The 72,089-nt window shown below is 40.4% G+C and overlaps 2 long non-coding RNA genes, 1 other non-coding gene and 1 pseudogene across 3 annotated transcripts in view; 2 read left to right on the forward strand and 2 right to left on the reverse strand.

Annotated features, from left to right (window-relative positions):
* Nucleotides 1–5,257, reverse strand: part of LOC139707305 (uncharacterized) — a 127,932-nt gene extending 122,675 nt beyond the window's left edge. Inside the window, exon 1 of the long non-coding RNA XR_011708965.1 lies at nucleotides 5,051–5,257. This is a non-coding gene — a long non-coding RNA (uncharacterized lncRNA). The remainder of the gene's footprint in view (nucleotides 1–5,050) is intronic.
* Nucleotides 5,258–6,407: 1,150 nt separating this feature from the next.
* LOC139705016 (uncharacterized) lies at nucleotides 6,408–13,676 on the forward strand. The gene is made up of 4 exons (XR_011706922.1): nucleotides 6,408–6,504; nucleotides 7,008–7,078; nucleotides 9,810–10,077; nucleotides 13,160–13,676. It is a non-coding gene; the product is annotated as an uncharacterized lncRNA (long non-coding RNA).
* A 12,148-nt stretch (nucleotides 13,677–25,824) lies between these two features.
* LOC139706278 (casein kinase II subunit alpha'-like) lies at nucleotides 25,825–35,846 on the forward strand (annotated as a pseudogene).
* An 8,876-nt stretch (nucleotides 35,847–44,722) lies between these two features.
* Nucleotides 44,723–44,826, reverse strand: LOC114082537 (U6 spliceosomal RNA). Its single transcript, XR_003580992.1, has one exon. It is a non-coding gene; the product is annotated as a U6 spliceosomal RNA (small nuclear RNA).
* Nucleotides 44,827–72,089: the final 27,263 nt, after the last annotated feature.

The raw sequence follows: 72,089 nt of genomic DNA on the forward strand, positions 1-72,089 counted from the left end.
ATGCCTGAATTCTCATTAGATACAAACATTACTTTGCTGTCAAAAGAAGTACTTTCTTTGGTTAGGATTTTGTTTTCGTTCTTCAAAAATAATCTGTTAGCTCCTACCTTTTTCTTATGTGTCTTGTCCTTTCAATTACATCTTGAACAATCTTTTCATAAATTATTTGGGGGAGATCAAAATTCATGAAGAGATTTCCCCCACCCCTAGTAGATGTGGGAAAGTATGAAGACTTGGAGCCCAAGAGGCAATAGGAGGGTATCTTAGCAGAGAGAGTCAGCTTGCTTCAGAGCCCATGCAGAAAAGGTGAGTAGAAACAGGGGGACCAGTGGGGAGTGAGGAGGGGAGGGAAAATAGAAGAATTGGGAAATAAGGTTGACCAGATTATGCCGTATGCATGTATGAAGACATCACAAGGCATTCTAATTTTATATGTAAATATAATGCACCATCTAAAACATGAATGAATAGATGTGTAAAAGTGTTCTTTTTTCTCCACATTCTCTCTAGCCTTTATTATTATTTGTATTATTGATGATTCTCATTATAACTAGAGTGAGATGAAATATCAATATAGTTTTGATTTGCATTCACCTAATTGCTAAGGATGTTGAATATTTTTTTCATATATTTACTTATTGAATTTCTTCTTTAGAGAAATGTCTGTTTAGCTTTTTTGGCTATTTATTATGTTGCTTTTTTGGTGTTAAGTTTTTTGAGTTCTTTATATATTCTGAATATTAATTTATATATATAATTTCTTATTTTTAATTAATTTTTAATTAAAATATATATTTTAGAGGATTAGCTGACAAAATTCCCCCTACCCCCATTTTTTAGACTTTCCCCTTCACTCTTGTTTCCTTTGCTATGCAGAAGATTTTCAATTTGATGTTATACAATAAGTAATTCTTGATTTTATTTCTTGAGCTTAGAGGTCTAGTTAAGAAAGTCAGGTTAAAAGGACATAATCAGATCATTTTATCCAAATATTATATTTTACCCAAATTATTTTTATATCCAATGAAAGAACTCAATCCACAGCAGGTGATCTTCTCACCTAGGACCCCATTGACATTCACAGAGGCACTTCATTTCTGCCCTGAACAGATTACTCCTTGGCAGTGGGGTCTGGGAGTTTAGATCCAGTTAAACATTCTACTCCTATTCTGTTTTCTTTCAGGACTGATTTAATGACTGTTTTGAACACTTAAATCATCTTTATTGTCCTTGAACATATCACATTTAATGAAAGACAAGATCAACAAGGCAGAGAAAGATCAGTAAAAATAATACTGAAAACAGGAGGACCTTGAAATTTAAGTCACCGAGAGAAGAGAAAGAAAATAAAACACAGTAAAAGTGGTTCAAAGGGGCCAATTTCTTGGTGAAAATTGAGAGAAAAGTTCATGGAGAGGTTCTTATTGAAAAAACTGACTATCAGTCACATGAAAGTTGAAGAGGGATGATTAGGAACTGGGAATAGGGAAGGAGAAAGGGAAGGCAGGAGAAGAAAAAGACAGAAGGCTGGACAAGATCCATGTACCACACACGCCTGTGTGGGAAGGTCACAGAGAAAACCCATTCATATGTACAATTCATATGTGCTCACAGTTGCATAATAAAAGGGAAAAAACATCTTTAAAAAAAAAACACTGCTATATTCAAATTAATCTTGTTTCATCAACTAAAACCAGTTCAGCAGACACCTCTGATGCCTGATGGTTATGGAGAGGAGAAATAAGGGGCCCGGGCACTAGCAGTCCCTCCTGCTTCTGATCATCTCTGCAACAGCAATAATCTGACCTGACTTGAATGCAAATGTACTGAAGCCATCTGAGGTGCACTTTCTCAATTTCCTCATCATTTCCTCCAAAGTTACATAGCTCACTTTTTTCTTTCCTTTCTCCTCTATCATCAACAATATATTTGTGTGTGTGTGTGTGTGTGTGTGTGTGTGTATTTTGTACCAAGGATTGAACACAGGGGCATTCGAACACTGAGCCACTTCCCCACAACTATTTATATTTTATTCAGAGACAGGTTTCACTAAGTTGCTTAGAGCCTCGCCAAATTGCTGAGGCTGGCTTGGAACTCGCCATCCTCCTACCTCAGCCTTCCAACCTGCTGAGATTACAGGCATGCACCACCACCACACCCACCTAACAATCCATATTATTTTCAAAAGTAATTTCTCATTTATGGCTTGTTCCCACCAGCTCTTTCCTCTTTACTCAGCAGTAATATCTTAGATATAATTTCTATTTCTTCATCTCTTTGCTCCTTCTCATCTGACTAGATAACAAGCACAGAAATAAAAACAGAAAGTATGCTTTCCCTTGATCCTGTCCTGTCTTCAATTACTATCCAATGGCTCTTCATCCAGACTTTTCTAAAGGGAAGTCTATAGACTCTGGCTCCTCAGTGCAGTTTGAAGATCAGCACTGGCTTCACCTGAGAACTTACTGGAAATGCAGAATGGCAGACCTGCTGAACCAGAATGCATGTTCTTGGCATGGTCTACAACAGCTGATTCATTAAAGCTTCAGAGGCGCTGGTCTATGATGGGTCTGCTTCCAATTCCTTTATCTTACCTTTCTGGAATCTGGTCTCAAGTTCCTCCCTATTATATTCCCCCAGATTGAAACTACAAAAGAAGTCCAAAACTTGCTAATGCACTTTTTTCTTTTGGTCACTCAATGGCTTTCCTGATTTCTCCCTAACTGGTTCCACTATTCTTTCCAATTTTCTTTTATTTTGGCCAATATAATAACATCCTATGTAATAGCAACATTTTATAGGAAAGTCCATTCCTATTGACACTGCCTCCTCCCAAGCTTAATAACAACAGTGGGATAGCTTTCCTCTAACTCCTTGAGTTAACATTACCGCTAACCAGCTGTGATGGTAACCATAGAATCTTTCTCATTTTATGTCCCACTGAAGAGTGAGGATAAGATCCAATCCCTACTTCACAGAGTTGTACTGTGAAGAAGGCAAAAATGGGGTGAGACCTCAAACTTGATAAGGTGCTCAGTTGAACTGTTAATAAGACCCTTATCCTCCACTCGCCATCTCTGTTACCTGCCTGCATCAGAACATACCTAAAGTCTGCCACACTTCATAGACCGCAAGACCATACAATGGTTTTCATGACTATAGCACAGAGCATGTTGGGTTCTTTCTCTAATGAATTTGAAGAATAAAATCCATAGACACAAGAGAGCAAAGTAACAGGATTTATTACGGTAAGTAATAGAAACTGGAAAGCACAGGTCCCCATAAGGTAGAGGTTCAGAAAGAAGGATATCCAAGAGTGGCTATTTTCTAAGGTTTATATAGATCTATAGGTCCAAGGAAGTCAGCCTCCTGCCCAGTCCTTGGTAAGGCATTCAGTGTCCACAAGGTATTCATGCAGCCTTTTAGTCCAATCAAAATATCAGACATCTTTCCTTCTTTGGAGAGTCATGGACTCCAGTCATATAGGTCCTCATTTAAAAATAGCATTTTTGCAAGTTTCTTAGCAAACATCTACAGGTACTATTGGTGCTCAACTGCCCAGAAATTTACCCATGGGCCCACCTCCCCATCCTCCCAGAGTTATCTCTTCCTCCGGACGTCATTACTAAGTCCCCATTAAATGACTTAAGTAAATGGCTTCTGCTCTTCATTTTCCTGAAAAGAGTACATCTATGGAATGCCCACCTTTTTATAAAAGGAGGTGTGCACAAGCCCACATAGGTTCCAAAGTGGTGTCTGCAGACACCTGCGACAGCACCCCATTTAGCTATCATTCAGAAGTAGATCCAAATCCCAGTTCTGCCCTTTACTAACCTATAATCTTCTCTGTGGTGAAGAGATGGTAGAGATACCCACAAAATATCACTCCTCTGACCTCTAATTGGTTATTATACAAATACCAGGATATCCATCAGACTACTTTCTTGCCCAAAATAACCTAAAACAAAAACTTACCCCTGTGTAGTTTAGAATATATTTATACACGTTTGAAAAATATTCTTTCATATAAAACATGATTCTAGTTGTCTAGGAAACACACAAATACATTTCCTAATGTCCAATAGCTCATAGTGTTGCAGGAGCTTTAAAACGAACATTTAAAAAACTAAACTCACACAAAAAATAACTTTTAATAATGTGAAATATTAGGATGTGATACAAGGACTTTGAACATTTTTCAAAGACTTATGATGCAGCTGGGCTCAACTGCCCAGGCTGAAATGAAATGCCTGCGAAGACAAGCTGAGGCATCCATCCGGAACAAAGCTCAAGAGCAGCCTGGGCAGTTTAGACCCTGTCTCAAAATAACACACACAAAAAAGCTGCGGATGTAGCTCAAACTACAATGCAAAATACTTCTGAAATTAAAATTTTACCATATGGTTATTGAGAGTCTCTGCTTCTATAGTCATTTACTATTTGGGGCAAAACATGCATTCTTAAATTAAGAGTGTATAGGATATAATGTCAATGGAATGACTTTGAAAACTCAGTGTGCAATCCCTCAATGGTGGGGCTCCAACCTGGTGTTAGCCTTAGGCGGGCTCTGGACCTGGGTCACACAATCAGGGCTTTTACATACTTTTACATACACAAACAGGGCACAAGAGAAAGGTCATCACTTGTAATAAAAAAAAAAGAAAAGAAAAGAAAAGAAAAACCTCCGCACCCCTCAGAGGTCAGGGTAGCAGGTTGCAGACAAACATGGGGCACGAAAAGCAAACCAGAATCCTGCAGTTTCCTTTTCATGCCCCATCCTCGCAAGCCCCGCGCTTTCTGGGGCTACCTAGCTCCTCTACCTTGTGCCAAAATGGAAACCAGATACACTGCTCCGGGAGGCTGCTTGGGCTCTGGGCACCCACACGGCCACCCGACCGGCCACCCAGCACGTGTGTCCCGCTCTACCTGAAAGCCACTCAGCCCTGCGGCCGCAGGGATCACCCTCGCCTGGGAACAGAAAAAAAAAAAAAAAAAAAAGCCTTGCTGAGCGCCTTCATCATCCTGGGTACCTGCTGCCACCGAGGCTCACCTTAGCAGAACAGCAGCAGCAGCCCCACGGTGCTGGAGATCGCCCTCCCTCGCAGGCGGACAGGGAGCCTCGACAGTGGAGTTCCGCTCCCCGCAGAGCTGTCAGGGTGCAGGAGACGCTGTGCGCGCACTGGACCGCGGCACTGGACGGCGGCCAAAGAAAGAGGGACGGGATGGGACAGGATGGGCGCACTGGACGGAGGCCCTTCTCCCGCGACTTGGGCTGGACTTCAGCAAACCCGCAGGAGCGAGGCTGTGGGATTACCGGGCGGCGGAAGAAGGAGGGTCGGGATGGGCGGGGCTGGGGGGTACCACCCAGGCTGTGCTCTGCGCTTAGCCTGGACCAGTGGCTGTGCCTGCCAGAAGCACGTGCGCACCTCTGCAAGCCGCCTATTTTTTTCTCACCCTGCGGGCATTTAGTCATCGCTGCGTTTCTCTTTCTGGCTGCCGGTACTCCTTGTGCGCCTGGGAGATCTGACCAACAGACTTGGGGAGCCCCCTACAGGCTCTGGCGTGGGGCTCGTCCTCTTCAAGTTCACAGATACTGACTGGGCTGTGCGGTGAGAGCATGGCCTTTTCAGAGACTGGACGCCAAAGGAGAGAAAGAGCCCCATTAGGAGAGGCGGGCAGGGGAGCCTTCTGCCCTCTCCAGTGGTGAGCAGGGTTGGCGCTCACAGTATTCTTGGCAGAGCACGGGTAGATGGTGGGGGTTCTATAGGGAGTTTGTGATTCCCCCTCCCTACGGATTGGACCACTGATGGGAATGGGTAACTCCGCATATCTTTCAAAACACATTCACCCTAAAAAGGAGACGCCTCTGTGCTGGTGGGATTGGGTCTTAGGTGGGTTCCTATCTTCTGCGGGGGGAAGCCCACTCTTCTCCACCTCCAGCTGCCTTTTGGCTCACTCTTCTGACATACCTTCCCACCCGTATCTTCCAGCGACCACACCATCCAGGCATTGCTGACACTGAGTAGTTTAGATGTCCACTGCTCTCTGTTTACCCATCTCCTGGTCCCATCTGAGACTTTGCTTCCACCTAGCCTCCCTCAGGTCCAGCCTCTACCCACCTCCACCCTTAGGGGTCCTGAGAGGACTCGTGATGCTATGGTGTGGACACTGCCCTCTCTTTGGAACAGGGTTTAGAGGGCCTCTCATGTTTACCCCTACATATACCTGTGTTCCCATACGTGGACATACATGCACTCAGGTACCTGGCTTCCCTCATATGAGGGAACTTGACCAATAGCATCCAACAGACAGCAGAAGGGGACCTCTAGGCCTGCTGGCCTTGGAAAGTGTAGGGGGCTGGGAGTGACTCAGCCCTGCCTGAGCCCAGGGCATTGTTTCAGGACCCAAAGCTTGGAACACCACAAGGGTAGTTGCTTAAGTGGAAGAGAGGACGTGGACACCACCACACTGGGAGATCAACAGGAGATCCAAGGCTGAGGGGAGGTAAAATCCAAAGGTGCCAGCCTGCCATTCCCCAGGGGGGGCTTCCCCTTGCTTTTCTTCTGGGAGGGGGAGGATCTGAGGAGGCTCTGGCTCCCTTTCATGACTCACATTAGTCATCTCTCTTGGGGCCTCACTTTCCCCAGCTAGATACATCTCCTCTCAGAAGGGGGAGGGGGTGAAGATAAAAAGAGGGATTATGCTATAGTTTGGATCTTGATTGACCCCCACACACACAGGCCTGGTCACTAGGATGGCACTGTTGGGAGGTGATTGAATCCCTAAGAGATGGAGCCTACTTTAGGTCATTGGGAGCATGCCCTGGAAGGGGATTGTAGGACCCCAGGCCCCTCATTTTTTTTTTGTTTTTTGTTTTTTCTTCCTGGCCATGTGGGGAGTGCTGCATCTGTAACCTCCAGTCACAATGTGCCACCTTGCCACAGGCCCAAAACAAAAAAAAAAAAGGCCCTTTTTTCTTTATAAGTGATCTTGGTATTTCATTATAGAGACAGAACACTGACTGACTCAGAGGGACATGTGAGAATGGAATCCAGCGCCAGCCTATGGGAAGTTTATGGTAAGTCACAGCCACTGTCTGGCTCAGGTTCCCCAGGGACTTGCCTCTGGCATTCTGGCCCCACCACCCTATGGAGGGACACAGGCTCTGTGGGAGCTGGAGGAGAGCATATCATAGTACGATTGGTACTCCCCACCCCTACCTATACAGATCCCCTTAGAATCACCAGGAAAGCTTTTGTAAATACCCAGCTTCCCAGACCCCTGCCACATGATGTAAAAACCCAATTTATAAAGAAAGTTCCCTAGAGGTTCTGATACAAGCTTCTGCTTCAAGGTGATCAGACCTGAGTTTAAATTATTTCACTTATGGTTTGAGCCTCAGTTTTTTTGGGACTGAGTGCCTCCCCGCCCCCCACCCCCACCCCCGCTGTGGCTATGAGGAGTGAATAAGATAGTGTTTGGGAAGCTCTGCCCCTAATACCAGGTAAGCAGCTTACTAGACAGGTGCTTCACGCCCTCTCCCTGTAGCAAATGAGAACCCTACATCATTCATTGCTTCTGAGTGGGTGAAACTCCCTGGAGCGCCTCAGATCTGGCTCCAAGATAGCACAGAAAAGGGAATTTAGAGGTCAAGCCAAACAGAACAAAGATTCCCAGCCAGGTTAGGTCCAACCTGGTGTGGGGGACGCTGATGTTGGGTTAAGATGTGAACCCATGTGTTGGGGTGATCAGCAGTTCTGAGAAGGCTGAATGCTGGGACAGGAAGCTTTGACCCTGGGGATCTTGTAAAGAGGAAAACAATCTCAGCCCTGTTACACTGCCTTTCAGGCCAATCAAGGCTCATGTTCATGGTACTTTGTTATAGCAGACCTAGCAAATTCCTGTACACTGCAAAGAATTCACTCTAATGAACTTAGAGCACTATCAGTTTGGGCTTCCCTCCACCCCAAGGAAGTTGAAAGTTTAAGATGGATTTTGTGCTTTTAGTTTATTTTTGTTTTTATGGTTTCACCAATCAGAAGGTATTTATTAATAGTAAGAGGTTTAAAAAAGCAACTGCTGAAGGGGAAGGCTGTCTGGTGCTGTCAAGGAGTAGTGTCTTGGTTCAGTGGTTACTGGGGTGGAGGTGTATGGGCTGTGCAGGGCACAGGCATTGGAGGGAGCTGCTTCTCTTGTTTCCACTGAGAACTATGCATAATGTGAATTGAATTGCTGCCCTCTGCTTGGAGCTTAGTTTATTCAACTTTACTATAGGTATGTACAGTCGCAAACCACAAAATGTTTCAGTCAATGATGGACCACATAGGTGATGGTTGCTCCACAATATAGCACACACACACACACACACACACACACACACACACACACACATAGCAGGCTATGCCATCTAGGTTTGGGTAAGTACACTCAAGGATGTTCACATAACAAAATAATTACACAAAATTCTTTTAAGAATTATCCCTGCCATTCAATGATAAATGACTGTATGTATAGGAAAAAATATAGTATGTAGGGTTTTATTCTAACCATGGTTTCAGGCATCCAGTGGGGGGTCTTTAAATTGGCCTGAAACAAAGCAACACCTACTCAGTACTAAAGGGATGTTATTGCAATGAAAGCATGTGAACATGCAGATTCGCTGCAGTTGGTATTATTTTTTTCCTTTTTAACTGGAAATTAATCACCATTGCTGGCCAAAAAGTACAGATCTAGATTCATCACCTCCATCTACCTCAGGAATTCATTTACTAAGTTATCATGAGAAAAAGTATGAAATGATTTAAATGATAGAATTTGGGTTGTTTTCTTCTTAAGAGAGCATGTTTTGGTGCATGCATACTTCTTTGCCTTCCTTTGGAATGGTTCATATTAAATGCAAACTCTGGACAACACTGCTCATTTATCCAGGACTTTTAAAGAACTTGAGCTTGTAGTTTGTTTTAAAAAATCCAGTAATGTGTGAATGCAGTAATATGTGGCACTCCTGGACATTGTGTCTGTGTGCACTGCAGTGGCATTCATACTCTGTCCTTGACATTACCATTAATCATAACACATGCTTGTGTTTATAAATGGCCGTGAACTTTTCTTCTTTTTTTGACATGGGGGTCTTACTATATTGCTATCAGGGTTTGGATATGAGGTGTTCCTCAAAAGCTCCTGTTAAGACAGGACTATTCAGAGGTAAGATGATTAGATTATGAGAGCTATAACCTGATCAGTCCATCCTGTTTGAATGGATTGACGGGGAGGTAACTGTAGGCAGGTGTGGTGTGGCTGGAGGAGGAGGTGGATCACTGAGGGCATACCCTGGAAAGGTTCATCTTCCCATAGCCCCTTCCCACCTCTCTCTCAGCTTCCTGACCGTGCCATGACCTGAGCAGCTTTCCTTACACTGGGCTCTTCCATCATGATGTCCTGCCTCACCTTGGGCCCCGAGAAATGGAGTTGGCTGTCTATGGAATGAAACCATAAGCCCCAAGTAAACTTTCTGTTCCTCTAGGTTGTTCTTGTCAGATATTTTGGTCACAGCAAAACAAAAGCAGATTAAACCAGTCCACACTGTTCTCCAACTCCCAGATTCAAGCAATCCCATCCTTCTGCCTCAGCCTCCCACCTAGCAGGGGTTACAGGCACGTGCCTCTGCATCAGGCTGGGGACACACTTTTTATTTATTGTATTCACTCATCTGCAAATATGCATCTTTATAAGAATCAACATTTTACAAGACTTTGAATCAGACATCTTCCCTGGGGCCCCTTCCTGACTCTCTCGCTGGCACTGACCAGCTCCTGCAGGAGGATACTCCCACTTCAAGTCCATTCTTTTGGTCAGAGGCCAGTTCCTGGAATCAGCTCAAACAAGACAGATCAAGAAATGCAAAGTGAAATTCACAACCTGAGAATAAGAAAGGGAACAGGAATAAAGCAAGATGGAGACACTGATGGCAATGTCCTGTTGCCCCACTTTAAGCGGCTCCTTGCTCTCAAGAATGGGAAGTCACCATGTGATGGACATGAAACTGGAATGTCCTGGATGGCCAAAGAATATGGAAAGGTACAGATTTCCATTAAAGATAATGTCAAACTTCATAGTTCATCTACTGTTGTTGTATTTATATAACTGTTTTTCCCTGAGAGGGTAAAGAAAAGACATGCAAAACATGTACATGTCACCCTTGTGGTGGTTGCTGACAGGGATCCTGAGCCTACCACACATTGCCAAGTCCCTCAGAATTTCCTTTGAAATCTAGAAGGAAGGTTCTGTGACTCCACAACTCTTATATTCTGCATACCTACAGAAGGTTATATTCTGCATACCTACAAAATGAGCACTATGTGGATGATGCTAAAGTTTGCTGCCAGGGTAAGTATCCAGGGCCCCTTGAACTATGGCAGTAGCAGCCTCTGTGTTCCTGGACAGGTGAACATGGGGGGAAAAATCTCAGGGAAATAATTCCCCAAGTATCCCTTCACAAGCAAGGCACCCCAGTGCTCTCAAAGCAGTCTAAGGAGTTTACACTTTTTACTCATTTGGGCCTGGGATGGATGGATGGGATCTAGCCAATTCCTGAGATGTACACAAGGCATTTTTCCTCTTGTCCCAGAGCAAAGTGCTTGGTTTATTCTTAATGGCACCAATATCTTCAGCATCTGCAGCATCTGTACCCTTCTTGGCCACAACTTTAAACTCTTTGTGACCCAACTGCAAGTTATTTAGATCTTTCCACTCTGCTCTTTGTTCTATCTGTGCCACCACCACGTGAATGCTGTGGTGCTTTGACATTTCCTCTACAAGGTTATTTAGTCCATCACCTTTAAACTCAGATTCACAGAAAGTCTTAACGACTTGGTCAAAATTTAGCCAAGTTCTTTGCCAGAATATAAAGAGATGGCCTTTGCTCCAACTTCCAAGAGTTCTCATTCCCATCTGAAACCTCATGAATACAGTCTCTACGGTCTGCATTTCTATCAGCATTATGGTTTTTGTAAGCTCACACTAGAATCCTCCATCTTAAACTCCACTTACAACATTCTAGGGCTTCTCTAGCCTATACATCCAGACCCCTCCAAACTCCTCCCACAGACCAATTCCAAAGGCTTCTGAGCCACATGATCAGATATGATCACAGCAATAATCCCAATTCTCAGCACCAGTTTTCTCAAGTCAGCTTTTGGTCACTGTGACAGTGAACCTGAGAAAATCCACTTATATATTTTGGCCCATTGCCTCATGGGTTTGAGTCCATAGTCTGCTGGATGCATTGTTTCCATGCCTTTAGTGAATCAGTACTTCACAGTGGAAGAATGTGGCAGATCAAAGCTACTCACCTTACAGTGGCCAGGTAGGAGAGGCAGGGAGGGAGGAAGGAAGGAACCAAGATCAAGATCTAGCCTTCAAAGCATAGCCCAACAACCCGCCTCTTTCAAATAGGCCCCATCAACTAAAGTTTCTGTCACCTCCCGATGGTGTCATTAGCTGGTGGCTAAGCCTCGTACACATAGGACTTTGGACAGATCAAAACTGTAGCAATCGTTAAAACTTGAACTAGTATAGCAAAGATTGAAACAAGAAGATAAAAATAACATTCTGAATAAAATGAAGCAATCATAATTGTATTAGGGCAGAAAGTCTTCTAGGGACAAAAGAGAAATAGCTATATTTTAAGGAAAAGCCTTGGATTATCCATGTTATTTTTACCTTGTTTTGAATAACTTGTGATGTTTATGTAAATTTTTTAAAAAACCAATTAGGGATTTCAAGGTTTACATGTGGTATTCACATAACAATTTCCAGAAACACAGATACTAGCTTGCTTTAGATGAACTACTAAATTGAAATAAATATACACATTAATTCAATTCTTACCATGGGAGAATACGCACACAGACACACACACACTCACGTACACTTCTGTGTCAGTAAAATATGCTACTATTGCTCCTATCTATGGATAGGTACAAAACTAGCAGAAAGAAATACATTCAAATAAATTAAGCTTATCTTGTAGGCTTAGTTAGGTATACATCTGCCTAACACACATCTGAACTGTAAAAAAGCATAGTGAGTATCTGGCTTTACAATTAAACCTTAATTGTTGTTTTTCCAAGTTTCTCTGTAGATATCTTGAATGTATGTTATTTTATGTGAAGATAATACCTCTTTCAATAATGCTTTATGATTATTCTTTATTATTATACCCCAATTGTTATGTGTTTGTTATTGTAATGTGGGTGTGTGTGCACGCACACATGTGTCTGCAAAAGGTAGATTTCAAAGCCTTATCAACCAATTCATAGAAATGAGGCCCAATGCCAGTGTTTTGAGAACTCAGTTCTCAAAGCAATTCTTCAGAATTTCACATACACACACACGTGCACACAGGCACACACATTTAACTGTTCCTTGTGGTCTTCAGTTGACTTCAGAGTCTATGAGGGAGGAAATTGGGTCATAAAAAATCAGCCCAACAACCTATTAAAGAATCATGCCTTCCAGAATGGCACCTTTCATGTTAGGTTAAGGTTATGAGCGATACTTTCTCACTTCATTTCATGTAGGAAATTGGTAAATGATATTAAAATTGTTTTGTCCACTGTCTGTAGTGGACATTAGAATATATTAGAACTGGACTTAATGGACATAGTCCATATAGGTGCCTAACACTATCATCATCTTATGTTATATGTTGCCACTGTCATATAATCTGAATTAAATTTTAGAAATTTGTTGTTGTTCTTGATTGGTGTTTGTGGGCTTTGGCTCTTACTAATTTGAAGTTTGCCTATCCTCCAGTTACTGACCTTTAGCAAAAAGATTTAAATGCACTCTAAGGACTCACTCTTTAAGGTATGAGGAGGTAAAAATCTCTTTATGTGACAAAGACATTATAATGTTAAGAACCTTCTAATTCATTTTTGGTGGGTTTAACACATGATGTATTGAGATTAGTTAAAACAAACAGTGACAGCGTTTAAGTTTACTAGTTCGTGATTTTATCCTACTTCAGGTTGAGGTAAATTTTTTTTTTTTTCGCTTCTTAGTTATAGTCCAATGATTTGGGAGTAGCTAAATGTATACTAAGAAGAGTTCAAAGTTAAATTTAACTATTATCTGATTTTTTTTACCCATGCTTTAGAGCCATGTGCCAGCATAGAGAGGACATTTGAGAGTCAAACCACGCAAACTAGTCTTCCACTTTCACCTCTGCAAAGAATGTCTCAAGAACCAGAAATGAATGAGGATTATGGTGGAGAACACAGATCTGTCCATTCAGAACATCCTTATGTGCAAGAGCAAAAGGGACTGTTCATCCTGTAAGGCAAAACAGAGTGGGAAAATAATGTACAACTCCTCACAAATCAGTCTGGTGGGTTTGTGGGGGGAAAAAATCAACATTACTGTTGATCCTGAGGAAGAGCCACTTCATGTTAACTAAAGGAGGAAAAAACTTGAATACCCTGTAATTTGACAAAGAATACACTTGGTAGTGAGGGTAAAATGCATCTGGAGGGTCTATCTGTAGTTTTGCAGACATTTCCTGAACAAACAGATTCTATTCTTAAAAAGATCTCTTTCATGCTCTGGGCCCCTGGAATATGCTTGCAAGTCATCTTGGCTTATTTAAATGAAAACGACTATGGAAATAATAACAACCCAGGAAGTCAACACGACTGAGCATTTTTTTTAATATAGAAAACTAAAAATAAGGATCCCAAAAGTAGTTACAGTTGAAAAAGGACCACCATGAGTTTGATATGCAAATGAAAAATATGAACCCAAATTGGAAATTAGATATTAGACATATGCCTAAACCTAAGTTATCCAAAGAACCTTCCTGATTTGTGGCTTACTGCTCCATGGAAATGAATTATGCATATTACTCAAATAAGAAGACCCAGTATATTAGCTATGAAAGTTGCTTATAAGGTTATATTAAAATGAACCCTAATATTATGTATAAGTAAAAAGAAGTATTAAAGAAATTAAAATAGCTGAGCATGGTGGCGCACACCCTGTAATCCCAGCGACTCAGGAGACTGAGGCAGGAAAACATGAGTTCAAGGCCACCCTCAGCAATTTAATGAGGCCCTAAGCAACTCAGTGAGACTCTGTCTCTAAATAAAATACAAAAGAGGGCTGTGGCTCAGCACTTCTGAGTTCAATCCCCAGTCCCCCCCCCAAAAAAAAAATTAAAAATAATAAAAAAGGCACTATAAGAAATAGAGGGGGGCTGGGGATGTGGCTCAAGCGGTAGCGCACTTGCCTGGCATGTGCGGGGCGCTGGGTTCAATCCTCAGCACCACATACAAATAAAATAAAGATGTTGTGTCCACCGAAAACTAAAAAATAAATATTAAAAATTTCTCTCTCTCTCTTTAAAAGAAAAAGAAATAGAGGATTTGTCTCTGAAGCCATTATATTATAATTGCAGTACTAGTTATCATACATCTTGAATTAGAAAAAGTGAGTTCTCTATCACATAGTGACAGAATATCCAATGTATGTCTAAATGAAGAATTATAGCAAGATAGAGGTTTAAGAATGAGATGGGCATCTTAGGAGCAGAGTTCCTGACACTCAAAAAAAAAAAAAAAAAACTCACCTTCAAAAGCAGGCAGGTGTTCACTTGCTGCTTCTCCTGGGTTTACCTATGAGTTAGATTGATTTCTGTTAATGAAAAGCTTATATATGAAAATGTGTTATGAATAGCTCATGTATAAGATGGAGTTATCTAAATATGAAATTGTGTCTACAGGTAGAATATTTCTACTAAATAATATCAGTTTAAGAAACCTTTCTCATAGTCTTTATTCCTTAATTTTAAGATAATTAAGTCTTTCTCTCAGCCCTCAGTGGTAGGGTACTTACCTCACATGTAACCAGGCCTTGGTCTCATCTGGCACCACCTCCCAAAACAAAAGATCCAAATGACATGTGAATTGGGAAATAATGTAGCTCTACACAGTGTGATCTTCTGGACCAAAATAAGCATAGAGTATGTTTCTTTTTAAAATATATATATGTATTTATTTTTTTAGGTGTAGATGGACACAACACAATGCCTTTATTTTCATGTGGTGCTGAGGATCCAACCCGGGTCCCTCCCGTGCTAGGCGAGCGCTCTACTACTGAGCCACAATCCCAGCCCCATAGAGCATGTTTCTAAGAGACGTAATAAGCTCTAGGGTTTTTTCCCCCTCTCTATTGATGGAAGGATAAATTACATTTCTTGAAACAATCCAATAGGAACATAATGGGATGGGAGCAATGAGTGAGAAGGGGTATAACAATGTATCTAGGTTTGAGAGAGTTTTACTGAGCCAAAAAGAATGAAATTATGTCACTTGGTGGTAAATGGGACTCTAGACCATCATGCTGAGTGAAAGAAGCCAAATGCAGAAAGTCAAGAGTCAGATGTTCTCTCTCATCTTGGAAGTGAGAGAGAAATAAGAAATTAAAACTGGCAGGAGATCTCATAAAAATAGAAGAAAGAACAGTGGAGCAGAGGAGGGGGATGGACAGGAAGGAAGAAGAGATGGGAGAGTGGGGGAAGAGCAGATGAAAGTAGCCAAACCATACCATGTGCCTGTGTGAACATGTCACAGTGAGGCCACTTTGATGAATTTCCACAATGCACCAATTCTTAAAAAATGTAAATGTGTGTGTGTGTGTGTGTGTGTATACATATATGGGAAGGCTTGAGAGTTGCAACAATATTTCTGCCAAACTAATGTTGTCATTGTGTCCTCATGTGTGCAAGTTTGTTTGCTTCAATCAAATCCTTTGGCCTTAAAATTCCAACATGTCGTATTTCCAGTTTTGCCAGCACCATTTGTTGAATAGGCTATCTTTTCTCCAGTGAATGTTTTTGGCACCCTTGTCTAGTATGAAATAACCATATTTATGTGGGTTTGTCTCTGTATCCTCTATTCTGTACCATTGGTCAAGTCTATTCTGGTGCCAATACCATCCTGTTTTTGTTACTATAGCTCTGTAGTATACTTTTAAGTTCTGGTACTGTGATGCCTCCCGCTTCACTTTTCTTGCTAAGGATTGCTTTAGGTATTCTGGGTCTCTTATTTTCCCAAATAAATTTCATGATTGCTTTTTCTATTTCTAAGAAGAATGCCATTGGGATTTTCATAGGAATTGCATTAAATCTGTATGACACTTTTGGTAGTATAGCCATTTTGACAATATTAATTCTTACTATCCAGGAGCATGAGAGATCATTCCATCTTCTGAGGTCTTCTTCAATTTCTTTCTTTAGTGTTCAATTTCTTTTTTCATTGTAGAGGTCTTTGACCTCTTTTGTTAGATTGATTCCCAGGTACTTTTCTTTGAGGCTATTGTGAATGGAATAGTTTTCCTAATTTCTCTTTCAGTGGATTCATCACTGATGTATAGGAATGTGTTTGATTTATGGGTGTTGATTTTATATTCTGCTGCTATGCTGAATTCATTTATTAGTTCTATAAGTTTTCTGGTAGAATTTTTTGGATCTTCTAGATATAAAATCATGTCATCAGCAAATAGTGATAGTTTCACTTCTTCTTTACCTATTTGTATCTCTTTATTCTTTCTTTCATCTAATTGCTTTGGCTAGAGTTTCAAGGATGATGTTGAATAGAAGTGATCCAGTTTTTAGCGGGAATGCCTTTAATTTTTCTCCATTTAGAATGATGCTGGCCTTGGGTTTAGCATATATAGCTTTTACAATGTTGAGGTATGTTCCTACTATCCCTAGTTTTTCTACTATTTTGAACATGGAGGTGTACCGTATTTTGTCAAATGCTTTTTCTGCATCTCTGGAGATGATCATATGATTCTTTTTTTTTTAAAGTCTATTAATATGATAAATTACATTTATTGATTTCCATATGTTGAACCAACCCTGAATCCCTGGGATAAATCCCACTTGATCATGGTACATTATATTTTAATATGCTTCCATATGCAATTTTCCAGAATTTTATTGAGAATTTTTGCATCTATGTTCATCAGGGATATTAGTCTGAAGTTTTCTTTCCTTGATGTGTCTTTGCCTGGATTTAGGTGATATTAGACTCATCTTTGAGGAGTATTTGTGTTAATTCTTCTTTGAAAGTCTTGTAAAACTCGGCTGAGAATCCCCCTGGTCCTTGGTTGGTAGGCTTTTAATGGCATTTTCTAGTTCATTACTTGAAATTTATCTGTTTAAATCATGTATGACCTCCTCATTCAGTTTGGGTAGGTTGAAATTTGTCAATGTTTTTTGATGTCTTTGATATTTTCTATTTTATTAGAGTATAAATTAAACCTCTGTCTCTCACCCTGCCCAAAAATCAACTTCAACTGGATCAAAGACTTAGGCATTGGAACACAGAGACCCTGCACTTAATAGAAGAAAAAAGAGGCCCAAATCTTCACCACTTCAGCCTAGGATATGATTTCCTTAACAAGACTCCTGAAGCACAAGAAGTAAAATCAAGAATCAATAAATGGGATGGATTCAAATTAAAAAGCTTCTTCTCATCGAAGGAAACAATTAATATCGTGATGAGAGAGCCTACGGATTAGGAGAAAATATTTACCACATGCACCTCCAATAAAGCATCTTTACAATATATGAAGAACTCAAATACTTAACACACACACACAAAAAAAACCCACAAATAACCCAATCAATAAATGGGCTAAGGAACTGAACAGACACTTCACAGAAGAAGAAATACAATTGATAAACAAATATACGAAAAAGTGTTCAACATCTCTAGCAATTAGAGAAATGCAAATCAAAACTACTCTAAGATTTCATCTCACACTAGTCAAAATGGCAATCATCAAGAATACAGGCAACAATAAATGTTGGCGAGAATGTGGGGAAAAGGTACACTTATATATTGCTGATGGGATTGCAAATTGGTACAACCACTATGGGAAACAGTTTGGAGATTCCTCAGAAAACTGGAAATGGAACAACCATTTGACCTGTCTACCCGACTCCTTGGTTTATACCCAAAGGACTTAAAATCAGCATACTATAGTGACACAGTCACATCAATGTTTATAGCAGCTCAATTCACAATAGCTAGACTATGGAACCCATCTAGGTGTCCCTCAATAGATGAATGGATAAAGAAAATGTGATCACACACACACACACACACACACACACACACTCAGTGGAATATTAATCAGCTTTAAAGAAGAGTAAAATTATGGCATTTGCCAGTAAATGGATAGAGTTGGAGAATTATCATGCTAAGTGAAAAAGCCAATCCCACAAAACCAAAGGCTAAATGTTTTCTCTAATATACAGATAATAAGGCGAGGGGGGGCACTAGGGAAGAATAGCGTTACCTTAGATTAGGTAGAGGGAAGTGATGGGAGAGAAGGGGAGGGGAAGTGGGGATAGGAAAGTTAGTAGAATGAAACAGACCTTATTATTGTATGTATATATGTGGCTGCATGATCAATATGATTCTGCAACATGTATCCTCAGAAAAATGAGAAATTATATCCCATCTATGTATAATATATCAAAGTACATAAATGTATTCTCCTGTCATGTATAACTAATTAAAACAAATTTTTAAAATTTTTTTTAAATTCTGACATGTCTACTTTGAATAATTTTGGCAACAAGTGTGTGTGTGTGTGTGTGTGTACACACATATATAATTTTTTTCACCACTTTCAAATGTTTTTGTTAAATCAGTACTTCCATCATACAGTTTTACAAAGATTGGTAAGTGTTGCCATGTATGATTTTATTAGTAAGTAGCATAAACCATGTAGCATAAACCCTCTGCCCCCAATCTGGAATTTGACTCCAAAGTAGGAGAGCTGAGTTCTCAGGCACATCCAGTTTTAAAGACAGACAAAGGCTCTGAGGTATTCTTTAAAGTAGATGAGGCTTGCCAACCCACACTAAGACATTGTTACTTTGCCAAAGGCACACATCTGATTAATGTGATGATTTTTATCTGGTCATTAATTGATACAGCATTATGAAACTGTGTCATCTCTTTTGGTGTCATGAAATACTAGGAAATGCCTTTTAGGACCCCCCCAGAAAAAGAATCCTTTAAGTTTTGTTGGTTTTATTCCTGTTATATGCAGTTAATTGGGTTAAAATAGGTTATCACTAGCTAGGTGCCGTGGCACACACCTTTAAGCCCAGCAAGTTGGGAGGCTGAGGCAGGAGGATCCTGATTCCGTGGCCAGCCTCAGCAACTTTGCGAGACCCAGTCTCAAAAAAAAGATACATCTTGGGATGCAGCTCAGGAAGAGAGCCCTGGGTTTAAAACACAAACAGGAAATTATGTATATATAACCCAGCTGTAAAATTCTGTGATTCTTGAATGTGAAATTTGGGGAGCGTCTTATTTTCCGTAGTTTCACACTGACAACGCAGCAGTTTCACTCTGCACTTGTGTGTGGCAAACTTTGGTGCATATAAGTCAGTGAGCATCTTCACATTTTTGATATCCCGTTTTGATATGCAAATGGAAACATAATTATAAAAGGCAATGGGGGGAGGAATGGCCTACTGCAGGAGAGAACAACTAGCTACTGAAACCCCATAATGTCCCTTTTTACTACAGGATACATTTTGTGTCTTTTTCTTCTGCCATTCCTTCAGCATGTGAAAATGTGAGTTAAGAAAGTGGATGAAAATAAAAGCTTAAAATGAAGAATGACTTTTTGTCTTTGAATTTTGGAAAATCTGTTCCTATCAAATAGAAGCAAAATTCAACTTACAAAACATTCGGTGACCTGTAATGATAAAATTACAGGCAAAACATTTTTATGGGTTCAACTCATGATGATTGAGCTAAGAGTCAAGTGATAAAAGTCAATGAAAACAGTTCTTGTAATTGCAGAGGAAGTTCTTCTTTGTATCACACTTTCGTTAAAGGTTGAGAGGGAAAATGAAGAAACCCAAAAGTATTGAGAGGAAGGGGTCAGCAAACCTGATAGTGCTGCTGCTGAGGGAGACCATAACTGTGGGTCCGTGTAACAACGAATGGGAGGGGAGACTGTAGAGCAGTGATTTCCTATTAAGAAGAAAGAAGAACGGGATGGGTAGGAGGACTATGGAAATATTTCCCAGTAGGTAGTGGGAAATCCAAAACTCGTTCTGATTTGGGCTAATTCTCACTATTAACCAGTGTCGTGCTGAGCAGTTACCCTGAATGACGTGATGTGACCCTTCTCCCTAATGCTGCGCCCTCTGCTTAGGTGCTTTAGATGGAGATCAGCAGTGGTTCTCAGCAGCTCTGCAGGCTCTCCTTGGGCTTCCGTGTCTCCAGAAGCCTTTCACACTGAACATCCGCCCTGTGGAGCTCGGCCTTGGCTGCCTGGGGAGACTAAGATTTCTCCCCATTACAGCTGCCACAGTACACGTGACCCCTTGTGGTTGCAGGAACCATGTTGCATCTTCCGCTGAGTTCTGCATGCTGCTGGAGCTCTGCCCAGTTCCACAGCTAAGTGGGTCTGCATCGGGCAGAAATGCTCAGATCCTGCGCAGGGCCACTTGAACATCAGAGAGAACTGTGGGGAAAGCCGAGTATGTGTTTCTTATGAGGGTTTGAGGCAGATCCCAGGGAAGTTCTGGGTTGTGAGGTTATGAACAGGGGGCAGCAGGGAGCAGAAAGATCAATGAATGTTGAGACCTCAACCTAGATTACTGTTTGGGACCAGTTTATCCTTCCCAAGGGACTGGAATGTTGATCACAGGCTCCGCACTACTTTGTGGTGCCATATAGGAGATGCTCACTGCAGGGACAACAGCCCTGGCCTGGGATAATATGAGATTTCCTGGGGCATTCAGAAGTTGTTGACTATTAGATGTGGGGATGTAAACACCTGGTACTGGGGTCTTCATTAGGCAATGCTGAGTGCCACTCCAGCTCTGAAGATCCCCGTGTTTGACCTGAAAAATCGTGTTCCCACTCCCCCTGACCAATCCTGCCTTACTCACATGCATGCATGCATGTAGATCTGGAAGCAGTCCCAATGAACTCTTGGATACCTCCAACTCATGGATTCTTTCCAGGAGCCCCATGTGACCCAAGCAGCCACTAGCAGGCATTTCTGCCCAACCCAGTCAGCATTAGCTTGGAAGAAATGTGCGGCAGAGAGTAAGTAATTGTCTTCTTCAGAACAACTTAGGTACTACTGTGGTGATAAATCAAGTGCAAAATATCAAGTGATATAGAAAGCAAGTCTTATTCTCTGTTGGTGTTTATATGCAATACCCATGGCTTGGGCATGCAACTATGCCACGGGGAGAAAAGGCAAACATGCTGATGCTCCAACTAAAGTACCTGCCTTCACAGGTCCCACTGCAGTAGAGTGCAGAACACACTGGAGTCTTACTCATTTCCTCTGATGTCCTGGTTTGGGGAGTCACATTTGCTTTCCTAAGGCAATTTGGTTTGATAACAGGTTACAAATGCTCATCATGCAATATGACTAGATAATCTCTTCAGACATCTTCTCTTTTTGCAATAGTATTTTTGTATTTCATGTAGATAATTCTCTCATTCCTTTCCCAAAAAAAGGACAACTCTAAATCTCACTAAGCTGAGAATCATGATGTTTTCCTTCACTTATTCCGTTCGCATGGAATAAGAGCTTATTCAGGTTGCAGGCTAAATGATCAAGATCATCAGTTTCCATCACTCCATCACATCATCAGCTGGTCTGCCAAGGAGGGTTTTCCTGTGGCTGGACACACGGGTGGCACTATTTGGATGTGATCATATGAAAGGAGAACGGTTCCTTCCAGACCTGGAAGCAGAGACGGTAAAGAGAGCATCTTTATGGTCTTTGCAGAAAAGCTCCATGTCACTAACAAAATGTAAACGTGATAGCTGTGTCTTGACTAGAATTGGGTTCACCTGCAAATGTACATATCTTACAAGGCCATGTGGACAGCCTCATTTTCTTATATATTGCAGGAGAATTTTTTAAATGACAGGGCAGGTGTGGATTATTCCAAAAATGAGAGATACTGTTCTACATGAGGTTGACTACATGCTGAACTTTGTCCCTGGAAGCCTATCATTTTCACCTCACAACTGGGAATTCCTGGCTTTTTTTTTTTTTCCTAGCACCGAGGTCAATTGAACACGGAGCCACATCCCCGGCCCTATTTTGTATTTTATTTAGAGACAGGGTCTCACTGAGTTGCTTAGGGTCTCACTACGTTGCTGAGGCTGGCTTTGAACTCACAAATCTCCTGCCTCAGCCTCCCAAGCCACTGGGATGACAGGCATGTGCCATCACTCCTGGCTGATTCCTGGCTTTCAATGCTTTCTCAAGGCAATTTAACCTTCCCATTGAGTGCATCCAAGAGACAACTTGATCCGAGCCGACCTGATGTGCTATGGTATAGAGCCTCGATAACATGAGGTAAAGACCCTCTTCTTGCCTTGTGCATGTCGTTAAAGTAATGGAAGCCAGTCTAGTAGAGTCAGGTAAATATTGTGACCAAAAGTGGAAACATTTACCCTTTCATTCTATTGGATCCCTCCAAAACTCAAAAACTTCTGTTTTTCTATTTTTGGCAATGTATTTATTTACATAGATTCAATAAGTGTTTGTTCCTCCTTGTAACAGGATATAATTGAAAACACGGCTTACCTTAGCAAGGCATTCAGTGGTACATCATTTTGAACTAGTTTATAGGTGCTAAAGGAAAAGCCTCATGTGTGCCATAGTGTAGCTATCAAGCCGAAGGAGCCCTTTAAAAGTAGGACACCTCAGTGCTCTCTTCTCAAATTGATCTTTTAGCAAAAAAATAAAATAAAAATTATATGTATATGATGATCTTCAGTAAATTGCTGAGGTGATTCCAAATAAAAACCTTACACACTTTTATTGGATTGTACATTGTTTTTAAGTTTTGAGTTGTCTCTGTAGAATGGATCAGAGCTAAAAGTTTTTAGTTTTCACTAAACCACGTCTACCACAAATTTTCTCCTGTCTCCCTGGGTCTTTCTTTTCTTTCTTCCTATTGTACATTACGCCTCTTTTTTCTTTTGTACTAAGATTGAACCCAGGGCTAGTACATGCTAGGCAAGTGCTCTACCACTTAACTACATTCTCGCCATTGCAAAAGCTGTATTTGTCAAGGTGTTTGCTAGAATGCTTATTCCTGACATCTTCCCCTAGGGAGGAGGGACCTGGGGTTGCTGTCCCTGTTTCCCAAAGCTCTCCTTAACATGAAACACTTAACAAGAAACACTTCTGCTGCTTAAGTCCAAAGGGTCCTCCAAGGGTGTCTTGTCCTGTACAATGATGTCAGATCGGGGAGGAAAGGTTTCACCCCAGATCTTTCTGACCAAGGTTCAGGAGCAGACCAAGTCTCAGGTAGCTGAGTAGGAATGTCATCAGGTCTAGCTGTGGGTGGTCCTCAGGTCTGACATGTGTGCTAAGCAGCCACTTGTCCTCCTGAAGCCCAGGTTTTCCCATTTCTATGATGGGAAGGACTTTGAGGACATAGTGGGACAATACTGTCTTACAGACTGTTAACATACATAGATGCTAAGGCTCTGGAGCTGAAAAAAACACCCTGAAAGCTATCTTGAATGCACTGTTTGCTCCTTTTCTATCCCCTTCATCAAATGTAATTTCAGAACCTTGGAACACTTTTCTCATGGACACTCACATCCTCCACATGCACAAATAGGAAGGGCTCAGTCTTCCTTGCAGTCTTCCAGTTGCAACCTGGTTGGTTGCAACCTGGATGGTTCATGGTGGTGCCACTGACTATATGTCCCCGCTTGTCCTCGCTAGTGTTACAGTGAGTCAACTCTGAAGTAAGCAGAGATCTACATGAGGTGGACCCTCCTGCAGGCACAAGGGAAAAGTTGGTGGAGTCCTGGGAACCATCCTTCAAGGGTTGAATCAGCTCCTGATTCACCACTTTCCTGGGATTTCAACATCATCCCACAACATCAGCCCAACCCTTCACTGGGTGAGTGTCTGTCACCTCCAAGGCACATAAGGTGCCTCTGCCACATACTACAACTTGTAAATGCTATTGCACATTTCTGAGCATCCTTACCACCTCTGAAAAGTGTGATGCTAAAGAACAAAGCTCATGGGGATTTTTTAGTATTGAAAGGGTATAAGAACCAGGAATTGTGTACCTAGCACCTGGCTCTGCACAAGGGGCTACTGCTTATGCTATATTCATTATGTATGTATTATTTATCTCTTTGCCCCCACTGAAGAAGTTCTCTGCTTCATGCTTCTAGCTTATGTCCATCTATGTTTGGGAAAATATTTAGAAAGCACACACAATTGCCCTGCTGTTAGGGAGTTTGGGGAATTCCACTAAGTGTGATAGAATACTTATATATTCCTTAATATAGCCTGTATAAGAGTCTCTGAGTTATGGCAGGAAAACAAAACAGTCGACTAAATGTATGGAAAGGTATTATATGTGGATCATTTATTCAACATGCACATACACACACACACACACACACACAGAGAGAGAGAGAGAGAGAGAGAGAGACAGAGACAGAGACAGAGAGAGACATTACTAATTTACATTAATTTTCTGAATATTTAGCACAATTCACTGAAAAAAAATAGAAAACAGTACCTGGGATTTAATTCTGTTCTTGGGTCAGATAGTCACAGATCTCATACATAAGCAGGTCAGACCCACACAATGTTAGCTCTGAAGCCTTCCTGACTTCCCAGAAATGTAAAGGCCTCCTCCCATCTCAGGACCAGGTTGACAGATCACAGGACCAGCTAAAAAGTGTGTGGATCTTAGGTTCAGAGTAAGTGTCCAAAGTGACAAAGATGTGGACTATGGCTGAGAGGAACTGAGAGAAACCAGAATATCCTATATATTACGATGCCTAAGAAGGAGCTGAACTCTTGGAGGCTATCCGTAAAAGATGAAAAATTCAAATAGTCCTGTGCATTGGGTCTCAGATTTCTTGCAAAGGAGAGGGGAGCATGGGGCTCAGAGCTGGCACATGAAATTCTGACCTTCAGCAAAATAAGTCCCCAGCTCTACCTGTCCTCCTTCATCCACACCATTCATCCCAACCACAGCACCAGGGGACCCCAAACTGGAGTAATGATGAACGACTTGTTCTCAGATCTCTCTGGAGACTAGCACATAGTGCTCAGGTGCATACAATTGTATGCCCTCTTCGTTGGAGAGTCAATAGGAAGCTGAGGCCCATGACTGTCTGAATCAACCTTACTGACCAGGTCTGCCATGGCCAGACAAACACAGAAGGCTTGGCCTATAGCCATGGAGTGTGAGGACCTGGGCCTTGGATTCACGCAATGGATTCTTGCAAAGAGAGTTTGGAAAGAAAGGCCAGGCCTGTGTCTCTGCTGTTCACTCATGTCTCCCCAGGAGTCTGTCTTTCATTTTGGCACCTTGCCACAGTGGTGCACTGCAAATCACTGTTTTCCACCATACATTGCTTTGTTAAAAACTTAAGTTGGCCTGTGTCAGGTCACCCCGACTGGAGCAGCACCGGAGCTTCCGTTCCACATTCTTCTGGATCAAAAGTACCGTACAAAGTCAGCTGAGATAGAAACAGATGGTGTGTACACCCTACTCTGTCTGTATGTTTTGTTTGTTGATGGAATTCTCATCATGCAGGAATATGTTTTCTGGGATTAAATGGTCTTTGGAAAGTAAGTGACATTGGTGAACAACATGTCTGCTGTTTCGGGTCCTGCTCCATGAGCAACGGGCCTTTTATAGTGTTGGTCTAAAGCCAGTTCCAGAACCACTGGCAAAGCTAGGTTCTGCTCTGCAGCCAGATGCCCTTCAGCACTCGGTGTACCACCCCAGGTAGAAAGAGCTCCCGCGTCAGATCTGGAATCTATGCCAGCAGCGGAGAAAGAGCCACGTCTCATGACCCTATTATAGGGAACCCCTATAATAGCTCTAGAGCTCTCTGCCTTTGTTCTGTGAATGAAAAGATCCAGTGCATGAAGAAGATGAGTAACATGGCATTTTCTCCAAAGCTGCTGTCAGAGCCAATAACTCTGATGAACGTGGTAAATGGAGGAGCTCTGCAGAGAAGGCAGGAGCAGGCCATCCCCTTGGCAGCAATGATCTTAGACCCACCATTTCCTGAAAGTATTACAATGGTATGGAACAACCCCAACTCCTCCTGTGCAACCTGGACTAGTTTCTTTACCCCAGGCTTTCCCTGTTCATAGTAGAGCTGGGACCCTAAGAGTACCAGCTTCATCTGAGATGGAATAGTTAGGAAACAGGGTGGAACTGGCCCATATGATAGTGAAGGGTATTCACCCAGGCGCAGATGGAGCCATGTGTCACCTAGCCACCCCCGATGACCTGGCCATTCTTATCTCTTAGAATTCTACAGCAGACACCCAAGTAGCACCACTATTTATGACATCCCAGGGAATGTACATCTGAAGGACCAGATGCCTGGTGAGGTTGGGCAGAAAATACCATCTCATCAGAATTATCAAGACTGAGGATTCTGGATCTGGAAATAAGTGAGGATAGCAGAGAAGAAAATGCACTTCTCCTTTTTTTCACAAGAGTGCTAAGTCATCGTGAATTGCACACTATCAGTGTGTAGAGAAGAAATCCCATCTATCTGTAGAAGTCTCCTTCCACATCTAAGACTTGCTTATCTCATTCTCTGGGAGTGTGTGCACCTGCAGGCTCTAGATAGGGTGGATTTGTGGCCATGTGGCGCTCTCTCCCTCCCTAAAAACTCTTCAAGAAGGTGTTGCCCAGTGACTGCAAGGTCTCCATGCAGTCTCAGTGACACAGGAAGGACAAAGAGCAGCTGGCACTGACTATCTATCTGTGCCGCCATTATTTGGTTCAACAGTGTGGCCTCCTGTGTCGTCACTACCTGCCTTTGGGGTCTCAGCATGAAACCTGGGATAGGACCTGGTGGTGGAGCACTGAATCAAGGTGGCCAGGGTAAGCAACAAAGGGCTCAGGAAATTTTCTCTGTGGGTCTGTGGGCTGCATCTTTTCCTAAGTCAGCTTTTAGGAATCTAAACTGTGTCTAAAAACAGACCTGCATAAAATATAGTCCCTTTTCATGGGGCCACACATAGACTCAAAAGATATGTTGTGTGTCACATTCTCTCATTTGATTTGGGCTCTTTGGGATTCAAATGAAATCTTCCTTCCTGCATTGTTCATTGTGTCCAAGTTGTGCCCTTGTATGGCTTCCTGGTCAACTGCTCTCATCTGTCTCATCCAGGAAGGGATATATCAGCTGAGGCAGATAAATCTTGAACAGGCAGAGCTCCAGCTCACCCTGCCTTACCCAGACAGTTTATTTCTTCTTTCTCTAGGAGCACTTAAAACTCGGGGACTTCTCTTAACCACAAGCCATTCTCTCTGCTTTGCAGCACAGTTCAATAGGTATTCTGAAGAAAATGTGGAGAGAAGTATCCAGGCTGAGATGTTTTTCTTTTTCAATGGGAAGTGGATGAGGTCCCTACTACTGCCCCTTTCATGAGTCTTGGGGGTGTCTGGGAAGTCAGGGAGACAGAGGATAGGAATAGCCTTAACTAGAGGCCTTAACAAGGATTTCTGAGCAGTAAGTTTATTTCAACTGTCAGGCACAAGTCATATGTCAAAATTGGCTTTCAAAGATGCAGAGCAATAGAACTCTGTCCAATTGAAATCTAAACTGTCAAAACAGCTGTGGAGTTGAAATGGGGAGTGATATAAATGGTATCTCCCTTGGCAAATTCTTCAGATCTTTTAGGATTCAGAGGAAACCAATGAGAATCTCTCATCTAGGCTGTTAATTTGGGTCCTCTGGGTTCTCAAAAGGAATTTGGACTCACGTTTTCCTTTTTCTTAAACTTCTCCTTTCCACCCTCCTATCAGAATATGCTCCCAGAAATTCCAGCAGTCACATATGCAAAGATATAATGTGCATCAAGGAAACCAAGAGGCTGTGGTATTGATTGAAAGTGTTTGGAAAATTCAGGTTGGGTTGTAAGAGCAGGAGTCCCTGAGAATGGGTACAGTGATGTCAGTGTTCAGGAAGTGGTGATGAGCTGGCTGAATTAGCAGTTCTCTGGCTTCACTGCTGGTCCATCTGGCTGACATGTTTTCCAACGAGCTGCTGTGTATGTGGCAAGTAAGGCCTCCGGTTTTAAAAAACTAGAGACAAAATTCTTTAGGCAGACACCCGCTGTCCCTCTTCAGACTTTACTATACCACTGACAACAGAAGATCTCTTACCTATCATAGAGTGGGGACATCAGAGAAATCCCTATGACAGTGGGTCCGGGTCAGCTCAGCTCGGATCCTAATGGTTACACTTGCAAATGATTTTTGTGTTTGCTGTGACTCCTGCTCTACCCATTGCTCACACTACTAACTGGTCTTAGGATCATTACTCTAGTGCCCACCTGGCAAGTCCAAGAACTTCCAGATAGATTTTTCAGAAGGTTCTAAGTGACTCATGGGTTCCTGATCAGTTGATTCCTGATCAGAGCTCCTAAATTCCTACATAAAACAAAAAGAGAGTATTGCCACATAATACGCACAGAAGTCTTTACTCTGTCAGTCGGAGTTGGCACCTTGGGAGACCTTTTTTGAATCAAGGAGCAGAGAATTACCTCCAAGAAATTCTCTTATGGATCAATTGGCAAAAGTGACCTCTGAGGCATTGCCTCTAAATACTCATGGGAATGAGAAGCAAGGAGGTTCTCAAACCTGCTGCCAGAGACACTCTGCCCCTCCTCCACTATGGCTGGGTGTGGCTGGTACCTGGATACACATCAAGAGCTCAGAGGAAGGGACACTGGTCACTGGTGGTGCTGGAATGTGAGGTGAAGGCGGCTGAAACTGTCTCTGGCTGGCTAGTTTGCAGGAGGACCTGGCTTCTCTTGTGTCACTGGGATATTGATTGACATTCTTTGTCCCTGATTCCTCATCTCAAAACAAGAAAGATGAATCCTTCAGGCAGGCATCAACAGTGTGGCTATGAGGTTCATGGGAGGAAAGATAAGTGTGGGTGCCTTGCTCAGTCAGTCCTTCCTCAGAGGGATGATGACCAAAGTAGTGATAACTGTGTCAACTGCCTCCTCTGGAGACCTGTGAGGTGGGTGTACGTCATATCACACTTCCCACATGAGGAAGCTGCACGTGCTCAAGGTGAGAGCCCGGAGGAGTTAGTGGCGATAGCAGAAGGTGATTGCCTGTGGTAGGGAGGGGCTTTCCAGAGAGTCAGGAGACCAGGATCCTCCTTTCCAGCTGGAGATCTCAAGTCCAGAGAGCCAGGGATGTCCTAGTAAAGCACTTGTTTACCATGTTGTTTGAGATACCTGCAGCAGAGGGCCCAGAGCAAGATCCCAGAAGAGGCTGCATTCAGGGTGGGTTTGGGGCTAGAGGTGGGGACAGAACACACATTTTTGACTTGTGGAAATGTCACCATAGAGGCATAGAGCAGTGTTTGGTCTCCCTTGAAGCCAGCCCAGGGGAAAAGAGAGAGAGAATGGGAGGGAGGCACCCAATGGCTCCAGTTGGGATGCCTGAGTAGAGGGTCCAGGAATCAGGTTAATGGAATTTCAGGCCCTCTGTGTGCCCCTGGGACTGTGTCCTCATCTTCAGAACAACTCCGATGGCACACGGAGCCATTCCCTTTCTTGGCACCTTCCTCACTGATCTGGTGATGGTATGCACTGCAATGAAGGACCATGTGGGTGTGAGTGATTCTGTCCTTGGCAACCAGCATCCCGAGGGTTGGAGGAGAGTGCCCTGCACTTGGCTGAGAGACCCCAGCACTTGGACAACCTGTTCTCCAGAGAGTCTCACAGAGGCCTCTGTGTGCTAGAGCGGTCACATCCATCTTACCCAGGAGTGAAGGAGGCTGCACAGAAGCCCGTGTCCCTGTTCTCCACGTGGTGAGGCTGGCTGACAGCTAAGCTGCATTGGAGTTTAGCAGAGCTGACGATAGTCTCTTTCGGGTGGTACCATGAGAATAGAGTGAAGTTGAGACCCTCTGAGGGTAGGAAATACGTGTGTGGTCCCTACCCCCGTCCTGTGTATGGCCTGTTTCCCTGTCTTCAGAGAGAGTTGGGAATTAGAGCCCCAGAGCTCAGTTCCAATGTTCCTTTCCTCCAGAGCCAAAGGCTGAGCTGCTTCAGGGCTTTATCATGGACATCTCATGACCCTGGTGGGCACTGGAATTAATTCATGACAGAGGGTCAAGGTGTGGGGTGTTATTGGTGTATAATCCTCATGATGGACTTTGGTTGGGTTCCCTCCATGGAAATCTTATCAACTTTAATAAAATGAAGAAAGTAAATTGGGTGCCACAATAGGGGGAGACTAGGAATGCTCTATGCCCTGGGGCTTTATTAGGAAGGTTTTGTACACACAAAAAGAATAAAAGCATCCCAGTGGGAGGTGTGTGTAGGGGACTAGAAATAAGTACAATTCTGTGGCAGGGATTCTTTGAACCCAACTCTGAGAAGAGCTTGGGGCTGGGGTGAGATTGAGGGAAGGAGGTTCCCCTTAAGGAAGGAAGTCCAGGACACCAGCCCCTTCCTCTTTCCTCTCCCAGGGTCCCCACGTCATTCTCAGTGCAGGCCCTGTGGGCTTGCTGCCTGTTTTCCTTACCCTGGGAAATCAAAGCTCTTCAAGAGATGCAGCTGTTCCCAGTGAGACGATTTGGAATGGGAGGAGGAATTTGAGGTCTGTTTCCATTCCATTGAGTGGCTCAGTGAGAACGGGTGAGGGCCAGCGTGGAGGTGTGTGAAAGCCCAGGGTGGGTGGAGAAGGTCTTCCTGGCTGGCAGCTGTGAGAGCCTGTGGCCACAGCTCCCCGGTTAGCCACACACCCTTTGGTGGGGTGATTGCTGGGGAACCAGGACTCCAGGTGCTGGGCAGGTGCTGGATGGTAAGGGGGTGGTATGTGATCTTGGCAGACTCAGATGGCTCTGCTGTCCTGCAAGTACTAACCGGTCTCTCTGCTTAGCTCCCACCCCAGCCAGCCATAGTAAGCTCAGTGTCAGTCCCAGGGACAGCTGATGGCCTAAACCAGCAGAGGCAGACTGCCTCAGGGCCCCGTGAGGTTAGGACCAAACGTGGCCTGTGGAATGAGAAAGTTGGAACTCAGTTTCTAGCACCAGCACTGACCAGCTTTGTGACTGGTATGATTTTTCTTACTGATGTTACTTGAGGCACCGTGATCATCAATTTAATGAGCGCTTCTAATCAGTTATGTTTTACCTATCTTTATTTATACTCACTATGTGTGATTGTTGTCTGTTAGTATGTTTCTTCATAATAACAGGTGTGTTATTCATTGTATTTTGTTCTTTTTTATTCATGATGGTTCATGTTTGGAGGTCATTGCTGTTAATGTACTTTGATTACTTTCTTGTAAATAAATATGAGATTGTGTCTAGCCATGATTTATGCTAGTCATGAAATATCTTTCTGGTGTGGAGAGTTTTACCAATCCTTCTGGGCTGAAGCCAAGTGCATGGATTGCATTTCTCTTTTGTGGAGCTAATCCCTGAATATATCCCATAAGGGAGATTTAGTGAATCAATGTTGTGTCTATGTTATTCTCTTTTCTGTGCTTTGATGTATGAGTTTGAATTTACTTTTTGCTATCTGGTGATAAAGGTATATGTATCATCATCTCTATCAGTATGTGTATATATAAATATATACTCCTCTTCCTTTGCAGTATTTCCATATGATAATGATCTGACCCAATCAATTAGTTAAGCCCTCAAAGAGTAAAGCCCAAATTCCTAATCCCACAGGATATTAACTGAGTAAATGCATAAAATATTATTGTGCAAACTAATTATAAAAACTCCTCAAAGTCTTCCAAAACCAAAGAGAAGAAAATACTTACAAATTCATTTTATGAGTTATACAGTGCCCTGAAAGCCTGGAAAAATCCATCATAAAAAAAGAAAGTTCTCGAGAATAACTTTGAAAAACACATATAAAATTCTAAAAATTACTAACATACAAGATTCAAGTGAAAATTAACAGGATCATTCAAATGACCATGTAGAGTTTATCTCTATGATGCAAAGATGTTTAAATATATGCTAATAAATTGATGTTATATAACACATTCACAGTAATTTTAATGGAGTAAAAAAATTATTTTCTGAATAGATGTGGATGGAGCATATGATTAAATTCAGCAACCATTCATGGTAAGTACTCTAAAAAATATCTTAGTATACAAGAAATGTAACTCAGCACAATAAAGGCCAGATAACAGAAGCCCACCACTGACATCATATTCTCAGGGGAAAAGCTGAAATCTTTTTCTTTAAGACAAGAGAACAATGGCCACTCTTACTGGTGATCTTCAACATTATAATATATATCTATAAAAGAACTAAAGAAAATATAGGAGAAAGCACCACAAAACTGATCTTAGACATGGTTCTCCTTTTTTATTTTAGCTTGATCCCAAAAGCAACTAAAATGCAAAAGTGGATAAATCATATTCATGGAGTGAAAACCTTATGTACTAAAAGACAATGATTAGAATGAGAGGCAAAATATAGAACTGAAGAAAAACCATACATCTGCTAGGGTGTCATATCAAAAGTATAAAGGAACCTGTACTATCCAATAGTGAGAACACTCGTAACTTGATTTTACATGGCCAAAGGATATCAGTAGACATGTCTCAAAGAAGGATATTCAGCAGGCCAACAAGTGCATGAAAAAAGAAAAAAGTTAAACATCACTCATCATCATAAAATTGTAGATTAAAACCACAGACAAATACTTTCTCAACAGGACTTTTACAGCTCAGGAAATAATACCAATAATTATCAAACAGATGGTATCAAATGAAAAAAAAAACTTCTGAACAGCAAAGGAGATGAGTATGAAGAGAGAGCCTACAGAATGCTTGGAAATAGCCAGGGCAGTGGAGTACACCTGGAATCTCAGCAACCCAGGAAGCTGAAGCAGGAGGATTGCAAGTTCAAGACCAGCCCCAACAAGTTAATGAGGCCCTCAACAACTTAGTGAACTGGGAACTCAAAATAAAAAAAATAAAAGGGGCTGGGCATGTGGCTCAGTAGTAAGGTGCCTCTGGGTTCAATCACCAGTACCAAAAAAAAAAAAAAAAAATCTTTGCCAGCTACTCTTATGAGGACTAATATCTAGAATATATGAAGACCTCAAAAAACTTTATGCTAAAAAAAAGCCCAAACAACCCGATCAATAAATGTGCAAATGAATTAAGTAGACATTTCTCAAAAGAAGAAATTCATATGGTCAACAAGTATATGAAAAAAAAATGTTTAACACTTTTAGCAATCAGGAAAAAGCAAATCAAAACCACACTGAAATTTCTCATCACTCCAGTTAGAATAGCAACTGTCAAGAATATAAGTAATAATAAATGCTGGTGAAGCTAATAGGGAAAGGAGACACTTATACATTGTTGGTAGGATTTTAAATTAGTACAATTAGTATGGAGTTTCTTCAAAGGTCTAGCAATGAAATTGTGTTATGACCCACCTGTGCTACCCATTGTTATTTTTCTCAAAGAATTTAAGTTAGCATACCATAGTGACACATGCATACTTAATGTCTATAGCATCATAATTCACAATATCCCAATGTGGAACCAGCCTAGGGGTGTGTCAACAGATGAATGGATAAATAAAATGTATTATATTTAAATGGTGGAATTCTATTCAGTTATAAAGAATGAAATTATGTCATTGGCTGGCAAATGGATGGAAGTATATAACATCCTGTTGAATGAAATAAGCCAGACACAGAAAGTATAAGGGCATATGCTTTCTCTCACCTGTGGAAGCTAGAAAGGAAAAATGTTTTTAAAAAGGATCTTATGTGCAGACTCAAGGTGACAGATGAGAGGAAGACTACATTCCTACTTGTTCACACACCAGAGAGTAGAAGATAAATTTCTCCCAGAAGATGCATAAAAACCCAACACAGGAATACAAGAAATATGAATAACTAAGGTAACATGACAGCTCCTAAAATTCATAATTTACCAGCAATGTCACTCAAAGATATTGTAATGGGTGAAATACCAGATAAATTTTCAAAAGAATCATTACAAGAATGATCAATGAGTTCCCAGGATACACAGAAAAAAAAAAAAGAATGAATTAAGGAAGTCAGTACAAGTTATGAATAAGAAGATAGAAATATTGAACTCAAAAAACTTAACACCAAAAAGAAAAACCAAACAACTCAAGCAATAAATGGGTTAAGGAGCTGAACAGATGCTTCTCAGAAGAAGATACACATTTGATCAACAAATATATGGAAAAAAATGTTCAACTCTAGTAATTAGAGGAATGCAAATCAAAACTACTCTAAGATTTCATCTCATGCCTGTCAGAAGGGCAGTTATCAAGAATACAGGCAACAATAAATGTTGGTGAGAATGTGGGGGGAAAGACACACTCCTACATTACTGGGGTAATTGCAAATTGGTGCAACAAATCTGGAAAGCAGTATGAAGATCCCTTACAAAACTTGGAATGGAAACACCATTTGACCCAGCTATACCAAAATCAGCATACTGTAGTAATGCAGTCACATCAATGTTCATAGCAGGTCAATTCACAATAGCTAAACTATGAAAGCAACCTAGATGCCCTTCAATAGATAAATGGATAAAGAAACTGTGGTATATATAAACAACAGAATGTTGCTCAGAATTAAAAGAGAATAAAATCATGGCATTTGCAGGTAAATGGATGGAGTTGGAGAATGTCATGCTAAGTGAAGAAAGCCAATCCTCCAAAACCAAAGGTCAAATGTGCTCTCTGATAAGTGTATGCTGATCCAAAATGGGGAGGGGGACAGCATGGGAAAAATGGAGAAACTTTGATTGGGCAAAGGGGAGGGAGAGGAGGGTGGGTGCAGGGGGGCAGGAAAGAAGGTGGAATGAGATGGACATCATTACTCTAGGTACATGTAAGACTACACATAGGGTGTGATGCTGCATCATGTATAACCATGTGCTACAATTGTGTACAATGAATCAAAATGCATTTTGCTGTCATATACACCTAATTAAAATAAATAAATAAATAAATAGGAGCCTGGGTCAAAGACACCAGCTTTATTCTTTGAAATAATCAATAATATGGATTTTAAGCAACCCTACCAGATCTGGACAGCCTTGGATACCCCATTTTTTGTGTGTACAAACTACTTAAAGATCTGTATTACAGCCACAGCAAGGAAATCATGCACACGATGTTTCAACTCACCTCACAATGACAAATCACCAACTAAAAACAGCTGCCACCGGTGGACTGGGGCCTGGCAAAGTTCCATCACCTTGATCAGGAGTACAATGTTCCTGTAGCGTCAAGGTACTTCAAGGGACCAGAGCTCCTTGTGGACTGTCAGATACATGATTACAGCTGGGACATATGGAGTTTGAGCTGTATGTTGGCAAGCGTGGTATTTCAGAAGGAACCTTCTTCCACAGACAGGACAGCTGTGACCAGCTTGTTTGCATCGCCAAGGTTCTGGGTACAGATGAGCTGTATGGGTATTGGAAGAAGTATCATATAGACCTAGATCCACGTCTCAAAGATATCCTGGGACATCATTCACAGAAACGCTGGGAAAACTTTATGCGTACTGAGAACAGGCACCTTGTTAGCCCTGAAGCCGGAGATCTTCAGGATAAACTCCCACAATATGACCATCAACAGACACTGACTGCCAAAGAAGCCATGAAGCTCCCGTACTTCTACCCAACGATGAAGGATCAGTCCCAGCCTTGGGCAGAGAATGCTGTGCTTTCCAGTGGTGTCATGGCAGCCTGAGGAAGACTGGAGACTGACAGGTAACACGGCCTTGAGGCTTGCCAATAAAACCAGCCACCAAACACAAACCTTGAAGGAAACTACAGTGTGATAAAAAGAGAGTCTAATCATTCCTTCTAAAAGCAAAGAGTCAAGACTTTAAAGTCAGTCAAAAAGAAAGACACTCCCCAGTATGAGACTACAGGGAGCCTCGATGGTAGGGTAAGGATGCCCACAGGTCAGGATCTGAGGGGCTCTGCCTTCAGAATGCATGGGAGATGAGAAACTCAGAGTTTTTGTACATTTACCTTCACTTTACAGGACACCACTATTGAGTTAACCTGTTTGGTCAACAAGCTCTGAATATCTGACTTCCTATCTATTCCATTGTGGTCTGGTTTCCTTTCCTCAGAATTCAGTCTCAAGTTTTAGCAAAACGTTACAGTCTATATTAACACACCAGCTTTATGAAAAAGAGATATTAAAACAATGACAGTATTTTTTAAGCTCTTTTAAAAATTCATGTTTTATGTGTTTTTTATGACATGAGCTCTCCAGGAAATGTCCTTCATCTTTGCAGTTTTCCTCTAAGTGTATTCATTTGTGAGCAAACTGCAGTCAATTTTAGAGTCCTCTTTAAATGAGATGCCATCAGCAGTCCATTGGTTTCATCAGAAGTTCCATGCTAAGTGGCTAACTTGGAATTCATAGAAACCTTTGTTGATTTGCCTAATTGTACACTCTTTTCTACCCACCTAATTTTCTTTCCTCTTAATTAATTCTATTCTTGACATCTTTTAACGCTAATTGTTTTACATAATGCCTGCCCCCACCAATAATGCTGGTGCAATTATCACTGTTGTGGATGACATATATGACACCTGGTATTTGATGTAATGCCAGATATAATACATGATTACTTAGTGCTTTATTGATGGCAATTGCTGATTCTACCATCTCTGTTGATTGTGCTGATTAACATTGTAGATGTCACAGTAGGAACTAAGTATTTAGCTTAATACTGTATATTGTTTGCATTGGTGGTTATTATTATTTGTCTCCCTCTAATCTGTGAGATACTGGAAACCTACAGGGACACTACAAGCTCATAGGATAGAAACTTAGCTCCTTCAGACCCATATTACAGAGAGGTAGACACACAAACGATATGAAAAAGCAAGGGTACAAACCATTCCAAACAAACCAAAATGTCTCCACCACAGTCTCTATTGACATCGCAGTGGAGGAGATGTCAGTTGAACTGATATATGAGGTAAAAGATGATGTAGGAGTGAAATCAGAAACAAAATACAAGAAGTGAAAGATCAACAAGGAGATTAAAATTCTGGGGAAAAAATTAATTGGTAATCCTCAAAATGAAAGAATCAATAAACCAAATTAAAAATTCAATGGAAACATCATCAATAGATCGCAGCACTTGAAAGATAGAGTTTCAGGCAACAGAGACAAAGTCTATAATCTTGATAACAAAGTTGACCATGGAGAAAACATGTTGAGAGACAGCAACATATTCAAGAAATATAGGATAACCTTAAAAGGCAAAATTTAAGATTCACTGAGATAAAGGTTCTGAAATACAAACTAAATATTTTCAATGAGATAATATCAGACATTTTTCTAAACCTTAAGAAAGCAATGGAAATTCAAATATAAGAGGCTTGCAGGTCTTCAAATATATGAAATTACAACAGATCCACTCAATGCCATTAATTAATTATAAAAATATTCTTATTATGAAAATAACTGACATTCAGAATAAGGATAGAATTTGAAAAGCTGCTAGAGAAAAACTAGAGGTCACATTTAGAGGTAAAATAATCCAGATTTCAACTGATTTCTTAACCCAGCCCTAAAAGCTAGGAGGTCTTGGAATAATATATATGAAGCTCTAGAAGAAAGTGGGTGCCCACCAAGAATACTGTACCAGCAAAATTAAAACTTCTAACTAGAGGTGAAATAAAAGCCTTTCATGAAAAACAAAAGTAAAATAATTTACAACTAGAAAGCCTTCACTACAAAACATAATAAAGTATTTCAAGAAGTATAAATGAAAACTACAGAACTAAAAAGTATAATTAATAATTTAGACTTAACTGACCTATATAGACTACTTCATTCATTGGTGACTAAGTATACTTTTTTCTCATTAGATATGGAACACTTTTTAAAGTGGAAATCTTAACCCACAAAAACTCTCAAGAAATACCAAAAAAAAAAAAAAAATAGTGTTAATACCTTTTATCCTGTAAGATCTTAGTGGAAAAAAATTAGCAATCAATGATAAAATAGTAACTAACACCTGGAGACTAAATGATATACCGTTGAATGATGAATGGATAGCAGAAGAAATCAGAAGTGTAATGCAAAAATACTTGGAAGAAAATGAGAATACTGAAACAACAAATCAAAAACTCTGGTACAATATGAAGGCAGTTGTAAGAGGAAAGTTCATAGCACTGAGTTCATACGTTAAAAGACTAGAAAGACACCAAATAAATAAAATTCTAACATTACATTTTAAGTCCCTAGAAAAAGAATAACAAATCAACACCAAAAATAGAAATAAAAAATGATTTCATTTTTGAAACTAGGAGAATATATTTAAAATTTAAAAATTTTAAACAGATCAATTTAAAGTAATAAAGCTAAAGAAGCAATCTAAAGCCTACCAACAAAGAAAAGCCCAGGACCAGATGGATTCTCAGCCAAGTTCTACCAGACCTTTAAAGAAGAATTAATACTAATGCTCCTCAAATTATTCCATGAAACAGAAAAGGAGGTAACTCTTTCAAACTCATTCTATGAAGTGAGCATCACCCTGACACCAAAACCATACAAAGACACATCAAAGAAAGAAACTTCAGACCAATATCCTTGATGAATATCTATGCAAAAATTCTTAATAAAATACTGGCAATTCACATACAAAAACACATTATTAAAAAGATAGTGCACCATGATCAAGTGGGCTTCATCCTAGGAATGATTGGAACAACATATCAAAATCAATAAGTATAATTTGCTGTATAAATAGACTTAAAGATAGAAATCACCTGAATATTTCAATAGATGCAGGAAAAAAATCACATGACAATATACAGCATCCATTCTTATTCAAAACACTAGAATAACTGGGGATATAAGGAGCATACCTCAACATTTTAAAAGCTATATGCAGCTACCCTAAGGCCAGCGTCATTCTAAATGGAGAAAAATTGAAAGCATTCCCTCTAAAAACAGGGACAAGACAAGGATGTCCTCTTTTACCACTTTTAATCAACATAGTCCCTGAACTGAAATGTTGGGGCATTGGTTTCTGTTCTAATTCCTAGGTCTTTGGTCTACTTTGAGTTGAATTTTGTGTAGGGTAAGAACTCTAACCAGAGCAATTAGACAAATGGAAGAAATTAAATCTATAAAAATAGGCAAAGAAGAACTCAAACTTTCTCTCTTTGTTGATGACATAATCCTGTATTTAGGAGACCTAAAAAACTCCATCAGAAAACTTCTAAAACTTATAAATGAATTCAGCAAAGTAAAGGATACAAGATTAACACCCTTAGATTAATTGCATTCCTAGACACCAATGATGAGTAAGCTGAAAGAGAAATTAAGAAAATTATTTCATTCACAAAAGCCTCAAAAAATACTTAGGAATCAATCTAATAAAAGAGGTGAAGAACTTCTACAATGAAAACTACACATCACAGAAAAATTGAAGAAAACCTTAGGAGAATAGAAAGATCTCTTATGTTCTTGGACAGGCAGAATTAATATTGTCAAAATGTTTGTACTACCAAAAATGCTATGTAGATTCAATGCAATTCCCATTAAAATTCCAACGATGTTCTTCATAGATATAGAAAAAAGCAGTCATGAGATTCATTTGGTAACATAAGAGGCCCAAAATAGCCAAAGCAATCCTTAGCGAGAAAAAAAAAAAAAAATAGCAGGAGGCATCACAATACCAGATGTTAAATTATACTACAGAGCCACATGGTAACAAAAATGGCATGGTATTGGTGCCAAAACAGACAAATTGAAGATCAATGGAGCAGAAAACACAGAGGCAAACCCTCATAAATACAGTTATTGCATACTAGACAGCAGTGCCATAAACATGCATTGGAGAAAAGATAGCCTCTTCAACAAATGGTGCTGGGAAAACTGTAAATCCATATGTAGTAGAATTAAATTTACTACAAATTTCATTTCTCACCCTACATAAAATTCAACTCAAAGTAGATCAAAAGACCTAGGAATTAGACCAGAAACCAACACTCCAACATTTCAGTTCAGGGACTAAGTTTGTTAACAAGACTCCTAAAGCGCAAGAAGTTAAGATCAAAAATCAATAAATGGGATGACATCACACTAAATGGCATCACACTAAAAGGCTTTTTAAGAGCAAAGGAAACAATCAAGAGCATGAAGACAGAGCCCACAGAATGGAGGAAAATATTTGCCAAACTGCACCTCAGAGAGGGCATTAATTTCCAGTATATGCAAAGAACTCAAAAAAAACTTTACACCAAAGAAAAAAAACCCAAATATCTAAATAAATAAATGGGAAAAGAAAGTGAACACGCACTTCACAGAAGAAGAAATATGTTCAGTCAACAAATATATTTTAAAAGTTCAATATTTCTAGCTGTTAGATAAATGCAAATTAAGACCACCCTGAGATGCCATCTCACTCAAGTCAGAATGGCAATTATCAAGAATATAAGTAACAATAAATGTTGGTGAGGATGTGGGGAAAAGTGTACACTCACACATTGCTGGTGGAACTGTACACTGATGCAACCACTCTGGGAAGCAGAATGGAGATCTCTGAAAAAAAATTTAATGGAACTACCATTTGACCCAGTTATCCCACTCCTTAGTGTGTAGCCAAAGGATTTAAAATGAGCCTACTACAATGACACAGCCACATCAATGCTTAGAGCAGCACAATTCACAATAGCTAAGCTATGGAAGCAACCTAGGTGCCCTTTAACAGATAGATAGATAAAGAAAGAAAATATGGTATATACACAATGGAATATTACTCAGCCATAAAGAAGAATGAGATAATGGCATTTGCCAGTAAATTGATGGAACTGGCGGCTATAATGCCAAGCAAAATAAGCCAATCTAAAAAAAAAAAAAAAAAAAACCCAAAGGTAATGTTCTCTCTGATACATGGATGCTCATGCACAAAAAGGGAGGGGGCAGTGGGGAAAAATAGAAGTTCATTCAATTAGACAAAGGGGAATGAAGGTAAAGAGTTGGAATGGGAATAGGAAAGTCAATGAATTAGACATAATTTTCCTGTGTTCATACATGAATACATGACCAGTGAAACTCCACATCATGTATAACCACAAGAGTGAGATCTTAAGTTATATTCCATGTATGCATAATATGTAAAATATATTCTACTATCATGTGTAGCTAAACAGAACAAATATATTTTTAAAAAAGAAATTAAGAAAGTAATTGCATTCACAAAGGCAAAAATATATAAGGCATGTTGAAATATACCTAATCATGGAAGTGAAAGATCTGTACCATAAAAATCGTATAAAACACTGATGAATGAAATGGTAGAGAACACAAAAAATAAAAACCTATCCCATGTTCCTATATCAAAAGAATTTAATATTGCTAAAATTACCATATTACCAAAACAAATCTATGAGTTTCCTTCAAGAAATATATACAATCATCCAAAAACGCTTGAAACCACAAAAGACCCTTAATAGCCAAAGTGATTCTGAGGGGGGTGGATTACCTGGAGGCACATCACATACCTGACTTCAAAACATACTACAAATTTCCAGTATTGGGGATTGCATGGTACAGCCATCAGAACAGACACAGGCAGAGACCCATGGAACAGATTGGAGGATCTAGAAAATCAATCCATGCTCGTACAGCCAACTGACTTTTCACAGAAGCATGCAGAACGTACAGTGTCCAAAAGACAGCCTCTTCCAAAAAGAGTGCCAGCACAATTAGACAAGGTTTAGATGCTTTCCTCTCGCCATACACAAACATCAACTCAAAATGAATCAGAGACCTAAATGTAGAACCTGAAACTATGCAATTACTTCAAGACCATGGTGTAGATAATGATGTCTGAGATCAGGCCTCAAAGGCAGACGCAACACAAGTCAAAATAGTCAGGTGGGATCATACCACTAAGAAGCTTCTGTTCAGCAAAGGAAATAATCAAGTGTTAAGAGACAACCTGCAGAATGCAAGAACAAGTTTGCAGATTATTCATACACTGGACTGACATCCAGAATATACACCAAGCAGCTCCAAAAACTGACCACCAAAAAATATCATCCAATTTAAAAATGGCCTGAAGAACTAGAGACACTTCTCAAAAGAAGATATAGAAATGGCAAAAAGCAAGGATATGAAAAAATGCTGGAAACGGAAATAAAAAACAATCATGAGATACCATCTCACCCTGTTAGAACAATTAACATCAAATAGACCAAAAAAAAAAAAAAAAAAAAATGTGGGCAAGGATGCAGAGCAAAGGGACTTATACACTATCAGTGGAAATGAAACTAGTATAACCATTATGGAAAACAGTATTGAGATTGCTCCCAAACTAAAACTAGAACTACTATAGGATCTAATAATTTCACTAGTACCACAGCACAATCATTATGTGCAGAAGACACCTGTTTTCCCATGTTTACCGCTGCACGAACAACAGTACTTGAAACATGCAGTCAACCCAGATGTCCAACAGCAGATGAATGGATAAAGAAAATGTGGTATATATACAAGATGGAATATTATTCAGCCATAAAGAATAATGAAATCCTGTCATTTGCATCGACATAGATAGAATTGGAGGGCATGTTACGTGAAATTAGCAGACACAGAAAGACAAGTATATGTTCTCACACATTTGTGGAAATCCATAAATGTATCTCCTTAGAAAATCCACTGGAAAGGGAAATAGTTTTCACTAGAGACTGGGAATGGCAGGGGACAGTGGGAATAGAAACAGAGAGGAGGAATGGCTTCTGATTTTGCCATAACACACTATGGTAAATACTTGTTGAAACAATCCACGTATTTCAGAATGACTGGAAGAGTATGAAATTCTCAACACATAAAAAGGAGTAATGTTTGAAGAGATGTAAACGCTTATTACCTGACTGGATCACTACATGTTGTATCCATGTCTACCATAATCTACCCCACCAAGATGTACAAATACTACATCTGAATAAAAAAGAATTGTAACTCTGTAGGGGAATGGGTTTTGTGAGAAATCTGAATGCCATGTTTTGCCTTTTGTGCTGTTTCTAATATTATGCTGTCATAATATTTATAATGATGATATCATACTTTTAAAAATGGAAATGAACACCAGAATTTTATACTGTAATATTCTTTAGTGGTTAGAACTTATGCTTTCTTGGTTTAAAACTAATGTGTTGAATTAAAGGTTTGAATTCATGTTCTGTTCCATCTCTTTCTAGGTATAGCTTCATTTTAAAGTTTATAGATAGCCTAGATTTCTCACAAGAGTTCAGATGTTTCGAAAGGGGGTGGGTAATTCCTATTTCTTATCCTTTCATTGGCATCTGCTGATCTTTTCAAACTGTTCCTTGGTCGTGAATTCTTAAAACAATGGAGTTAGATTTTCTTTGCTCTTGTATGGGCTTAATGTTAGATGTTCTTTTATGCAAAGTTACATTCATTCTGTGCACTCATTTGGACCCTCATACACAGGGATTATTTTTTGGTAAGTCTTCAAATGGTTTATCCAGGTTTCATCTTCATAAGAAGGTGCCACCAAAATGCTCTCTGGCCACCCTACAGTGTTTCCTTGTGCTTGTTGTGATCCTTCCCATCCTGTCCCCAGACATCCCTGGTTCACTGTAAAGTTCAAGTGCTGCAAAAGATCTCTGGTCCTGGTGACTCACATTCCAAAATTGCACTTTTCTCTGGTCTCAGTTATAGAATTAAATTATCTATCATTTGCTTGCCAGTTACATAGATCAAAGTCAATACATTTACCCACAAAGGAATACATCTGTGTACTTTGATTAGCTCAGAGAGCATATCCCATGTGCCACAATTAATCATTGTAAAGACAGCCATCGGCCCGTGCTAACAGAAGTTCTCCTAGCACCAGTCGGTAGCTTCATTCCTGAAGGCAATTAAGAGACTCCTCTGGATGTCTCTGGCTACGAAGAGTTTCCTATGGGGAGGAATATCAGGAGGCCAAGCAAAGCAGGGATGAGTGACTTCCGGAATCCTCATGTTTTCTCTAATGGTGCAATGAGTCTGTTGGACATGGAAATTCACAGCTTACATTATAATCACATCTCAGGGTTCTATTAAAAGCACCTTGATTCACTGGTACTTAATGTGCTACCTGGGATCTTCTCGTCAGTGAACACTGGGTAATCTCCCAAGGACATTTCAGACTCCCTTCTCATTCCCTTGAGGCATTACAAAGCCCATGCACCCAGCCCATAGAACTCATTTATTAAATTATTGTTGAATGAAACTAAATTTTGTTGCATTCCAATTGACCACCTGGAAAACCCTTGTGGTTGTTCTTCTTTAATAATCTTTAGTTGTCCCTTTGGTGAAAGACTGTTCAGTAGCTGCAACACTGGGAATAAGAATAAGTTATATTCCGTGTATGTATAATACATCTAAAATTATACTTTGCTATCGTGGATATCTAAAAAGAACAAATTTTTAAAAAGAAAAAAATTTATCTGGGTTCTAGTTTCCTCCAGTGTAAAGTGGGGATAGTAACCTTACTACCTTCACAGTTTTACTTTGGTAATTGAGAGTAAATTACGTGCTTGCACACAGATGTTCGCTGTCACTTATTATTTTTTTTCAATGTGGAGTGCTTCATAGATATGCATGTCATCTTTGCACAAGGGCCAGGCTAATCTCTGTATCATTCCAATGTTTGGATATATGCTGCCAATATGAACACTATTATCAGTTCTGATCACATAATAACCCCAAAACAGATACTCTCTCTGTTTTACACCTGAGGAAAAACTGAGGCTTAAATTAGATCACAAGTTCAAGACCAGAAGACCAGTAGAAGAAGAGCTGGTTTGTGAATTAGATCGGTTTGCAAGGTATCTGAGCTCCCTTCCTGCTCTCTACACTGCCCCCTTGTGCAGCTACTGCAACCTTTCCTATCCAGGAATGAGTTCATTATTCAGATGAAAATAGAATATTCATGAGATAATTTAAATTATGAAAACACAAAGGCAATGAGTGTTGAAATACATGGAGAGTAAAAGGTGCAATCGTTATGATTAGAAAAGCTCCTAGATTTAACATTAAGGGAATTTCATTCCCCTTACTGATGTTTGTTGCTATATAGAAGAACACTAATTATGGCAGAACCATTAAAAGAGTTAGTGGTGCTTATGCAGATTTTTTCTCTTGCTATGATTAAAAAAAAAATAATGATTCTCCCAAATGCATTGAGCTTGGTCCCATTTTTCTAGCCAAGGGTGATAATGCTTTATACTTATAGACATTGAAAGAAATCAGTTTTAAGGCTGGGGCTGTGGCCCAGCGATAGCACACTTGCCTGTGTGAGGCACTGGGTTCAATTCTCAGCACCACATATAAATAAATAAAATAAAGGTCTATCAACAACAGTTACTGCTCAGTTAATCCTTATCAGGGGACTAATCCACTGAGTGGGTTAAGACTCTCATAATCCAATCATCTCACCTCTGAATGTTCTTGCATTGTCTTGCAAATGAGCTTTTGGGGTGTCCCCCAAACCACAACATTTCTGCAGAGATCATTATGACCGGAAATCCCTCTGATTAGCATATTTCATCATTTTGCCTTCATATCTCTAGAATATAGGAAATGAGACTATATGTAGAGCAGAGAAAGAGAAGAAATCCAAATGTGATTGCTGATGGTCCCACAGTCTAAGACAGCCTTAAATTTAAGCAGTCTGACCTCAAAGTCCACATTTATCAATATTTTATCTGCAAACCAGTAATAAAATGTCAAACTAGGGAACACTGAAAGTATATACAATGGTATGTGGCTGTCCTGTTGATACTCTTTCCTTGAGGGTTTTATTTGGACTTTTCTACAATCCGCCTCACGTGAATTCACCCCAAAACAGGAGCACTCTTGCTCTGTACTCAGGATTTTATCAGGTTGCGGCACATACAAAGACGAACCATTATCCATGAAAAACCAAAAAGCAAGATTAAAAAGGGAATGCCGGACTTGAGCATTGCAGCAGGAAAGGGTGCACTAAAATGTATCCATGTGTTTGAAGGTAGCAGAGGTGGAGGTTGAGCTCCATAGGGTCGGTAACAATTGGGGTGAAGAGAGTATATTTTCCTTTTATCCTCAGACATTTATTGTATATGTATTTTGTCACACACAAAAAAATGAAAACAACAAATTTACATTTTTATTGCTGTAAGAAATACCTTTTAAAAAAGACTGACCCACATCATGAGCAACAGCACAGCTCTAAGGGTATCAGGCCTCCAGCGATGCTTCTCAAGATAGCACTTATTTATTTTGGCATTCTTAGAATAAAAACTCACTACAGACTCTGTTGAAATAAATTTTGTGAGCTCTAATCCTGTGGTTTTCCCGGGTAACCAAGTATAGAGGAGTTACTTTGAAAGGTCAATCATGGAGTCTTCCTTGAGGAAAGTGTTGATTCCCCCCCCCCCACACACTAGTATTTTAACCTGCTTGAAAGATAAGAAAATAAAGGCTAATTCTGCTGTAAAGTACTTTAACTAAAAACCACCTGTTTGGCATGTACACATTTCATTCATTAGGACTTCTGACCAAAATCATAGATGGGGAGCCAGGTGTGGTGGCACACCCCTCTAATCTCAGCAGCTCAGGAGGCTGAGGCAGGAGGCCTTAGCCATAGTGAGCCCTTGAGCAACTTAGCAAGACTCTGTCTCAAAATCAAAATTGAAAAGGGCTGGGGATGTGGCTCAGTGGTTAAGCACCTGGGTTCAATCCCTCGTACCAAAAAAAAAAAAAAAAATGGGAGAGGGAAAGGAAGGAAGGAAAGAAAGAAAGTATCATAAATGAGGTTCCTCAACTCATTTGACATTTTGAGCTGGGTACTTTGTTGTAAGGATATTGTCAGATGCTTTGCAGCATCTCTGGCCTCCACCCACCAAATACCAGTTGCAACGGCCCCCACCTGGCCAGTTGTGAAAATCAAAATTATCTCCAGGCACTGTCAAAAGTCTCCTAGGGACAATATTATTCCCAGGTGGCAGCCACGGATGCACGGTTTAAAAAAAAAAAACCAATCATATAACAATAGAAAGTAAATTAGAGGGTGCCTCGGGCTCAAGGAATTAAGGGAAATTGAAAGTGACTGCCATTGGTCAAGGGGGTTGGTTATTGTAGAAGGATGACAGTGTTTTTAAATTGCAAGAGTGTTCCTTTCAGCCCATTGCTGATCAGGCACAGAGTTGCTGGGACCATTCATTAGTCTGCCAGCAGCTCTGGGTGGAGCCAGGATCTTCCAGTCTTTGAAAAGAAAAGGGAAGGAAGACCACACTGGCCCTGAAAGTAGCACCAGGTGATGTTTTGCATATGTGTGTGTGTGTGTGTGTGTGTGTGTGTGTTGTTTTGTTTCAGGTGATGTTGTTAATTAGGGGACCACATCCAGATGTCTCAGGGGTTTTGATGACAGCACTGCCTCCCAGTAGAAGCTCCTTGTTGTAAGTCCCCCAAAACAAAGCAAAGAGGAAAAGCAGTGCAGGATGGTTTAGTGTCACAGTGTGCCCCTCACACCCTGTCACTGGATGTCCCCTATTGGAAAAGGAGGATGGCTTTGGGCTTTGAAAAAAAAACAAAAAACGGGGGACTCAAAATTAACTCCAGCTCAGCGAGAGGAGCATGAAGCAGAAGAAAGACAACCAATTTGGTCAGACGGTTAACTATCTCTTCCCCTGGTCCTATTCCTTCAGTGTCTTGATTATTTTTTCCCTGAACATCCGATTAGAGCTTAAATGAATTGCCTACTTCCTACCTGTGATCTGATTGCCTAATGATTGCACCGCCCCCTCTGTCCTAAACAACCCTGTCCCTAACAGTTTTCCTTTTCACCCCCTCCCCCCTCCCCCACCCCAAATTAGATCTGTTGCATTCAGTGGGCACAGAGGGGGTTCCTGTCCATCTTTGTGGGAAGGGACCTAACTTTCTGGGCAAAGAGGATCCTAGAATTATATAGATTGTTTTCCTCCCTTCCTATGCACTGGAGAAAGCCTCTTTAAAATAGGGAAGAATGCCTTGTAAATCTACATGATAAAGGGACAGAGCCAGAGACGGAGGGGAGACCGGAGAGAGAACTGCGGGATACCAGAGGGGGGGAGGGGGCGGAGCTGAAGCCTGCAAAGCAAAGTGAGAAAGAAGGGGAAGGGGGGTGCTATTACAGAGCACCCAACCCATCCCTGGGCTTTGAAGGATTCAATCAAAGGATTTAAACTCCACACCATTTTGCATCTGCTGTGTCTTCGCCTGACATACCACCTTGAGTGAGACTGACTGTGTCCTGGGCCAGGCAAAAACATGCACCTTTAGATTCTCCCTGGAAGTGTCCACTCAGAGGACCCTGAGATTGGTTTGAAAAAGCAAATGATGGACTATAATGTTGGGTGGTAACTATGAGCAGGTGGTGGGGGTATGGCTAGGAGAGGTGGGTCATTGGGAGGTGTGGTCTTGGGGATTGTACCTGAGATGCAGTGAGATGTATTTGGGATCTGAAGAATGAGACCTGTCGACAATGGAGGGTATAGTAGAATAACAGAATTTTAACAGACAGGAAACAGCTACCACAAGGAAGGGGTCCCAAGAGACTGGTCACTGAGGTGTGGCTGTCCAGGGGTTTATATGGTGTTGCTGGAGGTAACTTTTAAATCTACTGGCTAATGACTTTTAGGGAGGGGAATTGCTACACCCAGAGTGAGATACTTGGTGAGCATGCACCCCCTCTGTCCAATCAGGATGTTGATCGTGCACTGTTCATGTGCTCCATGGTTAGCTGGCTGGCTGGATCAGAGACTTTGCACACACAATTGCTGCTATGGAAATCTGCTATGGAGATCTCTGCCCTGTCTGCCTATCATATTTTTGGCTCCTCCTCTCAGTACCTTATCCCCCTGCTTCTTTCTCTGTCTCTGTCTCTCTGTCTCTCTCTCTCTCTCCCTCCCTCCCTCCCTCTCCCTCCCTCTCTCTTCCTCCCTCTCTCTTCCTCCCCCCGCCCCCCACTTCCACCTCCTGCCAGGAGCAGAGCTGCTTTCCTCCACCAAGCTCTTCCACTGGTATGTTCTGCCTTTCTCAAGGCCCAAAGGAACGGAGTCAGCTCACCATGGACTAAATCTCTATGACCTTGAACCCCAAATAAACTTTTCCTCCTCTTGAGTTTTTGTAGCCATGAATTTTGGTCCCAGGGATGAGAAGCAGACTAACACAGACTACAAGCAGAGTGTTTCAGGATCCTGGAAATGAAATACTAGCATTCAGTTAAGCAAAGAGTGCCCCATAGAGACATCCCACTCTGCCTAAACAGAAACGTACTTTCTTGTTGTTTTAGAGGAACCTGATTTTCTGAATAAGGAAGGTTGGGCAGGGATAGTAACTGCTTGCTTTATAAGGTTCTCACTGAAATCAATGGAGTTTTTAGGACGGTAGTAGAATATGTGAAAGAAATTATTTTGTTGGAGAAAAGCTTCAGATTTCTCATGACATAGAAATTCTAAAATCCCTTCTTGGAATGAAGAAGAAGGGAGAGGGAAAGGCATGAGGAGATACTGGAGAGTGAAATCCACTAAATTACGCTGTGTCCATATACGAATATACCAAAGTGAATCCCACTTTTATATATAATACATTAATTTAAATATAATAAAGGGGAGACTTATAGAGAAAAGGAGTTGGGAGAGGAGAGGAAGGAAAAAAATGTACTGAGGAATGAGACTCATCAAATTATAAGCATGTATGATTATGTCACAAGGAATCCCACTATTATGTATAATTATAATGTACCAACAAAAATCATAAAGAAATTTTATAAACTTAAAATTAAGATTTGAGTGGGTGAACACCGGGGATTGAACTCAAAGGCACTCAACCACTGAGCCCCATCCCCAGACAGGGTCTCACTGAGTTGCTTAGGCCTCACTTTTACTGAGGATGGCTTTGAACTCAAGATCCTCCTGCCTCAGCCTCTGAGCTGCTGGGATTACCGGCATGCATACACTATGCCTGGCTAAACTTAAAAAAAAATATATTGTAAAGCCCTTCCGTTCCATTTTCTGTTAAGAAAATGGAGAAAAGAGCTCATAACTTGAGGAGAGAGATGATCTGAGCACAAATCTTTGACCCACTTCTTAGCTGGGAGCTAGTAATGGAGAGAAAAGGAAAATTTTACAGGCCTCTACCATAGAATTACTACTATATTCCTTTATCATATGTTTTACATATTATTTATAGATAATAGGGAATGTATTTGCTATTCATAAATGTTTATTATATGTAGTGTACAGTGACAGCTACTGAGTGCTTCGGTGTAAAAACCACAGTTATCCTCATTTTATAGATACACAAGCTGGATCTCAGAAAACTCACCCAAGGCCAAATACCTAGGAAGTGGCAGGAATAGGGTTCAAACCCACGCTGTCCGCTTTCAAAGTCTCTTTCTTCCAGTGGTCACTGTCCCTTTTATGAAGCAGCGAAAGAGTTTACCTGACACAGTGTGAGTTAGTTCTCCAAACTTCTACTTGACGGTATATCCTTTGTCTGACGCAAGTTTTGTGTCATCATCAGGAGCATTGTCTCTTTAAATAAAAGCAATTGTTCCAGAGCTGCTTTTGCAATCCTGATTTTTTAATAGCTAGGCTTCAGCAGCGTCCTGAACCTCTCAATGCCCCACACCATCCGTCACCCTGATGGAAATTCCAGGGGAGCTTTGCCCACCTCACCACATCTCATCGTCACCCTCCTCTTTTGTACTTGAAGATACACTCAGCCAATAAATTACTTTGTCCACTCACTTGGGTTTGCAGGATGAGTCCACTGATGGCAGAATAATAATAAGATAGTCACACAAACTATTTTGAAAATGTCTTTGTTCCTCCTTCATTGGTACTTCCTAGAAAGAAAGACAAACAAGCTTCTGGAAAGGAATACAGTAGTGTATTTGGCCCTTAGTAACTATTTTCCTTCTTAGGCCCTCATGAGAGTGGGATCCAAAATAGTTCAGGAGATAAAATTCTCCTGATAACAAAGGTTGATGCTTATAGCATGAATTGCTAAGCTACTGTCTATGAGTAGGTTGTCTTCAGGTAACACACAGGCAAAGTTGGGTTCCTTCCACAACAAACTTAAGCTTCCATTAAAAAAAAAAAGACATACTCAAATTAACACAGACATAAGATTTAAAATAAGAAAAAGGAAGGAGTTGGAGAGACCTTAGAAAGCACAAGGAATGTATCAATCATTTCTGTCGGGCAACCCTTGCCTGAACTGCCCAGAAAACCAAAGATGAAATAGAAATTTCTTTATCCAACAGGAATACAAAGGGGATGGTTTAAAAAAAAAACACAAAAAAAAGTGTTCAGCATCTCTAGGAATTAGAGAAATGCAAATTAAAACTATACTTATCAAGAACACAAGTAATAATAAATGTTGGTGAGAATGTGGGGAAAATGGTGTCATACATTGCAGGTGGGACTGCAAATTGGTGCAACCACTCTGGAAAACAGTATGGAGATTCCACAGACAATTTGGAATGGAACCATCATTTGACCCAGTTATCCCACTCCTCAGCCACATCAATATTTACAGTAGTTCAACTCACAGTAACCAAACTAAGTGCCCTTTAACAGATTAATAGATAAAGAAAAAAAATATATATATATACACACAATATGAATATATACACAATATGAAATATTACTCAACCATAAAGAAGAATAAAATAATGGCATTTGCAGGTAAATGAATGGAACTGGAGACTATCATGCTAAGTGAAATAAGCCAGATCCAAAAAAACAAAGGCCCAATGTTCTGATTTGTGGATACTAACCCAAAACAAGGAAGGTTGGGGAAGGGAATAATAGAAATTCATTGGATTAGACAAAGGGAAATGAAGGGAAGAGTTGGGGGAAGGGAATAGGAAAGACAGTAGAATTAATCGGACATAACTTTCCTATCCTTGTATTTGAATACATGACCAGGGTAACTCTGCACTATGTACAACCATGAGAGTGGGATCCAAAATAGAATAAGTTATACTCTATGAATGTATAATTTGCCAAAATACATTCAACTGTCATGTATAATTAAAAAGAAAAAATATAAAAAAATTTAAAAAGAAGACTACAATGTAGTGCTAACCTGTCATCAAATGTCTGTTTGTAGTTATGATGACGAAATTTGCATAAAAAGAAAATATGGTGAACACTGACTGCATGAAGAGTTAAATTCCAGCAAGGTAGACTAGGTCAGACTTGTGAAAACAGACTGGTAGGTAAAAGCTGGATTCTCCAGCTGGGAACATTAGGGAGGAGTCTCAAGCTGCAGAAGGTTTTAAGGAGGACAAATGTATTTTGTTCCGCACTTCAGAACACACGACTTTCCATCTTTCCAGGCCTGGATTTGGGCTAATAGTTTCCATTTCATCCGTATTAAGGATTGAGATGGAAAAGAGCAAATTGGTAACATACACATCTACTAACATCTAATCTGCCTTCCAGGGTTGTCTCAGAGGTAAAGGTAATAAACATATTAATTCCTTTAAAATTTTCTTTTTATATGTTATATAATTAATATGTTATAAACATATTAATTTCCTTTAAAATTCTATCAGAAAACAAATAGCTACCTATGAAGCATTATCCCCCCCAAAATTATTTTCATATCACATTACATTCTAAGTGAATCTAAGAGCATTTATTTATGAATTACTATAGTCACAAATAGTACTGAAACATGATTATTTGCCCTCTTATTTAGACAATTTGTCTGATACCAGATCAATTTGTTAAAAAAAACCTGAGCATGAAGTTCAGATAATTTGTTTACTTGGAATAATTAAAATGATGTAATATAGTTCTCCCTGGCTTCACTCACTCTAGTCATTTTTCCATTACTGTCTTAAAGACTGTTTCAAGCACATCAGTGGCATTCAACACATGCTTGAGGAATGACAGAAATTCTATATAACTTGATGGTTATTCAGGAAAGGCAAGCAAAGAATGTTCTGCCTTTGTCCTTCTAAGAGAGGTCTTCACTAGACCAGATCCATGTTTCTTGGGGAAGGTCATACAAGATAATGGTCAATTGCAGCTCATAGCTTGTGCAAATCTCAGATAAACCTCATGGACTTGGTCACCCTGGGTGAGTTAATAAATCTCACTGAACTTCAGTTTCTCCCTCTTTAAAGATAATGGCATCCACCACATAATATATTTGAGCAATTTAGACATCAGAAGTTTTTAGCACAAAGCTCAGCTCAAAATGGATCAAGGACCTAGGCATTAGACCAGAGACCCTTGTACCTACTAGAAGAAAATGTAAGCCCATCTCTCCATCATGTCAGCTTAGGAAACAAATTACTCAACAAGACAAGTGCTTAACAATTACTCAACAAGAGCAAGAAATAAAATCAAGAATTGGGGCTGGGGTTGTGGCTAAGCGGTAGATCACTCACCTCGAATGTGTGAGACCCTGGGTTCGATCCTCAGCACCACATAAAAATAAAAATAAACAAAATGAAGATATTGTGTCCATGTATAATAAAAAAAATTAAAAGAATCAATAAATGCGATGGATTAGAACTAAAAAGTTTCTTCACAGCAACAGAAACTATCAAGAACATGAAGAGTTGTCCTATAGAATGGGAGAAAAATCTTTGCCACATGTACCTCAGATAGAGCATTGATCTCCAGGATATATAAAGAACTCAAAAAACCTAACACCAAAAAACCCCTAAGTAATCCAATCATTAAATGGACAAAGGAACTAAAGAGGCTCTTTACAGAAGAAATATGAATGGTTAACAAATATATAGAAAAATGTTCAACATTTCTATCAGTTAGAGAAGTGCAAATTAAAACCACCCTGAGATTCCATCTCACTCCAGTCTGAATGGCAATTATCAAGAATACAAGTAACAATAAATGTTGGTGAGGATGTGAGGGAAAAGGCTCATGGAGATTTTTCAGAAAACTAGGAATGGAACCATCATTTGACCCAGTTATCCCACACCATGGTATTTACTGAAAGGACTTAAAGTTAGCATACTGCAGTGACACAGCCACATAATGTTTATAGCAGCTCAATTCACAATAGCCAAGCTATGGAACCAACCTAGGTGCCCTTGAATAGATAGATGGTGGATAAAGAAAATGTAGTATATATACACAATGGAAGATTATTCAACCATAAAGAAGAATGAAATTATGACATTTGCCAGTAAATGGATGGAACTAGAGACTATCATGCTAAGTGAAAAAAGCCAATCCCCAAAAACTAAACTCTGAATGTTCTCTCTGATATGCAGATTCCAACTTACAATAAGGGTGCAAGAGGGAAGAATAGAAGTTCACTGGATGAGACAAAGGGAATGAAGGGAAGGGAGGGGGATGGAATGGGAAAGACAGTGGAGTGAATGGGACAGAACTTTCCTATGTCCATATATGAATACACGACCAGGGAAACTCCACATCACATACAACCACAAGAATAGGAAGCTATAATCCATGTGTGTATAATATGTCATGCATATCTAAAAAGAATAAATTAAAAAGAAGTATTCAGTGAATGGCAGTGAAATTGTTTTTCAGTTTCATGAATGGGTCCATATAAATTTTACACAAAACTCTCTTCATCCTTAGCTCACAATCTTCTGAGTCATGCTTTTAAATACTTGCATTTATTTGTATTTATTCCATCAGTCCTACCCAAAGCAGTCTTGCCACTGCTTCTTGGTCCCCATTCCTGATAGCATGTACCAGAGTCTCACCTCAGCTGATACAAATGGCTGCGCACGGCCAATAATTTTATGTCTTATGAGGTGACCTCTGTGAGAAGACTGATCCCCCATGCCAGTTGTTCATGAGAGACTGGATTATCTCAAGGCTGATACCCTCTTTTGTAATAAGAGCTAAAATAGCCAGCTTTTGATTATTGGTTTATTTCTGCCAGGAACTTTCATGTGCAAAACTCTTTTCCTTTAACTTTTTTTCCCCCTTAACTCTTTCCAAAACATGTGACTACTTAAAAATAATCTTTTAATGTATCATAATTGTTTTCTCCAAATAGCCTTGGGCTTTTTTTTTTTTATTTTTTATTGGTCTATGCCTACTAAATCTAAAAATTCAAAAGGCTACCAGGAGGCTGAGGCAGGATAACCACAAGTGATAAGAATCTTTCTCAAAATAAAATTTTCAGAGGGCCAAGGATGCAGCTCAGGGGCAGAGCACTTTCCTAGCATGTGCAAGACCCTAGGTTCAATTCTCAGGACAGCAAAAGAAAAAAAAAAATCATGAAGGAAGAAAGAAGGGAAATGGAATCTGGAATTATTGTTAGAGATCTTGGCCAGCAGCTCTCCATGAAAAAAATTATTTCACTACTTATCCTTGGAAGCTTGTCAGCCCAGTGGTTTGAAAGTAACCAATCCATAATTTAGGGTTCCACATTTGCCGAACACACAAAGACCAAGATGTGGCCCACATACAGGAATAGGGAAGATGCCTGAATATGCTTCTTGATTTTAAATCAGGAAGGTGAAAAAGACTTTGATCTCTGGTCTACTTGCAACAATCCTGGCCTTTCATTGATGTGCTTTTTAGTGCACATTGAAAACATTGCAAAATAAGAGCTCTTACAGGTGTCCTAAATACCCTTAAAATCATCGGGTCACTGATGAACACCTACAAAACCAGAACTGGTACACGCTACCAGGAATGGGGACCAAGAAGCAATGGCAAGACTGCTTTGGGTAGGACTGATGGAATACATACAAATAAATGAAACACCCATTTCTGCAATGGCTGATTACTCTGGCCTCAGAGATTATCTTCTATTAAAAATAGTTTTCTAAAACAATCATTCTAAACAAAACATCAGCGACTCCCGCGTCTCTTAGTGTGATAGAACTAGGAGGAAAGTGAAGTGAATTGTAGACCATGGATACATCAGTACATTTGGCCTGACATGACTTTGAACTTGGATCTCAAGTTCAAAGCCAACCTGGGCAACTTAGTGAGACCAAGTCTTAAACAAGAGAGAGAGAGAGAGAGTGCTGGGGGTGTACTGATGGTTTATTAGTTGGCCAGAGAATGGAGGATTGGGAGTCTAAGCTCACAAATGAGCTTCTCAATCTGTTGGGATTGGGGAAATCACACATACAAAGTGAAACAAATGAGGGAGAGGGAGAGGGTAATAAAGGAAAGGGATATTCATGTTTTTTTTCCTGGAATAGGAGATTTCCCAGAACTTGGGCACTACCCCTTTTCACTCTTCTTAGGGTCTAGTGTTTCCTGTCATGGGGACTGGTAGGTATGAAAGTAGAGGTTTTCTGGAGGCCACTCTTAAAACCATCGTAGGTCCAACTTATTTTGGCTGGCCCACCTGAAGAGGAGCTTCTGGGCTTCAGACATCCTGTCCTCAAAGATAAATTAAGATTAGGGTAAAAAGTAGAATTCTACTAGGTCACTTACTCTCCAGGAAGGTGGAATTTCTTCCCACATAGGTTATTTAAAAATGGAGGCCCCGAATAACATTTTATGTTAACATAGTTATGCAGGTGTCCCTATTTTAGTCCCAAGCCAGTGAGTTGGCCAAGCACATGCATATACATGCTCAAAAAGGGATGTGATTCACAAATATCAGATCTTTCTCTGACAGAGCAGGACCTCTTCACATTGGATTCAGAAAGCAATCCATTGTGAGAAGAAGGCTTACCAACTGGTCTGGTGAGGGGATGCACACCTGTAATCTCAGCAGCTCAGGAGGCTGAAGCAGGAGGATCCCAAGTCCAAAGAAGCCTCAGCAACTTAGCAAGGCCCTAAGCAAGTGGGCAAGACCCTGTGTCAAAATAAAAAATAAAGGGCTGGGGATGTGGCTCAGTGGTTAAGCACCCCTGGGTTCAGTCCCTGGTTGAAAGTAAGAGAGAGAGGAGGATTGGGAAAGAGAGGTGGGTGGGAAGCAAGCAAGCAAGCTAACTCACAGTAATGATTGACTAGAAACTCATCAATTTCTAATGATTTTATAGCAGGGGAATTTGCCAAAGGGTTCCACATGCCAACCCAACTGCCCTCATGGGCATCTGTTTTTCAGCAGATGTAACCACAGACAGCAGGATTTTCAACACCCTAGTGTTCAATAGTTGGCAAATGATTAGTTTCTGTGACTGTGTTTCTAATAAAATCAACAAGTATCTGGAAAAAATGTATGAGTTGTCACTCTTGGGGGCTTTAGCATCTTTCAAAGAGAGAAATATATTTTGTCATAAACTAAAATATAAAAACAATGATTCTGAGGAGCTATTAAATTATTCTGGAGACATTTCTAAAAGAACAAAGTAAAAATACAAATACTGAGAATCTTGTTTATGGATCTATTTTAAAGTATGTCAAATCATTGGCATTTGAAGGGTTTAGTTTTTCTGTAAGGTAAGAATGTGTTTTATACATTCACAAGCAGCCATTATGAAGTCAAACAACAACAAGTGCTGGCGAGGATGCGGGGGGCGGGGAAAAAGGCACGCTCATACACTGCTGGTACAGCCAATTTGGAAAGCAGTAGCAGTATGGAGATTTCTTGGAAAACTGGTAATGGAACCATCATTTGACCCAGCTATTCTTCTTCTCGGGCTAGACCCAAAGGACCTAAAAACAGCATACTACAGGGACACAGCCACTTCAATGTTTATAGCAGCACAATTCACAATAGCTAAACTGTGGAGCCAACCTAGATGCCCTTCAGTGGATGAATGGATTAAAAAAATGTGGCATTTATACACAATGGAATGTTACTCAGCAATAAAAAGAATAAGATCATGGCATTTGCAGGGAAATGGATGGCATTAGAGCAGATTATGCTAAGTGAAGTTAGCCAATCCCAAAAAACAAATGCTGAATGTCTCCTCTGATATAAGGGGGGTGACTCAAAATGGGGTTGGGAGGGAGAGCAATGGAGGAAGATTACCTCTAGATAGGGAATAGGGGTGGGAGGGAAAGGGAGGGAGATGGGGAATAGCATGGATGGTGAAAGGAGACCCTCATCATTATACAAAATACATGTATGAAGATGTGAATTTGGTGTCAACATACCTTATATATAATCAGAGATATGATAAATTATTTTATAATGGTGTATTAAGAATTGTAATGCAAAAAAATAAAGAAAGAACATATATATGTACAACTATTCATAACTTTTTAAGTAAAAAAAAAGAAAAGCTAAAAAAAAATAGCCAGCATTTTTTTAAAATGGGGTAGAAACTAAACTAGAACAACTTTGAGGGGAAAGAAGGAATAAAATTAAGCTGAGAGAAATAAACCAATCTCAAAAAAAAAAAACAAAGGCCAAATGTTGTCTCTGACATGCAGATGCTAATGCACAATGGGGGAGGGGAGAATAGAATGTATTAGACAGGAATGAAGGAAAGAGGAATGAAGGAAAGAAAGGAGAATGAAGGAGAGGAAATGGGATAGCCTCTTCCACAAATGGTGCTGGGAAAACTGGAAATCCACATGCAGCAAAATGAAATTAAGCCCCTATCTCTCACCCTGCACAAAACAACTCAAAGTGGATCAAGGACCTAGGAATTAAACCAGAGACACTGTCTATTAGACATTATCTGTCTATTAGAAGACACTGTCTATTAGAAGAAAAAGTAGGCCCAAATTTCCATCATGTCAGATTAGGCCCCAACTTCCTTAATAAGACTCCTATAGCACAAGAATTAAAACCAAGAATCAACAAATGGGATGGATTCAAACTAAAAAGCTTCTTCTCAGCAAAAGAAACAATCAGTGAGGTAAATAGAGAGCCTACAGAATGGGAGCAAATTTTTACCACATGCACATCAGATAGAGAACTAATCTCTAGGCTATATAAAGAACTCAAAAATATTAACACCAATAAAACAAATAACCCAATCAATAAATGAGCCAAGGAACTGAACAGACACTTCTCAGAAGATGATATACAATCAGTCAAACAATATATGAAAAAATACTCAAAATCTCTAACAATTAGGGAAATGCAAATTAAAATTACTAGTCAGAATGGCAGTTATTAAGAATACAAACAACAATAAGCGTTGGTAAGGATGTAGGGAGAAAGGCACACTCATACATTGCTGGTGGGACTGCAAATTGGTGCGACCAATATGGAAAGCAGTATGGAGATTCCTTGGAAAACTTGGAATGGAACCACCATTTGACCCAGCTATCCTACTCTTTGGTGTATACCCAAAGGACTTAAAAACAGCACACTACAGGGACACAGCCACATCAATGTTTATAGCAGCACAATTCACAATAGGTAAATTATAGAACCAACCTAGATGCCCTTCAATAGATGAATGAATAAAGAAGCTGTGAGATATATATATATATATATATATATATATATATATATATATATATATATATATATCTGTATGTATGTATGTATGTATGTGTATATATATATACATACATACATATATATACATGTATGTGTATATATATATATATATATATATATATATATATATATACACATACATACATACATACATACATACATACAATGGAATATTACTCAGCATTGAGGGAGAATAAAATCAGGGCATTTGCAGATAAATGGATGGAGTTAGAGGATATCATGCTAAGTGAAGTTAGCCAATCCCCAAAAAAGCAAATGCCGAATGTTTTCTCTGATATGAGGATGCTGATCCATAATGGGAACGGGGGTGGAGGCTTGGGAGGAATGGAGGAACTTTAGATAGGGCAAAGGGGAGGGAGCAGAAGGGAGGGGCAGGGGGGTAGGAAAGACAATGGAATGAGATGGACATCATTACCCCAAGTACACGTATGAATGTTACGACTCTACGTTGTGTACAACCAGAGACATGAAAAATCGTGCTCTATCTGTGTATATGAATCGAAATGCATTCTGCTGTCATATATAACAAATAGAATAAATAATTTTTTTAAAAAGAACCAATAAAAAAATAACAGAAAGAAAGAAAAAAAGAGGTAGCATTCACAATACAAAAAGAAAAATAAATAGATCGACTGGAATATGACAAATACCTGAATATCCAGAAAGGGGTATACATCATTGCACATGGATAACTTTCATTGATTGCAAAAATATGAAAATTTCTGATATAGGAACCTGAATAATATGTTTCCAAATTGGGAACGTTTGTGCAATCATTAACACGGGCCAGTTGAGGAGATTTGCATCAGCTTCTAACACAGAAAGACATTGAAAATATAGTCCCACTGATGCCTTCTTTTTAAAATAAAAAACAGCAAGGAAGGAATAGATCGGATTCACTCAGTGGTGCTCAGAGAGAGGTGATGGGCACCACCAGAGGTGTGTGGTGTGTAACCATGAAGGACCAAGTGGCAAGAACCCCTCGTTACGCTTTCCTGACTTCTGATCCAGGATTTACTACTGACCTCTACTTATAGGGCTCATCTCTGAAGGCTGAAGAAATGCAGCTGTTGGAGTTCTGCAGAACAGGAGCACCTGTATTCAGGGGCAATGTGTCTCTTGATACCTTGAAACTAACACACACACACATGAAGACACAGAGCCATGACTATAAGCCTGGATGTCTTTTCCCTCCATGTTCCCCAACCCCCACTCTCTCCAGGCTACTAGGACCCCACCACCCTCTTGTCTTCCTACTGGGTTATTTTTCAAATGGCCTTGGCTGTTTATTTGTTCATTGTGTGCTTTCCTTTCGGTTTCTACTCCTTTTTCCCCTTGAATAAACCTAAGTGTGTTCGATTTACTCTCCGTCACATTACAATTTTATGAGAAGTCCTCACAGTCCCAATCCTTCTGTTTTTGTTGTTGTTGTTTTGCCTGTCTGCAGATCTTATTCAAGGCAGAGCATGCTCCCTTGTGTTCTGTTATATATGGTCATGTTTTCCTTTTAAATCAAGCTGGTAAATCCCATTAACCTGGGTAACTGAATGTTATGGTTGGGGTGTGAGGTGTCCCCCAAAAGCTCACATGTGAGACGGTGCAAGAAGGTCCAGAGGAGACATGACGGGGTTGTGAGAGCCTTAACCCAACCAGTGAATGAACCCCTGGTGGGATTAACTGGGTGGTGGCTGGAGGCAGGTGGGTGTGGCTGGAGGAGGGGGCATTGGGGACTTGGCTTTGGGGTCTATATTTTGTGTTAGCAAGTGGGAATTTCTCTCTGCTTACTGATCATCCTGTGAGCTTTCTCTCTCTGCAACACTCTTCCACCAGGACATTCAGCCTCACCTCGAGCCCCAAGAAATGAACTCGGACTTCTGAAACTGTGAGCCCCCAAACAAACATATCCTCCTCTAAAATTGGTCCCTCAGGTCTTTTGGTCACAGCAGTGAAAAGGCTGACACTGAAGCACTCCTCTTGGTGGGATCTGTGTTCCCTCCCAGGCAATCCAGAGGTACTGCTGTGCCATACCCATTTCTGTTCCTTTCTCAGCTGGGGCAGGAGGTAGAAGGCCTCTTCCTTTTGAGTACTGTACCATTTGACTGTAAATCTGCACATGTTCCAGTTTAGAGCTTTAATTTAGCCAGGGAAATTGTAATTTAACTTTTTACACACAAAAACCCAAAGCCAATGCACACAAATAAGCTTCCTTTTCACTTCCGTGGATGGTTAGGGGAGATGCTCTGTCCTTTTAGCACCTCAAAAGGTGTGCTTTTATGTGAGATCTCAGCTTCATGCAAAGTTTTCATTCTCTTCCCCACCTCTGGTTCAATCCCCAATAGCCTCTCCATACACCAAAAAAAAATTAAAAAAAAAAATCACAACAAGATCATCTTCATACTCACAAGGATATCAAAAATAAAAAAGACAATAACAAATGTTGATGAAGATGTGGAGAAATTAGAAACTTCTGGCAGCAACATAACATGGTGCTATCACTTTGAAAAGAGTGTGGCAGTGTATTAAAAAGTTAAACATAAACAATCTCGGTGTCCATCCGCTGATGAATGGATAAAGAAGATGTAGTTGTCATATGCAATGAAATACTATTCAGCCATTTAAAAAGAATGAAATTCAGTCACTTGTGATAACATGGATGGAGCTGGAGGTCATTGTGCTATATGGAATAAGGCAGGCTCAGGAAGACAAGCATTGCATAACCACTTTTTATATGGAATCTAACATAGTTGATCTCATAGAAGTTGAAAGTAGAGTGTTAGTTACAAGTGGCTGGGAAAGGTAGGGGAGAAGGAAGGATGGAGAAAGGTTAATTAACAGATAGGTAAGATGAGAGAAAAAAATGTGCTGCTATTCTACTGCACAGTAGGGTGACTTTAGATAACAGTTATGTCATATATATTCTTTCTTCTATCATATATATATATATATATATATATATATATATATATATATATATATATATTTCTTCTATCATATGATAGAAGAAATAATTTTGAATGCTTTCACCATAAATAACTGATAATTGAGGAGATAAATATGTTTACCTTAATTTAAATATTACACAATCTATACATGTATCTAATCATCCCATAGAATCTATTTTAGTCAGATTTTGTAACCAAAATACCTGACAAGATCAACTTAGAGGAAGAGAAGTTTAATTGGGGGCTTACGATTTCAGAGGTCTCATCCCATAGATGGCCAATTGCATTGCTCTAGGCCCAAGGTGAGGGTGGACATGATGGTGGCCCAGCAGAGGGAAGCTGCTCAGCTCATGGCAGGGTCAGAAAGCAGAGAGAGGAGGAAGGGACCACAGGGAAGATGAGCCCTTCTACGGCACACCTCCAGTGACCCACCTCATCCAGCCACACCCCAGCGGCTTATGGTTACCACTGGTCAGTCCATTCGAACTAGATGGACTGGTTAGGTCACACATCTCCCAATCTAATCATTGCATCTCTGAATATTCATTAACCCGGGAGCTTTGGGAAGACACCTTACAACCACAGTATCACAGAACCCCATAAATAGGTACAATTTTATGTATCCGTTAAAAAAATTTAATCCTAAAAAGTGTTTTAGAAAGTTTAAGTTATTCATAGTTTTCTCATGAGAGCAAGACTAGGTCTGGACCTGTGATGAAGGAGGCAGTCACCCGTAGCTGAGTGTCTATAGCAGTGTTACCCCTGATAAACAACAGTGGAGACGACCCAAATGTCCACTGGCTGATAAATGGGTAAACACAACGTGGTTCACGCGTACCATTGAACATCATTGGACTATAGAGAGCATCAAGTACTGATATGTGCCGCAACATGGGTAACATTTGAGAGCCTTGTGCTAAACACAGAAGGCCGCATGGTGTGTTTCCTTTTGGGCGGCATCTCCACAATGAGCACATGCATACAGAATGAAAGTAGTTTGGTTTTCACCGTAAGATAAAGGGAGAACAAAGCAGGGAGTGACTGCTAAAGAGTACCAAGCTGCTTTCCGGGATCATGCAAGTGTTCTGAAATTACATAATGGTGATGTTGGATGCCTCGGTGAATATGCAAAAACCTGCGAATTGTGCACTTTCAAAAAGTGAATTACATCCCTAGAAAACATGTGAATTATGCCTCTAGAAAGCTGTTTTTTAGAAACACGTAGGACCGGAAGATGAGGCTAAAAACGGCCAATGAGCTCACGATTTTGAAACCCTCTTGGGAACAATTCTATGTGTTTCTTTCTTGTATTTTATTATATGTGTTGTTATGGTTTGGAAATAAGGAGTCCCCCCAAAGCTCCTGTGTTAAGGCAGGAGGCAAAATGATTAGATTACAAGAGCCATAACCTGATCGGTGGATTCATCCATTTGATGGATTAAAATTTTTGAATGGATTACTGGGTGGTAACCGTAGGCAGGTGAGGTGTGGCTGGTGGAAGTGGGTCACTGGGGGCATGGCTGGCTTGGGGATGATATATTTTGTCCCTGGCTCCTCCTCCGGCTCTTTGGTTCCTAGCCATCATAAGGCAAATCGCTTTCTTCTGTCAGGCCCTTCCACCATGAAGTTCTGTTTCACCTTGGGCCCAGAACAATGGAGTCACTAATCATGAACTGAACCTCTGAAACCATGAGCCCAAACAAACTCTTCTTCTCTTAAGTGATTTTTTTGTTGGGTATTTTGATCCTAGTGATAAAAAAGCGGACAGAGAAATAGAGGTACTTTGGATTAGGCAGAGGGGACTGGGGGAGGGGAGTGGGTGTGGGGGTAAGAAGGAGAGTGGAATTGATGGGACATATGTACATATATGATTACATGATCAGTGTGACTCTACATGGTGTACAACCAGAAGAAGGAGGAATTGTACTTCACTTATGTATTCTGTCGTGTATAACTAATTAGAACAAATAAAAGAAAGATAATCTCATTTAGACCATGCTGACTGTTACTTGTACATTACAATGAAAGTGTCAATGACTCTATTTACACACTTACTGAGCATGCAATTCACTTTGGATTGAATCGAGTTCCCCTGTATCTCACATCTACTTTCCCTTATTAACAATATCTTACATTATTTCTATGGCATATTTTTAATTGTTTCTTTTAGTTGCAGATAGACACAATACCTTTATTTACTTTATTTATTTTTATGTGGTGCTGAGGATCGAACCCAGTGCCTCACACGTATGGGGCAAGCACTCTACCACTGAGCTACAGCCCCAGCCCTCTATGGGATATTTTTATAATTAAAAAACAAATACTGACCAAAAAATCTGACAGACATGTGAGGATATTTTATTATTTATGAGCAGTGTACACATTTAACCTTTTCTCTTATTTTCTTTTCATTTTACATTAGTCCTAAGCTTTTTTTTTTCTTCAGTTTCTTTACTAGTCTTAAAAACAATCCTCAAGAGGACCCTTAATTTAGCCATAATGGGTGTCTTTGTGCACATGGTTTTTCTTGGTGTGTGGATTATTTCCTTAAAGTAGGTTTTAAGCACAGAGTGTTAATGCTGTGTTCAAAGGTTATGAACATTTCTTGATGCTTGATGAATATTGCCTAACTTCCAAAAGAGTTTCTGTTTTATCCTTTAAGATGAAACACATTCCGTAACTATTGCTACAGCAAAGCCACTCTCCATTACCATTAATGTCATTCTCAGAGGATTTTCTACAAGCTCTACGTGTGTAGATTCCCTCCAAACCTTCTAAAAATTGGCTGTGTTCCGTGGAGAGGGTGAGAACCAGTGTGAAATTGCCTATGAACAGATAAGTTGCAGAGCTGATCATCTAAGCCTCTGTCTCTTCTTTAATGAATCACAGCCTCTTTCAAGAATCCCTTTGCAGAGGAGCCCACCACCTGACCCAGCAAGGAAGGAGCGTGGTACTGGGATCCAGGAACCAGGAAAGGATGGAGCATACGGATGAGCCAACTCAACAGGTCAGACCACTATTGTGCAGCAGGAGATTGCTCCCAAGGGAACTTCACTTCATGGCAATACTCAATATTGCTTCTTGTCTAAACATTTAAATTATTAGAGTACAAGCTTACTTCCTGAGGCTTATTACTTCAAGGAACTCTCGTTGCTGAGGGAACCAGGTTTCTTTATCCCAGATCACTGAAGGTGACTTTGGAAGTCACATTTAGAAAACACCCATCCACCTAGCCAAGGGTTTTCCACATGCTTTCATAAAGGAGTGTTGTGGTTGATCTAAAAGTGTTCCATCTGACCACACATATCATATGGCAGACTGTAGATTTTTTATTTTTTTTTTGAGGCTAAGAACACAGCTGTTTTCTTAGTTATTTCAGTGCAGAACTGAGCCCAAGACCCAATTCTAGGTGGTCTGCCAAAAACAAATGGTGGATGTGTCAAGTTGAACAAGTGGCATGTTTTGCAATGTGAACTCTCTGGGAGAGAAGCTTAAGGCATGGCATCCTAATTTCTGACAGGTGCATAAATCACAATATTTCACAATTACACACCCACATCCTCTCTTTACTCCTGCATATATAACTGATGTGCTTAGTTCATAGTTCACATTAGTGAATCTCTCCAGGGTGGATTCAGTTAGAGTTTTGATTGACAGTTTTCTCAAGTGATCATAGTCTCATGTCTTTCAGACTCAGTCCAAGAATATTTTATATTTCTACCATAAATATGAAGATAATTGCCTTGTGTCAAGTCCTCTTTTTCATTACAGTTGTTTTCATTTCCTCTTTTTCATTATAGTTGAAAGGTCTACGGTTGTTTATCTTTTTTCTTACCATCAGAGTTTTCAGGAAAAGGTCTTATAATTTATCCATTAATTACTTTTGAATATACACTATCTTGTCTATCAAGAATCTACATTGATACTGAATGTTTTAGTTATATGACAGTCTTCTTTATTCCTCAAACTTTTTCATATTTGTCTGCAAACATAGAATCATGTTCTTCTGGGAATTGATGGTGTACATCTGTAATCCCAGCAAGCTGGGAGGCTGAGGCAGGACAATCCCAAGTTCAAAGCCAGCCTGGGCAACTTAGTGAGACCCTGTTTCAAAATAAAAAGAGTTGGGGATGTGACTCAGTGGTAGAATTCCCCTGGATTCAATCCCCAGTACTGAAAAAGAAAAAAAAAAAATATTTAAAAAACACCCTACATAACCATAGAATCATTTCCAGCCTCTAACATTAAAACAGTAAATTGCTGTAGAAATATTATTTTATGATGCCTCAACTTATTTTCCACTAGTTCATTCAACAATGTTTTTGTTTTTATTTTGTGCCTATTTTGTTCCCTGCACTTTACTGAGCCAGTGGTGAGCAAAAAGAGAATATATTTCTTCTGTCATGTAACATAATCTAGCAGAAGAACTGGAAAAAGCAAAATCAGAACTGCCTACCGGCTCTGAAGGAGAGGTGGTGCTGGGGGTGAGGGTACAGGACATGACCTGGTCAGGGAAGGCTTTTCTAAGTGACACTGCAATGGAACAATAAATAAGGGCCACTCATGTGAGTGGGGAAAGAGAACCAAGAAGGTTTCAGGCTGAAGGAATAGCAGGTGCACATTCTGTCGTAGGAGCAGCAAGTGTTGAAAACTGAACAAGCTGGGTGTGGTGGAGCCCCTGGGATCCCAGGGTCTCCAGAGGCTGAGGCAGGAGGATGGCGAGTTCAAAGCCAGCCTCAGCGAGTTAGAGGCCCTAAGCAACTCAGTGAGACCCTGTCTCTAAATAAAATATGAAAAAGGGCTGGGGATGGGGCTCAGGGGTTAAGGGCCCCTGGGTTCAATCCCTGGTACCAAAAGAAAAAGAAAACTCTGAACCAGGCCAGTGGAAGAAGGCCCACAGGGAAAGGCATAAATATGGTAAACTGAGTAAAGAAATCAGTGGCCATATTCATATTTGTCTTTATTCTAGGAATTGTTATATTAATTTCAATCACCATCTTAGAGCCACAAATGTCGATAATATGTAACCCTTTAGAATCATTATCGAAGCTGGGTATGGAGGCTAAGGTAGGAGGATCATGAGTTCAAAGTCAGCCTCAGCAACTTAGGGAGGCCCTGAGCAACTCAGTGAGACCCTGTCTCTAAATAAAACATAAAAAGGGCTGGGGATGTGGCTCAGTGGTTAAGCGCCCTGGGTTAAAAAAAAAAACCTAAGCCATTTTGATTTTGCAATATCCAACAATAAGTTAGATTAAAAAAAAAAAAAAACTCAAGTGGACTAAAGCAGTTACAGGTATAATACTTGCTGCTTACAGGTGATATTTTTCTTGCATTTAATGTTGAAAATATTATTTTAAAGTACCCAAGAATATTTTTGCCTTCTGCATCTGCTTGGCTTCAATCTGTATCTGCTTGATAATTTGCTTGAGGTAAGATTTCATGCTCCCTTGGAGAGTTTGGACTTAAATAGTCTACCCCATTGGTGCCGCAGTTCTTCATACCCAGATGGTGTTCAGTCAACACAGAATGGTAAGATAAAGAATGGGTTTGAGGCTGCTATGTGTTAAAGTCATTAAAAGAGCTACACTCTGTTATTTATCCACAAGTTTATTTATGATGGAATGAGCTACACTCTGTTATTTATCCACAGGTTTATTTATGATGGAACAATAGAAAAAGGATGGGACTATGAACACTGTTTTGAGTTAAAATATATGTCCTTCCGTGACTCCTTACAGACTTCTTCTGTGGACTCCTGCACTCTGCAATGACACCTCCTCTTTTCACATTAATAGCACGGCAGCATTTGGTGTTGACTGATGTAATCCGGGTAGACCGGATACCCATCTGTGTCAAAGATGTTTCTTGCCACAGGAATGTGAGAGTGTGAAACATCAAATAGCGCTGCAATAGATCTCCTTCCTACTCCTGTGCTGGAGAGAATTTCTCCCCCAGAGTGATGGGAGGCTATATAATCACTTGGCTGAAACCTGTGGATCTAGTTAGGCTCATTTCAGGTCTGCAAACTTTTTACGGAATGGTTTTCCTGTGAGCTGAGAGATACAGAGATGAATGTGCCGTAACTTCAGCCCTTCTGAGGAACTCCCAATTCCATGCACAAATATAACTCTAATTCAAAGCAGATGTGGAATTTGCTGTTAAAAATTAGACACAGGGAGAGCTTGGGGAATGAATGTGAAAGAAATCTGGTTGTAAGGAAGGTTCATAGCTGGTGTTTTAGACACAAACCTACGTCTATTTTGACCAAATTTGTTTAGTCCTCTGCATTCATTGATGGAGTCATAAGTTTGGTGCTTGAGACTGAAAATCATAAGATGGGACATTTCTTGCCCTAGAGGACTTCATACCCTACCCAGGAAAATACATAAATGGATCCCTGTGATAAAATGCAGCAACTCTGTTATCAGAGAAGGGTAGATTATTCTCCAGAAGCTTGGAAGAAGCAGCCTGGAGCACTAGGTGGAGCCGAGAGCCACTCCTCAGTGGAGTCAAGAGGAGCTGGGTGTGAAGGACACGTGGGTCAAGCGGAGGAGACATTGAGGGTGGTGGAAGAGAGCGAGGGAAGACACAAAGGAATCAAAGCTTGCCGTATTGGGAGAATAAGTAGCTGTTCTGGAGTCCAGAAGTATAGTGTGTGTGAAGGAGTTGGAAGCTGGAGATGCTAGACAATTTGTTTTGAAGATTTCAAGCTCCCTTGGAGAGTTTTTGGTCATTACCTTGGAAAACAGCTGTGAATCATAAAAAAGGGGGGAAAAAAAAGCTGTGGTCAGTGACATCATCTAATCCACATTTTAGAGGATTGGTGGAAGATGGGGCTGGAGTAACAAGACTGAGACAGAAGCCAAGGCCCTGGCCATGCAAGAGGAGGGAGGGAAGAGCTGGAGTTACTGGGTCAGTATTGCTATTCACCTGCCTGACTGCCTCCTGAAGGCGTGAGAGGAAATGGGTTCCACGGTTTCTCTTTTTTTCTGGATTGGCTGCCGTAATATACACAAATAAAAAGGCAGTGTGTGTTGGATTCCCTACTGATTGAGTCAGTGTAGCTAAGTGAGACCGAGTTGATTTTCTAAAGGAACCAGGAACAAAACTCAGTTAATCCTGAACGCAGAGAAGATTTCAGTTCCCAGATGCAGAATGAGGTCTTCTCCATAGAGGGCTGGTTTCACGGTTAAATGAGATGGTGGCTGTCAAGCACTTGACACTGTGTAAGTGGACACATAATAATAAAAGTTAGTGGTTATTTTTTATTCAGTGGATAGCTAATAAGCATCTAATATAGTCCCAGCCCTCCGATAGCAAGCCCAACAATAGGAATGAAGTCCTGAAGGGAACAGAAACTGCCCTCCTCAGCCTTAAGAGTTCTTTGGGAGAAAACAATATCTGAAGAAATGATTAAGTGAATGGGAGTTCAAATGCGTCCCTGTATTCAGTAGATGGAAAGCAGACTAGTAGAGGGAGGGGATGCGGGGAGGAAGGCGGGGAGGGAAAGAGGAAGTACTGAGGATCTAAATGGAGCAAATGATGCTATCTGCATTTACACATATGCCAAAATGAGCCCCACTATTTTGTGTAACTATAATGCATATAGAAATGAAATAAATTTTAAAATTAAAAAAAATAGTTAATTCGGCTGGGCATGGTGGCACACACCTGGAATCCCAGAGACTTTGGGAGACTGAGACAGGAGGATCGTGAGTCAAAGCCAGCCTCGGCAACTTAGCAAGCCCCTGTCTCAGAATAAAAACATAAAATAAAAAGAGTTGGGGTTGGGGCTCAGTGGTTTAGTGCTCCTGAGTTCAATCCCCAGTACCCCCTACCAAAATAGTTAATTATAAAAAAGTAAAAAGGGAGGGGATGAAGAATGGGTCAAGTACAAATAAAAAGTATGAAAAAGATGAAGAAGTTTATAGAACAGATAGACTCACCCCTGACTAGAGGGACAAGGGACTGGGGTTTGGAGCAAAGGGCCATTTGAGAAGGGTATTCCAAGTAGCTGCCTAGAGCCTTCCTGCTCAGTAAAATCGGACATCACCTGGGAAACTGTAAACAATGTAGAATCTGCTAGTCCACACCAGACTAGAGAATCTGCTGCTGAGCAAAGTCCCCAGGTGTCTTGTGTGCATAATAAAGCTTAGAAACAGAAACAAGGAGGTAAATGTGAAAATTAGCATGATAAATACAGAGAGTGTATTTATTCTCAGAATCTGAATGATCTGTTTTGCAAACTCAAAACACAGAAGATGAGAAATTGGTGTTTTCCCCTTCCATAATTGCAATGATTGAAACAAATGACACTTTAAAAAGATCTTTATAACTAAATAACCAGTGATTTGAAGAAATTACATGAAAAAACTGGAAAAATAACTTAAAGTGAATGAAAATGAAGCAACACAAAAGCCTGGATAAGGCAGACATGAGCATTTGATCACGGAAGGTCTTCTCAGCATGGGTCCAGAACATACATGGGCAGGCTTTCACCAGACCCATGAAAACCTGGGCATATTTGCACTCTCTTTTCTGGGAAGAGATGCCTAGCTCTCACAATACCCTCACACTACATTTTCTAAAATAGCAAAGTAACGCCTCACTAATCCTGTACTCAATAGAAATTTTACTTTGTTGTAAGGTCCTGATTTTACTACCTATCAAAGAATGTGGGGACCTGATTTTTGTTAGTGGTGCATTGCTTTTACCTGAGAAGCCAAAAAAATCTGGAGAACTCTCATTAAACTATTTTTGCCTTTGTTAAGTCACAACATACAATGTCTCATTGTGCAAGGTATTAACAATCATACCAGCACTTATGGGGCTCAGAAGGACATTCACCCCCCCCAAAGTAAAGTGAAAGCAAATGTCACATTGAATATGAATTGACAGGAAGATGAACAATTGATAAATAACAACCTGTCCCAGTCACAATGAAGGAGTGACTGGGATAGTGTGGAAAGTTCAGGAATAACTAGAGGATCTCGGACGGCATTCAGGAGGTGTAAGGGCCTCAGCTAGCATTCTGTGGAGCTGTCTGTCTCTGAATGAAGGTCCATTCCAGAGGGAGTCCCCTGGAGAAAGGTCATTTTACAAACCCTACACTATTGTAGAAATGAAAAGACTGACTGTCTGACACTCTAATTTCATCTGGCACAGTGACTTATCACCAGTGAGGCTGAAAACAAACTGCAATCTACCACCACAGCTGTTCCTATTGCTGTTTCTTTCTAAAGTATCAACACCTGGCACCACACAGTTGTGCTCTCAAAACAAGGAATTATGGCTTTGACTAAAAGGATAAAGTGTGGTCACAGCAAACACATGTGACCATGCCTGACAAATGGCTTGTGTCACATTCTCTGGAGATGGATGTGGGATCCCTCCTGAGGCGCCTGCACAAATGGATCCTATTATGGGTGTTGTCTCTGGTCAAAGCCAATGGCGGCGGCTGTCCAAGGAGGTCTTTGCTTAGGTCACAGAAACTCCAGGATTTTCCTCTCCATGATGAGCAGCCAGGCTGAATAATGACACCCCCACCCGTCTCCCGGTAAAGCATACCATGGAGACCTCAGACCCTCAGGTCCAATGCACAACTGTGAGCTGTGCT

The sequence above is a fragment of the Marmota flaviventris genome, chromosome 1 (assembly GCF_047511675.1).
Source record: "Marmota flaviventris isolate mMarFla1 chromosome 1, mMarFla1.hap1, whole genome shotgun sequence".
NCBI lineage: Eukaryota > Metazoa > Chordata > Mammalia > Rodentia > Sciuridae > Marmota > Marmota flaviventris.